Raw genomic sequence first — 72,089 nt, 5'->3', positions numbered from 1 at the left:
TTCTATAGTATTTGAAGTATAGTGAATTAACTAAATTTTCCTATGCTTAACTTGGGTGTATTTGATACTTAAATTGTACTAAATTATATCAATTCATGGATTATGTTAGAAAATGTAAATGTGTGCAAATTGTGTAGCAAATTACATTATTGGAGTTGGATTTTAGGCTCGGTATTGAATGCCTAATATTTATGTATATAGATTAACTTATCTTGTACATACTGTGGAATGTGGTTAATGACTATTTAATATTGTTTTGTCAACTATGTTAACTGGAGGATTGTATGTACCAGTATGGGACAGTGACATACTAGGTATGGATTAGTTCAAGTACTAAATCCTACCTAATTTGGAATGAGTTGGATTAACCATAAAAAGCTTAAGTCCTACTTATATGGATATATATGAACCGGTATGAGACGGTGTCATATTAGGGCTGGCTTAGTTCAAAACACTAAGACCTACCTATATTGGGAATGGATTAGTTCAAAATACTAAGTCCTACCTAATTTGGATTAAGGTATGGATTAACCATAAAGGTTAATTTCATCACCTACTTGTGTCATGTCAATCAAATAAATTGAATGACCTATTATGGTTTCAGGATGGATTTGTTATACATATATCAGACCACTATACAGATGGATGATATTTTGTATTAGGAGTACGGACTTTATATATTTATTACATGTGCCATGGTATGAGCTTGAGTATCAGGACCATGGTTAGGGCGCGTATATCGCCTAGGATAGATAATTGAACATAGGTGTTGTTCCCTAGTAGGTCTAGGTACTCATGCTCACCTTCAGGTGCGTATTTGTATGTTACCTTCTATTCAGGCTGAGACAAACCTACTGGACTAGCGAGCGTCGTATAGTGTGTACTATATATACATATATGGACTACTCTAGATATTGTTGAGTCTTTATAGGATGTATCTGCGTATCGAATTATTGTTTGGATCGTAGTAGATCAGGACTTGCATGTGGGCCTGACCCACTCCTTTATTTTTCAGGTGCTCGGCAGTTCCAGAATTAGAGGTTGATCATGTAGAGCAGATACAGACTTCCATTCCACCAACTACGTAGGACCACTCTCTATGTTTAGCTTTATGCTTTTTTTCTAGTTTGAGACCTTTTTATTAGGGTCCTCTAGAAGGATTCCCGAGTTGTATGGATTGGTGGTTTAGATTAGCGGACTTAAAATATTTATAATTCAAGGTTTATTAATTTAGTTTCTTCCAGTTATTTAATTTTATTTCTTATTTTACTTTGTATTCCGTGTTTGATTTAAAATACTTTAATTGTTCGATATCCCTTGGGTTTGGGCCTGGGCCTGGGCCTGATCAACCCGTGTCTCGGATCCGAGGGGTATCACAAAAACCGTACGGGCTCAGGCCAAAGCGGACAATATCATACCATATGGCCTAGGTAAAGGAAAGGGGAAGTGCTTATATGTGGTGGAGTGGGTCATTACAAATAGTATCAGAGCCTGACCTAGCCGTAAGTGTGCCAACGGGGACGTCGGGCCTCTAAGGGGGGTAGATTGTGTGACCCTGTGGGCGAATATGCGATGGGCGGGTGCGAGGCACTGGCAAACTACCACACTGATGAGTTACGGGTGCACAATCCCGCATCACCTGGGTAAAGGAAAAGTGAAGTGCTTATATGTGGTAATGTCACTCTAATTGGTATGAGGCCTTTTAGGGTAAAGTCCAAGAGCAAAACCTTGCGGGCTCAGGCCCAAAGTGGATAATATCATACCATGTGGTGGAGTGGGTCGTTACAAATGGTATTAGAGCTTGACCTAGCCGGAAGTTTGCCGACGAGGACGTCGGGCCTCCAATGGGGGTGGATTGTGATGACCCTGTGGGTGGGTGTGCCGTGGACGGGTGCGAGACACTAGAAAGCTACCACACTAATGAGCTACGGGTGCATAATCCTATATTATCTGGGTAAAGGAAAGGTGAAGTGTTTATATGTGGTGGTTTCACTCCAATTAGTATGAAGACTTTTGGGGTAAAGTCCAAGAGCAAAACCGTGTTGGCTCAGGCTCAAAGCGAACAATATCATACCATATGGTGGAGTGGGTTGTTACAAATGGTATCAGAGCCTGACCTAGCCGGAAGTGTGCCAACGGGGACGTCGGGTCTCCAAGGGGGATGGATTGTGATGACCCTATGGGCGGGTGCGAGACACTAGCAGGCTACCACATTGACGAGCTACGGGTGCACAAGCCCACATCGCCTGGGTAAAAGAAAGATGAAGTGCTTATATGTGGTGGTGTCACTCTAATTGGTATGAGGCCTTTTGGGGTAAAACCAAAGAGCAAAACCGTACGAGTTCAGGCCCAAAGCGGACAATATCATACCATGTGGTGGAGTAAGTCGTTACAAATGGTATCAGAGCTTGACCCAGCTAGAAGTGTGCCGACGAGGTCATCGGGCATCCAAGGAGGGTGGATTGTGATGACCTTGTGGGCAAGTGTGAGATACTGACAGGCTACCGCACTGACGACTTATGAGTGCACAATCTCACATCGCCTGGGTAAAGGAAAGGTGAAGTGCTTATATGTGGTGGTGTCACTCCAATTGATATGAGGCCTTTTGGGGTAAAATCCAAGAGTAAAACCGTGCAGACTTAGGCTAAAAATGGACAATATCATACCATGTGGTGAAGTGAGTCATTACATATTTTTAGTAAAAAGATTTTGATTATTTTATATTCGATTTTATTTTATATTCGGGTTTGATTTACGTAGATGTAAGGGGATGCATTGGGTTAATTGAATGAGACCTATCACATTTAATTAGTAAAACATATCCATGATATGGACTTATTCAATTAAGTAGATTAAAATGCTTAGATATTTTGTTTTGTGTTGTCTGATGTCATGTAACACAAAAAATTACTGTTTTTATCTTCTTTTCTTTTTATTCCTTTAAAAATGCTGGTGGGAATAACAACGCAATCACAAGGAGAAGGAACAATCAGAACAGAAATAGCCCAACTTATAGTGTATATTAATGACACTGCTAGAAATTAACATCCAAACTCAAAGCATTATGTACTGCTAAAATTTTTGTGTCTGTTACCACTGATCAGCTCCAATTTGACAAGGCCATAACAGAATCCTTCAAGGAAACTGTCCGAGATATCGAATGTCGCTACTGCTTCAAATGAGTGGCAGCTTGGTTCCTAAAGGCTCTCGTATTTCCCTCAAGCCAAATGAAATAAACTGCTGGTGCAAATACGAGTTTATGAACTAGAAACTAATTAATTTGGCTTCTTTGAAAAACTTGTTGAGTTTTTTGTTTTTTGTTTGTTTGTTTGTTTTGTTTTGTTTTGTTTTGTATTGTTTTTTATTTTTATTTTTAATAAAACGTATTTAGTTAGACGCCTAAAATAGTACAGAGTAACTCATTTCACGAACCAGGTTATATATAAAAATCACAAGAGAAATGATTGTATGACAGCTGTGCCAAAATAATCTTAGCCGTGAGATGCAATTATGTAAAAGAGGCCATGTAAGTTCCACTTTGTACATCCCAACAACATGTGTTAGGCCCAACATTCCAAATGCTGGAGCCATGTGGCATCACTCGATCTACAAACAACTTGGAAGTGTCCCAAACGAAATGAGAGTGGGGCATTGGAAAAATGTGTGAAATGAATTCAACAGCTGCACAGCAATGAAAGTAATCGTTTAGAATTTGAAGAAATGCCACCGAGTTCCTATCAAGAGTGAATAACCCATTTTTGTTTGCTATCTAAAATGAGACATCAAAGATCCCTATTTCAACACTAGAAATGAGTTTTTTTTTTTTTTTCTCAATTTGGACAAAAATACAGTTCAAATCACTTTACTACAAGTCTTTATACAATTTTGAAAATGATACTTTAGATAGTATTGCTTGGTCGAAATAATTTCTATAATTTGAAATAGATTTGAACTCCTCTCCAATACATTTCATGGTTAGACTTAGATTCTCTAAGTTATCCTAAGGTGAATTTTTTTACATAATGACAGGTGTCATTAAAATATATCTACGACCTATATTAAACCACATCAGCTAATTTAAAAAATTAAACCATTTTAAGATAAAAAAAAACTTTACAAAGACGTAAACATCTCTCTCCTATAAGATTTCTCATTTTTTTTCCCTAAAAAAGATTGCTCCCTCACTCTTTTTTTGAGATAATTGTACTGGCTTGGATGAAGAAGGCCTAAATTGCATACCTCTATTTATTTTAATTTTTTTATTTTTTACCGTGGCAAACAAGATAAGATTACATCACATGAGGATTACATAGTTCAGCTGTTGTAAACACAAATAAGGGATCCACCCAACATCCAACAACAGCCCACATACCAAGCCACCATAAAATATACACCCAAATACACTTCAAACCCAAAGGCACAAATAGCTGATCATTAAGCCCATTGGACAACGCCACCAGCCTATTTATATACTGAACAATATCAGTAATAACCACAATTAACAGGCCGAACACATCAGAAATTGCTAGAATAACGTCCTTCCCACTTGTCATTATTACCATTATTACGTTTACAAATAAGGGGATCCACCCAACAACAGCTTACATACTAAGCCACCATAAAAGATACACCTAAATACACTTCAAACCCAAAGGCACAAATAACTGATCATTAAGTCCATTGGACAATGCCACCAGCCTATCTATATACTATATACTGAACAACATCTATAATAACCACAATTAATGGGCCGAACACACCAAAACTGCTGAAATGGCGTCCTTCCCACTTACCATTATTACAATCATTACTATCTTTGATAGGTGGGCCCACAACTGACCCAACACACACGAGGCTACAAACGAGGATGACGTACCAACGCAGCACATCGCTGTAACGGAATAAATGGAGAGCTCGTCGCCTTGCTGGCACTCACATAGGCTCCGTCATCATGAACTCCATCCGCAACATAGTACTCCCACCCAGCATAGTTACTAGCAACAAAAATCCACATTACGGCATACCTCTATTTAGTTGCGTTACCTTATGGGTTAAAGTGATTGGTTTGAGGAGAAATGAATGTAAAAGAAAAAGAGGAACGAATATTGGATTCAAATTATCCAAAGTCCGAACCCAAAGGATGATTACATGGGGCTGGGTCGAACGTAGGCCATTTGTTCACTTCGATGTGAGAGATACAGAGAGACTGTTTGTGGTCTCTACTGCCTATTGCATCCCACTCTTCCTCATTGATTGTTTCGCCCAATTCGCTAGCTGCCCTCTTCAACATCACCACTCTGTAATTGCAATTCTTTCATAGCAACAACAAGAACCACAACAGCTATATTCGTATCAAATATTGCACGAGTCCACCAATTTCGGACCCATTCTCTCGGCTTCACCTCCAAAACCCATCTCCAAATTCCACCCATTTTCACTCTACCGTTCTGGGTCTCGCTCTTTCTTTCATGCCAGGGTTTCTCAGTCATCAGGTCTCTCTCCGCCTTACCCTTGAAACATTACTTTCTTGCAATTTTCTTGAATTTTTTTCTTGGTTTTACTTATTTATTTTTTTTTTGAATTTTAATCATAGTTAAATTGGAAAATCATGAAGAGGAGGAGACGGTTAATTTGGCTAAATTGAGGGTTTGCAAAACATTGAGCTTCTTGGGATTAACTACGATTCTTGTATACCTGGACAGTACAATCACTTTATTTGTCCCAAGGTAAGTTGCTTATCTCTATAAATATTATTATTTTTAATCTTCAATGTGAAATAGTATTTTGAAAGTATCTTCCTTGCTCTTTAGAGGGAATACCAGACCACATTATAGTATTAATGTCTCAAATCAACTATGATTAGCTTTGGTTTTCGATTATTTGTACAATTTTTTGGTTCAGTTGTTTCATGTAGCTGGTTGAAGTCTAACTGAGTGATTTTGGCAGACTTGTTTTCTAGGGTCCATTTGAATGCACTTCTTAAAAATGCATTCTGTTTTCAGAACTAAAGGAAGTAAAATAAAAAAAATAAAAAAAATTATGGCGTCAGTGTCATTTGTCTGCATGAGCCTAAAGTAGGGATGAATATCAAATTAGATGTTTGGATAGAAGTTCGAAGGTCAAGACAGTTTTTTTTTTTTTTTTTTTTTCTTAGTTGATATTAGCCCCCCTAAAAGTTTAGCATACTAACATATATGACATGTACCTTGCATTGTGCTGCCCTTGGAATGTCAGGTTCACAAGTATTTTGTAAGGTTCCAAGACTACATAAAATAGGTTTCTTTTCAAGTAATTTATACTGGGATTTGTAAGATATTTATTTAAAAGAAAGGACTCGTGCAAAGTAGTATACTCGAATAAGATGTACTGTTCTTCAAATTCTAAGTAATATCATATATGTTCTTCAAATTCTAAGTGATATCAATGCTGATTTTTTCTCTTGTATTTAAGTCTCTGTTTGGTTAACACAATTCAAAGGTGGGCAGCTGATGGAGAGGAGTCTATCTTTTCATATATCACCGAAAACAGGCAAGCTATTTTTCCTACTTTTATGCCTGCATGTGTTCAGTGTTCTACTTTTAAATGATTTCCTTAGCTTATTATTTGATGTTTTTGGGATTTTGCTATGTGGAGGGGTTTTCATGTTGAGTGTGGATTGGAATGTATAATTTCAATTTCACTTCTGTTTTCAAAGTTATTAAAATTGGAGGGCTATTCTATTCAGGAGTTGAGAACTCCAGTTGCAGATTTTTGCGGACAACAGGGAAAAGTATAGTGGGGTCAACCAAAAAGAAGTCAATTCCTCTAGGCAAATCACAGAGGAGAGCCTGAGGTTAGAACCACTAGTTGACGAGGTACTAAATTTATTTTTTCATGCAGAAATTTCACTTTATTTATGTTACAATTTAGTTTAAATTTTCCTTATTTTATAATGATATTATAGTAGAGTTGTTTGCATAACCTCTTTTCCTGCTTGTGGGGTGTGCTCTTGGTGGTTTGTCGAAAATGCTGAAATTGCAATTGCTACTGGTGAATTCGTAGTTGTAACTGCAAGTGGGAAGAGAACTTTATGGTATCAAAGGGAAATCAATATACTAGAAAGTGTGAAACTCATGCATATATGTTTTGAACACTGAGGATATCGAAATTTTGGAACAGATTGTTGTGGGTTTGTCTTGAAAGGTGACTGATATATATTGTAAAGTGAACAAAATATCATCTTGGTTGGATAGTTTGAATATAAAAGAGAATATGTAAATCCTAATAACGGGAGGGCTTTGTAAAAGAATATGTTCATTAGGAACTTGGAGATAATGGCATTAATCTTTTCATTAATCTTTTCATTTGTAAGAGAATATGTTCATTAATATTTTAACTTTTCCTGAATGACTATATTTTTAATTTTTAATCTTACATAGACAGTCATTTATACAATATCCATTATGGGTTGATGTACTTATATAGGTGAAAAGAAAAGTGAAAATTTTATTTTTTAAGGATAAAAAAAATAACTAAATAAATTGAAAATTAACTTTTTGGGGGCCAATATAGCCGTGCAAAAAATAAACAAAAAAACAAAATAATTTTTTTTGAATTTGTACATTTTTTTGCCCAAAAAAGTCATTATGGCACTGTTTGTGTTAGCCAAATAATACCTTAATCGCTCTTAATTACAATATTGTTCAGGGAAAAAAATCAAAAAGGTCCAAAAAAAACTGATTTTAGGCAATTTCTGACCCAAACAGGACCTTATGCACACTACTCTGAGAAATTTGCTTTCGGGCCCGCACGAGCAAGACTAATCTTCATATGGGCCACCGTATCTGGAGACCCATTCTATTACCCAATATTTTGGTCCACTGTTTGGCGACCCCCATTGGACCCTCATGAGTCGCTAAAATCAAATTGGGGCTCGTGGAAACATTGGAGTAGGCCTTATAATTGGAAAACGTATTTTGTGAAGAAAAATAAAACAACTGGAACTAAATAGGACCCACATCACACAGGCCAGTTTGGAAAGGTACCATGTCTTGAACCCATTAGGGTATTTCCAATGGACTCTCCGAATTCAGGTTATCCGAATTTGTCACATCAGCATTTTTCCATAGCCACGTCAGCGTTTTAGAATCTCCAAATTTTAGATATCGGATGTACTTCAATGTTGTATTTGCGCTATCCAAAAATATTAATATTTTAATATTTTTAATAAATTTTATTTTTTAATTTTTTTCTAACGGCTATATTTTTAAAATGGGTATATCATAAAAAAAAAAAATTTAAACAATACAATATTTATTATTAAAAACAATACGATACGATATAAATTTAAACAATACAATAAAAATAAAAAACAATACAATACGACATGAATTAAAAACATAACAACTAAGAAAAACAAAACAATCGTATAGAATGCTTGAGATAATCTTATGGAAAGTTTGAGTTGCCGCGTGTGCGTATAGATGGTAATATTTTATTTTGGCGTTCAATCAGCCATGCTTTTCCGGCTTGTGTTGGCATCGATTCTGGATCTTTTTGCATAATTAACATCTCTTCAGCTCTTTGTTTGTTTTCAACCTCTCTTAGTTGCTTTGAAACTCGAGTTGTCTAGTTTTTTTATTATCTGCTTTGCGTGCCTCTCGTGCTATTTGAGTGGCCTTAAGAGTTTCAGATTGTCTTTGATAAAAGGCTGTTGCATGATCGAATTTGCTAATGAAATCATTTTGACTTTCAGATTGTCTTTTATCCTTATTTCGTCTCTGCTTCGTTGCTTTTCGTCTTTCTGGCCGCTGATATTCTTCAACATCCGTCAGATTATTTTCGCCTATGTGCGCTGATCCTTCAACCTAACTTGGTGTTGTTACTGCATTACTTGATGGAATAGATGGGTTTGAGTGACCAATAGGCTCATTATCATCAATATGGATTCCACTCCTTTTCTTCGGCTCTCCCCCCTTTTTTTATTTTTTATTTTTTTTATGTCAATTCTTTTTGACAATGTAAATACCACTTATTGTTGTTCTTCAAAATGTTCCAACAACTGTCAAACTTAAATTTGTTGTTATTGTGACGATCAAACAACGCTTTGGCTGCTATCATCTAAAAAAAAAAAAAAATCAATAATAATTAGAAGACAAATCTTTAAAATATCTACCAATTAAATTTAATATAATAAATAGTTTATCTTGTATTCATTGTCTTGCCCACTGGGGTAACTCCTTTTGATTTGGGTCATGCATCTAGAAAATTTGGTAATCATTTGTCGCATGATGAACCAACGATTCAAGCCGGCGATATGATTTCTTTTAGGTGTACCAGCACCACTAACGTGTTGCTCAAAACTTTCTTGAATTCGGATCCATAACGCTGCCTTTTGTTGGTCTGAACCAATGACCGCATCAGTGCTAATGGCCATCTACGCATAACATAAAGCTTCATCTTCAACCATGGACCAATTAGGAGGTTGAATAGCCTTTTGCTTTCTGGGAGGCTGGGAGTTATTGGATTGTGGCACTTCAGTAGGATTGTTGGAAACTTGAGAAGGTTGATGAGACGAAAATTGAGATTCATCTCCAACAAATTGAGATTCTTCTCTGACAAATAAGAATTGAACAAAATTATCATTTGATTGGTTGAATTGGGAGTTGTAGTTGTAATATGGTGGTGGAGGATACATGGAATTGAACTTGAGTAAAAAATATAATTAAAAGATTGAGAAAATGACTTAGTGGTTGTAGTTGTAGGTTGAAAATTAGAGAAGATGGGTTGGATATGAGGTAAATAATAGTAGAGGTTAATATATTTATAGAAGAAGAATGAAAAGTTTTTTATTTTTTATTTTTTTTATTTATTTTTTAATTTTTTTTTTATAACTACATATATATATAATGAATTTTTTCAAAAAAAAAATTCAAAAATAGGTTTTGTGCCAATATAGCTGTTAAGACACTGTTTGGGTCAGCCAAACAGTGCCTAAAACGACTATATGTCAGTAGGAATATTTTAAAAAATAAATTTTTTTAAAAAAAACACTTTTATTTATTTTTTAAAAACTTTTTTTGCCCAAAAAAGCCTTTAAGGCACTGTTTGGTCAGCCAAACAGTGCCTTAACAGCTCTTTGGTTCAATTATATTGAGGGAAAAAAAGAGAGACCAAAATCAGTCAAAAAACTGATTTTTTCCTTCTTCTTTTTTTTTTTTAGCCAAACATGCCTTACCAAATAGTGTTCTGGGCTAAAACACTGTTGAGCAAAAATTAAAAAAGAAGAAGAAAACTGATGCGGGCCAGCATGGCAGGCCCACGAATCGCCAACCCAATCAAGAGCCTCTTTTTGCGGCCCACTTTTCCCATATGCCATTGGAGCATTGCATCTTCAAAAATTGGGCCACTTTCGCCAAAAAAGCCACTGATGGAGTTGCTCTTATGTGAATGAAAAGTCTTTCTCAAACTTGGGGCCACCATGTTTTGCACAGATTTGAAAATAATTTTTTAAAAAATAAACAATTTCATGACATTTTTTTTGAAATTTTTTTAAGTATAAAGAAATACAACTATATGATTAAAAATCTAAAACCTCATGAACAAAATGAATAATTATTGACTATATATATACAAGTATACAACTAATCAGGGCGGAGTCAAGATTTCATTTTAGGGGCACAATGTAATTGACAAAAACAAGAAAAAAATATCGTTGCAAAAGAATATGATAACCAATGGTAGTATAATTAAGAAAATGATAAATATAAGAATCAAAATATTAATTGATAATATATCTATTGTAAATGGTTGTAAGACTTTGTATTTTGATAGCCATGTATGAAATCAGGCCAATTGAGTTTATAAAATTACAATAATAAACTAGGAAAAAAAGTATAATAATAAATTTAAATAAATAGAAGAGAGAATAAAAAGAACAATAAGAGATAAAAAGGTTACATACTACATGCATCATACGTAACTGAGAACGGAAGAATTTTAGGAAGTAGGGAGAAAAAAAAAGAAGAAAAATAAAATAAAAATGAAAGACTTTTGAAGAAAAAAAATATAGTTTGATTGATGAAGGGAAATTAAACTTTTATTTTATTTAAAGAAAATTGAAGAGTAAAAGATAAAAGAAAGAAAAAAAAAAAAGTTACAGAAAATTTTAAAGGGGGCATTATACAACTCGGTTGGTGGATAATAAATGTGTAATATATTTTTTGAAGAAAGAAGAGCTGACGTTGTGTCTGTTCCAACCATAAATATATTCTGAAGACAAAAATAAATTAGTATGAGAAATATGTTAGTTTGATTCAGCCTCGTCATCATTGGTTTTCAGGACCTCTTTAGTTATCTTCGTTGAAGAAACCACAAGGGTTGGAACGAAACCGTGTTGGAGGATCATAAGAGGGCCATATTTTTTTGGAGAGTTGCCATAGGTACTGCTGTGGAACTGTTTTAGCAAGCTCGTGTAGGTTACTGATGATTGGAAGTCCTAGAGGACCCAGGGAAGATGATATACTCCATATTTCTTTCTACAATATATTTTATGAAGAAAGAAGAGCAGATTGAGGAGTCAGGAGAAAGAGAAACAATGACATAATGGTCTTAGCCTGGCGTGCGGGTAGGGACGGACCAAGGAAATTGCATGAAGGGGCAAGGGGACAATATTAAGATTTTTTATTTTCTAATTTCAAGGGGGACAATACGAATATTTAATAGCCATGTAATTAAAAAAAAGAAAAAAGGAAATTACTACTATTAATATTGAAAGAAAATTATATATATATATATATATATATATATATATCAGGGTGTCTGAGGGAGATAAAATGAGGATGTATCATGTGATGAGGGTGAGATACTAATTTCTCCACATGTATAGAGTTTTAAGAAGGATCACAAACGTGGATTTTTTTTTTCAAAAAGAAAGGAGAATCACAAATATGATCAATTACCTTACATATACAGTTATACTGCTTCTATGGTTGAGTGTTTATAGTCGTCGGTTGCATCATGTCATCATTGCGACGACTAAACTACCTAAAGTACGTGTCTGACACCACTAGGCCAAGTAGGTCGAGGCATGCTCTTGGATAGTCAAAATTGTATTTTTATATTAGTGAAATTGAGACAAACTGTCAATTTCAAATTATCTAATGAATTATTGTTTATGAAATTAATTTGTTTACTTAAGTGATATATGTGATCACACTATGGTCGGTTCTATCGCCTCTGTTATTTACTAACTATGGCCGGTTCTACCGCCTTTATTATCTATTAAATATGGTCGGTTCTACTGCCTTTATGATTTAATAATGGTCGGTTCTACCGCCTTTATTATTTACTAATTATGGTCGGTTTTACCGCCTTTATTACTTAATAATGTATGGCCGGTTTTACCGACTTTATTATTCAATAATTTATTCACTATGACTGGTTTTACCGTCTTTGTTGTTTAAATAGTTTATATTATGTTAATGTTTCATTTAATATCATTTTATTTATTTATATACTATGCTAAAATGTATTTTTATCTTGTTGTCACGTCTAATTATTATGAAAATGTCAAACTTGACAAAGTTGGAATTCGTGACCTTGGACATTTCTGACAAAAATTATTTATCTTGGATTCTAGACGCTAAGATCCATTTAGATGCCATGTGCTTCGGAAACACAATTAAAGAAGAGAATGATGCATCATTACAAGACAAAACGAAGGCCATGATTTTCCTTCGGCGCCATATTAGTGAGGAGCTAAAAACTGAATACCTTACTGAAAGAGATCCACTGAGTTTATGGACAAATTTGAAAGAAAGATATGATCATCAAAAAACAGTTATCCTCCCAAAGGCTCGGGCTGATTGGCAGCAACTACGGTTGCAAGATTTTAAAATTGTAGCTGAATACAACTTTGCCCTATTTAAAATCAGCTCTATATTGAAATTGTGTGGTGATACAATCACTGATGAACTTTTGTTGTAAAAAACATTCACCACATTTCACGCCTCGAATGTACTTTTACAACAACAATATCGAGAGCGTAGATTTGAAAAATATTCAGAGCTGATATTATGTTTACTTGTGGCAGAGCAAAATTACGAGCTTTTATTAAGAAACCACCAGTCTCGTTCAACTAGATCGACACCGATCCCTGAATAATATGTTGCCTCATCCCGTGGACGTGGACGTGGTTGTGGTGGTAGAAATGGCTATAATAATGAATATGGTCGTAGTAAAAATAACTACCACAATAATGAATATGGTCGTGGTAGAAATCACTTTTATTACTGTGAATGATATCAATCCTCAAATTTTCGCAATTAGAGATCCACACCATATTCCCAAAGGAGAGATTATAATGAAATGAAACAAGTAAAAAGGAAGGATGTGACTCAACCTCCCAAGGCACATGATAATACTTGTTATTGGTGTGGAATGACAGGGTATTGGCAAAGTATTTGTCGTACATCTAAGCATCTGGCTGAACTTTACTAGGCCTCAATGAAAGAAAAGGGGAAACGGAAAGAAATGAACTTGATTGATCATGATGAGCCAGTTGACATCACAAATCTGGATATATCAGATATTTTTGAGGACCGTGATGGAAAGATAAACCACCTGATTGGTGATGGAAATGTCCACACTAATTAATCATATTTTCATTTCATGTTTTTTCTACTATGTTATCTTCATCAAGTTTTTCTTTTCCTTATATTAAAGTTTTTATTTTCTAGTTTGTATTAAAGTTTCTTTTATTATAAATGTTTCTTTTCTAATACAGAAATTTGCATGAATAGGAATGGATCTGACTGGTCCCAAAATAAATGGTGAAGACATATGTCTTGCAGATAGTAGAACAACACACACAATCTTTCGAGATCAAAAATATTTTTCTCACCTAATTTTGACAGATGATAGTGTCAGTACAATATCAGATCCCACCGACTTAATTGAAGGCTCCGGACGAGCCAACATCGTTTTATCACGTGAAACAAGATTACAAATTGATAATGCTTTATATTCTACAAGATCTCGTAGAAATCTATTAAGTTTTAAAGACTTGCGTCGTAATGGGTATCATATTGAGACCGCAAATGAAAGAAATGTGGAATATTTCTACATTACTTCCATTACCTAATGTAAGAAGCTAATATTAGAAAAACTCCCTATTTTCTCTTTTGGGTTATACTATACAACCATTAGGACAATTGAGTCAAATGTTGTGATACATAAAAAATCTTGTGACCCAAATTTTTTTATTCTTTGGCATGATCGACTTGGTCACTCAGAGAGTACAATGATGCGTCGGATTATTGAAAATTCACATGGACATCTACTAAAGGATCAAAAAATCATCTTACCAAATAATCATTTTTGCACTGCCTGCTCACAAGGTAAGTTGATTATTAGACCATTCCCTTCAAAAGTCATTGTTGAATCTTCCTTATTTTTACAACGAATTCACGGGGATATATGTGAGCCAATTCATCCACTTTGTGGACATTTCACTATTTTATGGCCTTAATTGATGCTTCAACATGCTGGCCACGTGTTTGTTTGCTTTCTACTCGTAATGTTGCATTTGCTAGACTTCTTGCTCAAATCATCAACTTATGGGCACACTTTCCTGATTACCTAATTAAGAAAATCCGTCTTGATAATGCCGCTGAATTTTCTTCTCAAATTTTTGATGACTATTGCATGTCAGTTGGAATTAATGTTGAACATCCTGTTGCACACACTCATACTCAAAATGGTATGGCCAAATCTTTTATTAAAATACTTCAGTTAATTGGTCGTCCTTTACTTATGCGAACAAAATTACCTGTTTCTGCCTAGGGACATGCCATATTACATGCTGCATCATTAGTTCATATACAACCAACTGCTTATCATAAGTACTCACCATTGCAACTTGTTTTTGGTCAACAACCAAATATCTCTCACATACGAGTTTTTGGTTGTGCTGTATATGTTCCAATTGTACCACCCCAACGAACTAAAATTGGTCCTCAACGTAGACTTGGAATTTATGTTGGTTTTGATTCTCCATCTATTATTAGATATCTTAAACCCCTGACAGATGATGTCTTTAAAATACGATTTGCTGACTGTCATTTTGATGAGGCTGTTTTTCCACCATTATGGGGAGAAAAGACACAGCAATAACATGTTATTACTTAGAATGCCTTGGAATTGTCTCATTTTAATTCTCGCACAAATTAATGTGAACGAGAAGTTCAGAGCATCATTCACTTGCAAAATATTGCAAATCAATTGCCTGATGCATTTACTGATATAAAGAAAGTAATGAAATCACATATACCAGCTCCAAATATTTCAGCATGAATTGCTGTCCCTGAGGGACCTTCTGTCAGTAATGCAGCAAATGCATCCAAAACACGTCTGAAACGTTGCAGACCAGTCGGCACAAAAGATACTGCTTCTCGTAAGAGGAAATCATAAAGAAAAATTAGCACTCCTGAAGAGGCAACAAAAGGAGTAACATATATTATTGATCAATCTGAGATAATAGCTTTTGATAAGACAAAGGCTCTTGATGAGGCCCAGGTACCTAAAAATGATAAAATAATAAATATTGATGAGGCAAAGGCAACAAATGATGATATGGCCCTTGATGAGGCACATGCCCTTGATGAGGCAAAGGTACTTAAAAATGATGAGATCTCACTAAATTATGGAACGTAATGGAATATAAATGAAATTGTTGTCAACAACATATTCTCATATGTCGTTGCTCTTGATATTGATAATGAGGATCTGAAACCTCAAAACGTCGAAGAATGTTGATGAAGAAATGATTGGCCAAAATGGAAATAAGTGATACAAGTACAGCTAAATTCATTAGCTAAACGTGAAGTATTTGGACCTGTAGTCCAGACACCTGATGGTGTTAATCTTGTTGGGTACATATAGGTATTTGTATGAAAGCGTAATGAGAAAAATGAAACCATGAGATACAAAGTCCGACTGGTAGTTCAAGGTTTCTCACAAGGACCTGATATTGATTATGAGGAAACATACTCCTCTGTGATTGATGCACCCACATTTAGATTCATAATACATTTGACAGTTACAGAAAGATTGCATGTATATCAATGGACGTGGTTACAACATATTTATATGGATCACTAGATAGTGATATTTATATGAAAATTCCAGAAGGATTTAAAATGCCTAAACAAAACCATATAGTATGTACTCGATAAAATTACAACGATCCTTATGTTGATTGAAGCAATCTGGACGAATGTGGTACAATCGCCTTAGCGATTATTTACTCAAAGAAGGGTATGTGAACAATCATCTTTGTCCATACATTTTTATTAACAAATCAGAATTTGGTTTTGTTATTGTTGCAGTATATGTTGATAATCTGAGTCTTGTGGGAACATTGGATGAGATCGAAAAGACGACCACTTATTTAAAGAAAGAATTCGAAATGAAAGATCTCGGAAAGACAAAATTCTGCCTTGGACTGCAAGTTGAACATTTTTGGAGCAGTATTCTCATCCATCAATCAACATATACAGAAAAGGTTCTGAAACGTTTTTATATGGATAAAGCCCATCCATTGAGCTCTCCAATGGTTATCCGATTACTTGACATAAAGAAAGATCATTTTCGTCCTCGAGAGGATGATGAAGAACTCCTTGGTCCTGAAGTGCCCTATCTCAGTACGATTGGTGCTCTTTTGTATCTTGCAAATTGCACAAGACCTGACATAATTTTTTCAGTCAATTTATTAGCAAGGTACAGTTCTGCACCAACCTGCAGACATTGGAATGGAATCAAACACATATTACGATATCTTCGTGGCACATTGATATTAGATTGTTTTATTCAAAAGCACCAAATTCTCAATGAATTGGATATGCAGATGCCAGCTATCTCTCTGACCCACATAAAGCTTATTCACAAACAGGATATGTGTTTACCTGTGGCGGCACTGTTATATCATAGCGATCTATGAAATAGACGATTATTGCAAATTCTTCAAATCATTCTGAGATACTTGCAATTCATCAGGCAAGTAGGGAATGCATTTGGTTTAGATCAATGATCCAACATATTCGAACAACATGTGGTCTCTTATCAATAAAAGATAGCCCAACAGTATTATATGAAGATAATGCGGCATGCATTGCATAGATGAAAGAAGGGTGTATTAGAAGTAACAGGACCAAGAACATCTCACGAAAATTCTTTTATGCACATGAACGCCAAAAAAATGGTGATATTGATATTTAAAAGATACGTTCATATGAAAATCTAGCAAATCTATTCACTAAAACGCTTCCAACTACAACATTCAAGAAGCTGGTGCACAACATTGGAATGCGTCAACTAAAGGATCTTCAGAGTTGAACTAATGAGGGGGAGCAATTGATCAAAGAGATATTGGCATATTGTAATATTTTTCCTTCGTCCAGGTTTTGTCCCAATGGGTTTTCCTAGCAAGGTTTTAATGAGGCAGTTTTAACCTATGCAATATCATTTTCAGATACACATGAATATTGTACTCTTTTTCCTTCGCTAGGGTTTTATCCCACTGAGTTTTCCTTAGCAAGGTTTTAACGAGTCATATTCTTAGTGTAGTATTGTGAACCCCAAAAAAAAGTGTTATATATATGATTGTGTGGGGTCCCCCAATGGATTAAGTCATCCACGAGGACACTTTTTGCGTGGGAACAAGACTACAGTTATGGCTTATATGAGAAGCTATATTCTGAGCCTATAAAAAGGCCATGTATGTACTAATATGTGTACAATGATAAGAAGCATGTAAACGAAATTTATCTTGCTTTCTTATCTCTCTCTTGTTTTCTTATCTCTCTAAAAACTACTTTATATTTATTAGACTGGTCTGGTTTTTCTCCGGTGGGCAACTAAGGTAGAATAAGTCTAAATTTGGACTCCTCTTGGTACAAACAGTTTTTTTTAAAGGAATGTATAAATACCAACTAAGAAAAAAAAAAAAAATAAAAATAAAATTGGTCTTTTTTCATTCTAATCCTTGAACTCAAATAGGAAATATACGTAAAACTTACTTTCTTTAATACCATTATCATTCACAATTTTTTCCCTAGCTTCTTTAATTATTATAGTTCACAAAAGGAGTGATGATGAAGCTCCAAAAATAACCCCCAAGGACCCAAACAAGATATGCACGACAACTGGTAATAACAGAAACACGCCAACTTAGAGCATATATTACAAACACCGATAGCATGCTACTATATCTTTGCCTAACAACTGATCTCTGCAACCATCCAGCTGCAATTTGACAAGCCATGGCAGAATCCAACTTCATTGAGATCTCCAAACCAGCAAGCAAATTTCTTTACACATATCAGCCCTTGACTAGAGTTCATCTGTTGACTCTCTCTCCCTCATCCTCCTCACTGTTCCTTTGCCTTTTAGCTATTCCTTTCCATTTCCTTCTCTTTTCACCTTGAATTCATCGATTCTCCTAGCTAGACCATCCCAAACAGCTGATTCTTATAATCACCCTAAATTGTTCCATTTCTTCCTTGTTTTCCTTTCCTTCCTTGCATTAAAAACTCTAGAAAAGAAATGGCATCCAGCTCAATGTCCTCCCGCAGCTGGACTGCTGAGCAGAACAAAGCCTTCGAGAAGGCTCTGGCTGTGTATGACAAGGACACCCCTGACCGTTGGCACAATGTCGCCAGGGCCGTTGGAGGGAAAACCGCGGAGGAAGTGAAGAAGCATTATGAAGTCCTTGTGGAGGACGTCAAGCACACGGACTTGATTGTCCCCCATCTCTCTCTATTTTTTTCTCTCTCTCACACTCACACATTGGAATGACATGAAAATTCAAAGTTGGTATTCATGAATTTGCAGACAAAAATGAAAGGAGCAACATTACTCGTGAGATGGGCCCTGAAAAGGTACATTGGGATTTCACGGCCCACTACCACGTGGGCTGGTCTCTCTGGCCATCTAACTGACTTCCACTTGTTAGTAGCACTACCCTTGCAACATGACATAAACCCCATAAGTATATCAGTTGCGATACAGAGTAACCACACACATATATATATATATATATATATAATGAAAATTGATATAAAGCGAACATGATTGGGTTATTTTCCGTCATAAAAGCCTCAAAACACGGGTAGTCTTCTTATGCATATTTTGTCTATATCGATATTTGCATTTCGCACCAAACAACGTACCTCACCTTAGTTACTCCACAAGGACTTCATAATGCTTCCTCACTTCCTCCGCGGTTTTCCCTCCAACGGCCCTGGCGACATTGTGCCAACGGTCAAGGGTGTCCTTGTCATACACAGCCAGAGCCTTCTCGAAGGCTTTGTTCTGCTCAGCAGTCCAGCTGCGGGAGGACATTGAGCTGGATGCCATTTCTTTTCTGGAGTTTGTAATGCAAGGAAGGAAAGGAAAACAAGGAAGAAATGGAACAATTTAGGGTGATTATAAGAATCAGCTGTTTGGGATGGTCTAGCTAGGAGAATCGATGAATTCAAGGTGAAAAGAGAAGGAAATGGAAAGGAATAGCTAAAAGGCAAAGGAACAGTGAGGAGGATGAGGGAGAGAGAGTCAACAGATGAACTCTAGTCAAGGGCTGATATGTGTAAAGAGGTGGCAATGGTTGCTCTTTATAAGCTCCATGGAGGGGTGAGGTGGGGTCATGCCAGTTGCCGTATAAAAAATTAGGAAAATTATAGATTTTTTTTTTTTATGATTTGTCTCCTTAAGAACCACAAAATGGAGGAGGACATTGGATATTCGGGTGTGGAATCAATCTTTATTTTGAAGAATAATGGCGCCAAGATAACACATTTTGTTTTGCTCTGCCACTGTGAATGGGATTGGGATGAGAGATTGATCAGTTAGAGGTGTTCCTGGAGCAAAAAATATAAAATATATGAGAATAATAAAAATATAGCGCAACAGAAAAATAGAAAAGACTTCATGAGAATAATGACTAGGAAAACAAATAAATAGTGACTCTTCAAGAGTCATTTTCTCCATACATCATCATCTTATATAACAATTCCAAACGCCACTCAGATTGAACACCAAAAAATGCGCTTTTGTGCTAGGAACATTTGAGAAGGAACAAAAATGCATCCAACTGAATACAATCAGGAACTCCAATGTTTACCAGTTCCACAAATACTTCTTCGTCTGAATGATAATCAGCTCGTGCTTTCTCAGCTATTGCAACTATCTTTGCTGCAATTTCGAGTCCCCTCTCAGCAGCGACGGACCCAGAAAATTTGGTGAAGGGGGGCGAATTTTTAATTTGTGGGTACAAAATTATATGATGGGTTCATTTTTGTAATTTTAATAGGATTTCTTTCATAAATTTAAAAAAAAATTAAGTATAAAATGAAAAAAAAAAAATTAGTGGGGCAAATTATAATTATAGTGGGGGCATCTTCATAAATTATCAAAATTTGAAGCATAAAATACTAAAAAAAAATAATCCAATGGGGGCGAATTGTAATTTTAGGGGGGCATTTTCATAAATTTTAAAAACATTAAGGTATAAAATAAAAATATTAAAAATTCAGGGGGGGAGATGCCCCCCCCCCCCCCCCCCCCCCCCCGCGCCCCCCAGTCCCCTGCTGGGTCCGTCCTTGCCTCTCAGCGACAAGATTTCTTTTTTCAATTGTCCCGGCTACTTTGTTAATTCCAGATCCAATTACTTCAATTTCTTTCCCAAATAAACCAACCATTAGACCCTTTCTTTTTGTACCATTTGAAGACTCCCCGCAATCTGAATTTGACCCATAGTTGTCCAAATTACTACCAGTTGAGGTACCATTATCCGTTGCCCATGTGCAAACTTTTTCGTTTGCACATACAAACCCTTGACCATTAACTCTATCTTTTGCAAAAAGTTCATACAACTTACCATAATTGTTTATTTTGGTGTGCCTCCATTTTGAAGCTGATGGTTTGGCCTAGAAAAGCAAGAAACATATATTATGCATCATTCAAATATATATATATATATATACACACACACACCCACACACGTATATATACAAGGATTAAATGAACTAAAAATAAAATAATTAAAATAAAAGTCTAATAAAATGCATACCTCTACGAGGGCCTTCCATACTTAAACAATTTTGTTTCTGAACTCCATGATATCCCCCTTAAATTTTTGAATAATTCGAAACACGTGTTAAAATTCATTTTCAATGTTATCATACGATTTTTCACATCATGTTTATCGACCGGATAGCCGAGTTTTTGAGAGCATATCTTCACAACATTTGAACATGCAACAGGAGATGTTAAAGTTCCATCAACTCTACTCCCATTTTCTTGTTGCTCGAGTAGTTGCATCAAGTAATATGTCATCCATTTCTTCAAACCATTCTATTCGCTTAATTTCATTCACATTCACATCCTTATTTGATTTCTTCATTCCACAACCTGTAATTTTTTAATATCATATAACAATATATTTTTAATATCGTCACACACATTTCAATAAAAAAAAAAGTAGAAATATGAAGGCAAAAATTTTAATGTGAAATATGCATCTAACATAATAAAACATAGTAATAACAAATAGAATGTCATAATTATTCGGTAAAAAGACATGAGAATACTGATGCAAATAGAAAAAGGAAAAAGAAACAATATGGTTCGTAGCCCTCCCACATGTTAGCTGCGATGGTATTCCTTACAATTGATCCACACTTAGCCTATCATCGTTAGTAATTGTCTCTCTCTCCTCGTCAATATGTATATCAATGTCCAGGAGGTCTGGATCAACTTCTTCAATCAATCTTTCATTAGGTTCTACACCCATTAGATAATTATGCAAGATATATACAACACCTTAACACAATCTTTGTAACTGTATCAACTGGGTAATGAGCCTCTGCACCAGTTGAAATAATTTGTCATATCATTTTGAAGGTGGTAGATAGAGTGGTATCAGATTCCTTAAATGATTCCTTTGGAGGTAGGCAGATTTTGGATCTGATACTTAAACAAACGAACATGCGACTTTGAGAATCAGACAAATTCATTGTTATAAGTAAGCTTCAATCTCAAGAAGGTACATGTTAATGTGCTCTAAGGGACCCCACAATGTATTATAGACGGGAGGATTTGGGGTCAAACTGCAGGTGGTACAATAATATGGACCTGGCGCATTATAAAATTCATTGTATAAATTGGTCAGATATCACAATGTAAAACTGAACATGCTGAGCTTTCAACAATCACAATTTTTTCATGTCCAGTAAGAAGAGAGAAATAAACTTTGATGACAACAGCAACGTACAAACCTGAATAGAGAATTATAGATGCATGATCTCAAATTATACAGTGTGAGGTATTACGATGCACGATCTCAAATTTTTTTTGTACTTGACACACATATGACAGCTTGATATGGACTGATGAGACTTATTAATTTGTTGGTTTCTGCGACAAAAGATAAATTGTTGGTTTCTGTGACCAAAAAAAAAAAAAAATGTATGCTTTCATTTAGTTATGTGAATGTCTTGTTGCAAACTGAAATTTTTGGTGCATGAGATTTTACTGTTTTATGCCTATTGCGATGAGTATATTAGAAACAACTCAGCAATTGTATCCTTCTTAAATAGATTTTTAGATTTGAATTAAAGGAATCAAAGTGAGCAAGATTCACAATTTGGTTTGAAGTTTCGAGTTTCAATATATCAACAACACTTTTTTCAACTAATCTACAAAGACTATAATATGGAGATCCAAATCTTGTTAAACATTGAATTGATGTATCATACACAACACACCATCGAAGTAATATACTCTTGGAAAAAATCTTATGTATGATAAATAAGAGTTAAGAGGGCAAAGTGCTTAAGAGCATTTAAGAAAGCAAATTTAACAAGAAGGAAAAGGGTATACAAAAAATAAAAATTAACTACCGAATCACAGAGCGGTTCCAACTCCAAACTCTCTTCTGTAATTTCTCTCTCGTGCTTAACTTTTGGGCTCCGAATCATGCTTCCTGACTTAGCATCTGCATAGGCCTGAAACCAAAGAGCCACGCTTCAAAAGGGGAATCTCAAATAAAATAGAGTCTTAATGAAAACTAGAAAGAAAACAAAAATTTACCTGTGTACTGCCATTCCATCCACAATTTGCGCGAAAACAATTACAAACTGCTGAACTCCTGCACATATTGAAATGATCAGAATAGATATTACTGGCATAAGGACAAGTAATAAGAGAAAAAAAAAAAAAAAAATAGGGAGGCTTACCAATCTGGAAGAATGAAAAGTGTTAAGCTCTTCTTGCTAGAAACCCCACCTTTGCACTATGGAAACAAGGGAAAAAAAAACCTGTATACATATTTTGGATTGGAAAACCAAGGTTTTAATTTTATCCCAAAAAACAAAATGCTTAAATGAGTTGGTCTTTTATGCTATCACCTTTGACCTTGGCTCTAACCACCAGTTGTTTGCTTAAGTAGTATCTCCTACCACACCCAAAAGGGAAGTCATAGCAATCATGTCTCAGTAGGAAAGAGACTCTGCTTTTTATCACCAAAAAGAAAAGAACAAAAGATATTACTTGGTCTCTGACTCTGTGTTATAATTATTTATATTTCTCACATTTACAAATTCAAGTTTCACAAAGTTTACACCTCAGTGCCTAGAAACAACCCATTACTTATAAAGTAGAAGGCCTCGCTCATGCTTGCACTTGGAAAACTATGAATGAAACTGACCCAAGTTATAGCTAATTTTTTTTCTTGATAAGTTAGCTATGCAATAAAAAAATCTAGACTCATTTAGATTGAATTTCACTTTTAGAAAATCAATTTTTAGATGATTATAGATTTCCATTATTTTGTAACAACATCTCTTACTACCTGGGATGCAGAAGCAGCACCCTTTTGCAATAAGACAATAGTAAAGCATGAGCCGTGTCAAACTCAGAAAATGAGCCACTTAAGCAAAAATGTCTTAAGATTTTAGCGGCTGAAATACAACAAGTATTGAGGGAAAGTCATGAGATACTATGTACAAGTGGAACAAAATTATTTGTCGCATAGAAAGAGTTCAGATGGAAGTGGAATGTGGGTTACCCAACTTCTCCACATTTTTATATCATTTTCTTTTTATACACATCCAATATTGTACCAACCATACCAACCCTTAAAGCTCTGAAATTTACTATGACATGGGTCACACATTACCCATCATATGAAAACAAATATTAATATATATATATATATATATATATATATATATATATATATATATATAATGATTTTTGTAAACCTGGGCAGCATCGCTTAATTTGTCCTCAGGTATGTAATTTGCATACTTTTAGTAAATTGTGTTATTTTGGTCATATCTATGTAAAATCTTTAATGCAATATCAATTTTAAAAACAATTTTAAAATATATATATTTTATATATATATATTTGGATTGAGTAATGCTAATATGGCTGTCAGAAAATTTGTTTGGTTGAGCACTTGACCTAATAACGTTAGAAATAGGTAATTAAAAACACTATTTGTTGGATTGAGTGTAATAGGTCATTGTCCAAATTTAATATTTAAAAAAAATATATCATTTTTTTTTACTGAAGTTCGAACCCTGACCTCCCTTGACCTCCCTTTGAAAAATAGAAAAATTGTAAGTCTGATCATTTGAAATTAAATTGAAAATTTTTGAAATTAAATTGAAAATTTTAGCAACCGAGAGTTTTAGAGGGGTTATTATACAAACTTATTTATTTTGTAAGTCTGATCATTTGAAATTAAATTGAGCCTGTGGGAAACAAAATTTTCAAATGGTAAAACCATGGTTCAAAGGTATGGAACAGCTCTATGCTCAGAGTATTGAGTTTTGAGGAGAATAATGATAGTCAAAATCCAAGTCAAACAAAATACTCCTTGCATAACTTATCCAAACACAATATTTCATAATTTTTTAAAACTACTTAAATTCAACTACACAGTCTCTCATTCTGCAACATAAGATATATAATTAAACTATATACCTTACGATTCTGGATCCTCTGTGGTACAGAACCCGCATGTGTGCACGGATTGTTAATTTGCATATATCATTTATTCATATACATACCTATGATATTTCTTAGCCAGAAGGCAAAGTGCATTTTTCTTATGCATAGTAATACCAGGTAAAACATCCATATCAATGTCTTCCTTCTTCACACCAGGAGGTAGTTCCCAATCAAAAGAATTGAGCAGATTAGCAAGTGCAAGCTCCACAGTCAGAGCTCCGAGATAAATCCCGGGGCAACCTCTTCGACCCGCCCCAAATGGAATGAATTCGAAATCTTGCCCCTTGTAGTCAATAGAACTATCCATGAATCTCTCAGGCAAGAATTCTTCTGAATTTTCCCAAGATTCAGGATCTCTTCCAACGGCCCACGCGTTCACGTAGACACAAGTTTTGGGTGGAATCTCATATCCATTTATGTTGCATTTTTTCGTTGTTTCGTGTGGAAGCAGCAATGGAGATGGAGGGTGCAATCTCAGTGTCTCCTTCACCACTGCCTTGAGATAAGGAAGTTTATGAAGATCATCTTCTTTAACCATACCTGTCTCTACACTTGCATTTCTAATTTCTTCTTGCACTCTTTTCATAGCTCTAGGATGTTTCATTAGCCCTGTCATCGCCCAAACCAAAGTGGCAGCACTAGTGTCTGTTCCAGCCATAAATATGTTCTGAAAACAAAAATAAAATAAATATAGTACGAGAAATAGGTTAAAAAAGTTGTAACACAATGTTACTTCTATACTTTTTCCAAAACAGAAAATCGAGGATTCATTTATAAAAAAACAGTTTTTTAAAACTCTAGAAAGTATAAAGAGTATTTTCTATAGCAAAGACTTTTGGGGTTTTGGAGTTGTTAACCACTAATTTGATAAAACTTAAATTAGGTTGTGGGAGTGTGTAAACCAAGAAAAGTAAAGAAAAAATAAATAAAAATAAAAATTACCATGAGCACTGCTTTAATATGATCTAAAGTGAGATCAATTGTAAACGAGTGATCCTTCTGCAGATGAAGTAAGACATCAAGAATATCCTCTTGCTTGGACTTGCTGCTCTCTTCTTGCAAGCGCTCATCGATGATTTCTTGGTAGAACAAATCCATTTCCTTGAAAATTTTATCGGCCCTGCTTGACATGCCATTGAGTTTATCTACCCAACCAAGAAAAGGAAAATAATCCGAGAGGAAGAAGCTTCCTAGCATGGCCTGAGCTTCATGAAGGAGGCCATGAAACTTACTCCTTTCGCAACCTTCATCGTCATACCTCTTACCAAAAGCAATTCTACAAATCATGGCACTAGTGAGAGACATTAGCATCTCACTTAAGTTGATGAGTTTAGAAGCAGAAGCAAAGTTGGAGATCTTTTTGATCATTCGCGAAACCTCATCTTCTCTAATGTAACGGAAGGACTCAACCCTCTTGGGGTTCAAGAGATGAAGGACACAAATCTTCCTCATTTCTCTCCAATACTCACTGTAAGGTGTAAAAGCCACATCTAAGCCATTGTAAGATAGCTTTCTCTGGCCAAGTAAAGATGGCCTACTAGCAAATTCGAGATCATGGGTTTTCAGGACCTCTTTAGCCATCTTTGCTGAAGAAACCACAAGGGTTGGAACGAAACCGAGTTGGAGGGTCATGAGAGGGCCATATTTTTTGGAGAGTTGCCATAGGTAGTGATGTGGAGCTGAATTAGCAAGCTTGTGTAGGTTACCGATGATTGGAAGTCCCGGAGGACCCGGGGGAAGATGATTTGCTCCATACTTGTTTCTGTATTTTTGATGAAGAAAGAAGAGCAGACTGAGTGTTGGAAGAAAAAGAAGCAATATTGTCATCATGGTCTGGGGAGATAAAATGAGTTTGTATTGTGTGATCAGGGTGAGATGTGTGATTCTCTCTCACATATATAGAACTTTAAACAAGGATCACAAAATTCACAAGTTTCACAAAATTCTGAAATAAAGACAGAAAGTCTGTTTTAAATTATTAATAATTATAGTTTTAGTGAAATTTAGACCGGCGGCTGGTCGCTTAAGTTGACTAAAGCCCCAATTTTACGAAGGCCCCTAAATTTTCTTTTTAATGTTTTTTTTTTTTTTTTTTTCTTTCAAATTTTTAGCAAAAAGATTCTGATTATTTTGTATTTTATTTTATTTTATATTCGGCTTTGATTTACTTAGATGCAAGGGGATGCATTGAGTCAATTGATTGAGACCTATCACATTTAATTAGTAAAACATATTCATGATATGGACTAAATTCAATTATGTTTTGTTTGGTCTGATGTCATGTGACACAAAAAAATAAAAAATAAAAAATTATTGTATTTATCTTCTTTTTTTATTCATTCTAAAATGCTGGAGGGAATAACAACCCACTCACAAGGAGAAGGAACAGACAAAAACAACCCAACTTAGAGCGTATATAACAAACGCCGCTAAAAATTAACATCCAAACTCAGAACATTATGTACTGCTACCATTTCTCTGTCCGCTATCATGCAGAGTCAATATTGCAAAATGGACTGAACTAAAAGAAAGAATAATATTGCATATAAATTGGGCTGTGAACTAATGTACAGTAATATTAAAAAAAAAAAAAAAATTAAACTTGGGCTATAGCCCAAGTTACCCCTTCACTAACTTCGCCCCTGGCTACCATTAATCAGCTCCAATTTGACAAGCCATAACAGAATCCTTCAAGGAAATTGTTTGAGATATTGAATCTAGTCGCTATTGCTTCAATTGAGTGGCAGCTTGGTTCCCAAAGGCTCTCACATTCCCTCAAGTCAAATGAAATAAACTGCTGCAAATAAGTTTATGAACTAGAAACTAATTAATTTGGTTTCTTTGAAAAACTTACTTTTTTTTTTTTTGGTAAATAAAGAATAAAACCTATTAAGTTAGAGGCCTAAAATAGTAATTCACTTCACTAACCAATTGTATGACGGAGTATTTCAAACAAAATGCTGTGCCAAAATAATCTTAGCCATGAGATACAAAAGAAACCACGTAAGTCCCACTTTGTACATCCCAACAACACGTGTTAGGCCCAACATTCCAAATGCTGGAGCCATGTGGCATCACTTAATCCATAAACAACTTGGAAGTGTCCCAAACGAAACGAGAGCGGGGCATTGAAAAAATATGTGTGAAATGAATTCAACAGTAATGGAAGTAATCGTTTAGAATTTGAAGAATTGTCATCGAGTTCCTATCAAGAGTGAATAACCCATTTTTGTTTGCTATCTTAAACGTGGCATCAAAGTATTAGAAATTTTTATATATAAATAACAAAAATTATTTTATGGTCCTATACACTACGTTTTCTAAAATTGGATTGCAATGTGATTATTGATATTTGATGGATTGGGTTGTACTTTCTAATTTTGTGGTCTAATTGGGAGTATGGTTTTATAATGTTGGATTGTGAGTTTTCAACTTATTTGGTATGATTTAATTCTAACCATTGATATATAAGTTTTCATGATATGAAGGGAGACTTAGATATGCTTGTCTGTAGAAAAGTCGTCCCCCCCCTGTTATTATTATATATAAGGGTTTTAAAACCCTTATTCAGACCTATCGTATCGACAACTCTCAGAAGGGGGTAAAACGCTCTAATATTTTTCAGGAACTCACAGAGGATTACATGGATATTCTAAAGGTATATGTGCGTTAATCATCAATCAGGTACGAGTCTAAATTACCCTTTAATTAATTAAAGTATTCTTGATTTCTACATGGATTAATTTGATTAAAACCAACAATTGGTATCCGAGCCAAATTAAGATTTGTAGAAATCAAAATAGTAAAGATTGATTTATGATCTACTATACTTGAATCGGTGTATTTGAAATTGCATTGGCTGCCTTGTAACGACCCGAACCCAGGGGTCCGAACCGTATCTGGGTTCTTACTTGAACCTGAGGTCATCTACTGTCTCTACAGTCATTCCCAATTATAAGCTACAAGGGAACACATCATACCAAATCTGAAAATGAAATACAAATTCTATGTTTCTAATATCCTGTAAGTTTTGAACTCTTTTGTGAGCCATATTAAAGGTTAACCTTGTCCCATAACAGTCACCACAACATAAGTTTACAAAAGAGATACAAAATCAGTTTAAAGTTTTACAAGACTTGTATATACAACAGAAAATTTACACAAGAAAGTCCGTCAAGTCCTATCTAAGCCTGTGGGGAATGTCTTTCGCCACTTCCTTTCTGTGTCCTGAAAAATATTAGTAAGGAGTGAGCACAACAGCTCAGTAGAAGATGCCTAAAACACACTCCCTAATGCTTCCGGGAATCCAAGCAAAGAATAGCAACAAGGAAAGGGGTTCATACTTGTTCGGGAAGTAATGACCGTTACATAATGCAATCTTACAAATGAAATTCCCAAAATTTCAGTTATTGCTTTCATTTTAAAAAAAATACACTCTCCCCCTAAAAAAAAAATCTGTTTTTGCCCCATGTAGTACCCAATATGATGCATGAATAACACATTTCAAAATCTCATAGTGTCATAGCATCTCCACATCAAATTTCAGTTATATAAATTATACTTAATGGCAAATCAATATGGCAGTTTTGAAAACCACAATAACATAATTATTTATGCTGTAAAGTTTAGGCACCAATTCAAAATTTGAACAACAACAATAACAAGCTTGTAACAAAATAGTTCCATAAATGAGGCAATTTAAATATATAAATTTCAGCTTGCAAACACAAAAACATATCTATGAAAATTACTTAAATTTACTATTATTTTTTATTTTTTTATTTTTTTTATTTTTTATTTTTTTATTTTTATTTTTTTACTCACAACACAATCGGCATTTAGAAAGCTTGTATTTCAGTTTCTAAACACATACTATGCACCATTAAGGAAGCTACAAATCTCAGTTTTTGAGCAACACCGTCAACTATAATCCTTACAACAAAATAGCCCACATATGAGATAAGTTCAAAATAGAATTTCAGTATTTTTTTTTTTTTTTTTTCTTTTTTAGCAATAACCCAATCAAATTAATTACTAAAATTTCAATTTATGTACATAAACATAATCAACATTTAGGGGAGCTCAAATACAATTTCTAAGTACATAATACCCACCATCATAGGAGTTAAAATTTTCAGTTTTTGAGCCTCAACAACAACAACAACAATCCTTACCTCAAAACAAAACACAGTCATGCTAATTATTAAAGTTTCAGTTTTTATGTACATAACAAAATCAACATTTAGTGGAGCTCACTATCTCAGTTTCTAAATACATATCACACACTATTATTGAAGCTACAAATTCAGGTTTGGAACTTCACAAAACATGCTTGAAATAAATATTAAATTCTATACAAGTTGGTAACTCAAATTCAAAGAATTAATTCACCAAAAACAAAGGTTGTAGGCTTTTGGAAACCCCTACCTCAATATAGAAGAAAACCCCAAATTGCACCCAATTTAGCCCTTAAATTCAAAAACCTTAGGACGTCCAAATCAAGATCAGCTCCAAGCAAAACGTAATCTTCAACGAGCTCATCAACTTTGCCTTTAATGGCAAAGTTGAAATCCAAATGAAAAATGATGAAATCAAGCTTTATAATTTGTGATTTGGTGAGGGAAAATGGGTTCAAGTGGAGAGAGAAAGGGGCTGCGTGATGGAGGAAAAGAAATGGCCAGAATGTGGTATGTGATGATATAAATCACACTTAGTGCTAGGTGGGGCCCACATAAAAAATTATCATATTTTATCAATATATATATATATATATATATATATAAACACAAAAAATTAGAAATATTACAAACTACCTTCCTTAAAAAGATTTCGTCCTCGAAATCTACCCTCCTTAAAAAGAAAAAGTGTTGTGTCTCTCACGTCCACACAGTCTGCCATGGAAACTCTAACCAGTGACACAACACAATTTGCAAAGTCCATAGATGCGAGACAAAACAGTTAAGGAAACTACTTACCTTAAAGTCGCTAGTGACCCCAAATGCTAACAAGGAAGTAGATACAAAATCTTTCAATAAAACTTGCCACAAACTCGAATCGCAACTCCAGAGATACTCACAACACCGTTCCCGCCGTACATTGTCATCATTAGCTATGCCATAGTTGCACAACCAACTACCAGTTCTACGACTGCTCAACACGACATACCAGTCAAATTATAAGAAAAAAACTACTAGTACACTCACGGACACGATCCACAATGCCATTCCACATGAAACTCACTTACAGACAAAAGTTCACCTTCCCATTCACACATAAATAACCATTGAAATTTGACCCGACATCATATCAAGGAAAGAATGACTCAGACAAATGGTCGGCCAGGCCATTCCCATCGTTGATCTGACCTCAACACCAATATCGTTCTTGTCTTCAGGTCTAATCCTCAAGCATACACATTCATCAATCCCTATGATTAACTCTAGACACACGGTCTAACCACTCCCCACACATGAGTCACGTCACAACTACTAGAGACTATTGCTAACTCCAAGACCCTACCAAAACGTACACACAGGTAAACGAGTCGCGTCTCACGCTATAACGATCATAACCTTACGGAATGAATCCTACAAAGCCAAGGACTTCAACTCCTATCATGGAGGTAAGTTGGACGACCCCAAACAAACCCTCACTCGAAATCCTAACAAAAAAAGGAACTCTAAAAAGTTCTTTTGTTCGCTGACACACACAACTCCTATGTGGAGATACAAAACTCACAGATGACAAAGTCCTTGCCAGGACCAACATAAGAAGAAAGAAGATCAAGTCCTTTTATCGCAACATAACAGAATACGCACTTATCGGCACTTTACACACGATATGCCAAGAAGGAGGAACTATGCGGAGACGAAACGGCTCTATCTGTAACTCGTACACCTAAGCCTGTTTAACTTAGGAGATTTTCACTTATTTAGTTATTTCTCATTTGCAGTCTCTTCTTTCAGCTTCCAATCTAGTTCCTAAGCCTGTTTAACTTAGGAGATTTTCTAAAGCTTGGAAGTATACTGTAGTTGGTGATTTTGAGGTATATGATGGATATAAGACAAAATTGATGGCCAGGTGCTTAAGCAAAAGTTAAGTGTTGATTTTTTTGAGTTTTTTTCTCCAGTTTCATTAAAGGACTCTTTAAGAGTTATTATTTTATTATCACTTATTTATGGGTTAAGAAAGTTTTACAGCAGTGGTATCCAATTTTTAATACAGTGGTTACTAATTGTAGGTTCAAAGAGAATGTTATGGATAAATGCATATACCTCAAGTTCAGTGGGAGTCATTTTTTTTATTTTCCTTGTCCTATATGTTGATGATATTTTGTAAGGTAGCAATAACATTCATATGATACATGATACTAACAATTTTATGTAAAGTTTTTGACATAAAGGACATGGATATGCTATGTCCTTGGTATTAGGATCCATAGAGATCAGGCTACTGGAATATTTGGACTTTTTCTAAAGGCTTATATTAATTAAATATATGGAAACAATTTAAGGGTAACCAAGTGTAGGAAGCCTATTGACATAAAGTACATTTTGAAGCGTGAGAATGTTAAAGTTTTAGTGTCATTAAGATTTTCCTATATAGTTACAGAAAGATTGTTGCAGATCCTCTCACTAAGGGTCTTCAGCTGAAAATAATAAAGTCTTTATAAAGCACGTGATTCGGATAGGTGTTCGAGAGTCATTATGTTATGATGTTTGGTATATCTTTTATATATGATACATTGCAGTTAGTTTCTTTATGCCTTGTGGTGACAGTTATTTTTCTCTCTAGTTTATACCTTATAGTGATAGTTATTTGCATGAAAAATAAAGTTATGATGCATCATTATCATTATCTTAATATATATGTTTTATAAACGTGCTATTGTGTTTGTCTGAGAGTAATATTTCACTCATGAGGTTATTTGGGCTAGATGTGATATTGGCACCACATCGATAAATCCAAAATAATTATTAAAAGTTATCTAGGAGTGATATTTCACTCATGCGGTTGTTTAGGTTAGATATGAGATTGACACCATATCGGTAAATCCAAGCATAAGATTTGTTTGGGAGTGGTAATACACTCATGAGGTTATTTGGACTAGAAGTGAGATTAACATCACATTGGTAAATCCAAACATAAATATTAAAGTTTGCTTGTGGGAGTTTTTCACACTCCATGAGGATAGCTTGGGCTAGATATGGGACTGGCTCCATATCGGTAAACCCTCACACTGAACAGAAGATTGACTATTTGCTGTAATATGTTCAGGTGACATAACACACTGGTATGAAGCAGGACGGATAGTGAGGTGTGCGTTTAGACCACATGCAGTTTGCACATCTCATGAAATTCAGTAAAAACCATTATATTTGCTTGAATCCTAGATGGAATCGGTTTTGAGATCATATAACTGTTTAGACTAATATATTACTTGTCTACGTATTCATGATGCACTATTGAGGAAGTTTATGGAGGAGAGTGTTCTAAAGTATCAATCCATTTATTTCGATAATTGTATTTTTTATAAAACAAAAATGAGTAGCCACTCAACTTTTTCTAAAGTGTGTTGCAATCCATAGTGTCATTTTTATAAAACTTAGAGTGCATGGACCAAGTGAGAGATTGTTAGAAATTTTTATATATAAATAATAAAAATTAATTTATGGTTCTATGCACTACGTTTTCTAAAATAGGATTGCAATGTGATTATTGATACTTGATGGATTGAATTGTACTTTCCAATTTGGTGGTCTAATTGGGAGTATGGTTTTATAACGTTGGATTGTGGGTTTCCAACTTATTTGGTATGATTTAATTCTAACAATTGATATTTAAGTTTCCATGATAGGAAGAGAGATTTAGATATGCTTATTTGTAGGAAAGCAGTCCCCCTGTTGTTGTTATATATATAAGGGTTTTAAAACCCTTATTCAGACCTATCGTATCGACAACTCTTAGAAAGAAATAAAACGCTCTAATATTTTGCAAGAACTCACAGAGAATTACATGGATATTCTAATGGTATATGTGCGTTAATCATCAATCACGTACGAGTCTAAATTACTCTTTAATTAATTAAAATATTCTTGTTTTTTACATGGATTAATTTGATTAAAACCAACACAAAGATCCCTATTTCAACACTAGAAATGAGTTTTTTTTTTTTTTATTATCTTAATTTAGATAAAAATACAGTTCAAATCACAAATCACTACAAGTCTTTATGCAATTCTGAAAATAATACTTGGCAGAAAATTGCTTGGTCGAAATAACTTCTATAATTTGAAATAGATATGAACTACTCTCTATTGCATTTCACGATTACTTGGTTAGGATCTGTTAGGTCTAACATTTCAACTGAAATACTGGCCTAAATTGCATACCTCTATTTAGTTGCAATACGTTAGGTTTTAAAATGATTGATTTGAGGAGAAATGAATGTAAAAGAAAGGGTTAATTACACTCACACCCCCTGAGGTTTGTCCTATTGACAACAAGATGAAAGTTAGCATATTTTTTAACAATGACACCCCTTAAATTTGCTCTGTTTTACAAAGACACCCCACACATGATAAAATGGTTAAAATGCCCTTTGACTTGTCAATTAAACTATTGAAATGTTAAAATTACCGATTTAGCCTTCTAACTAATTTGAATTAACTATGCTAACCTTTCGTCACTAGACAGAATATACCTGTGTGTGTGTGTGTCATCCCTCTTATACATATATATACGTACATATATATATATATGTAGATATATATAGGAAAAGAATGGGAGAAGATGAGAGGAATAAGAATTGGTTGCGCCCTGCCACCACCAACTGAAACCCTTGCATACACTTTCGTCTTTGAAACTTTTCGAGGCTTAAGATCTGTAGCTGAAATAAGAGTGATCTCAAACTCTGTGCACACCATTTTTGCCTCCTCCGGTTTGTAGCAACAACCCATGCCTGCTGTAAGTTGTTGGAGGATGAAGAAAGTTGAAGAGTTAGATTTGTGAAATGGCAAGACCAATAATTCAAGTTAACACTTTAAATAAGTCGTCTCTTGAATCACCACCTATTCCGATTTTCCATTATGATAATAAAATCCATTGTAAAGATTCAAAATCAATAAAAGAAAAAGTAAGTGGACCTGACAATCAAAACCCATTTCCAATTCAAATTGACCTTGTAATTTGCTTAAATGTGTTATTCTAGACTTTTCTTTTGGTCTGTACATACGTATTGGAGCCAATAAGTCCATGCATTTATAATTTTTCCTATATATATATCAGTCCTACCACACCCATCACCACTACCACCACTTCACAACGCCATCACACCGCCCCACCAACACCGCTCCACAACCCCACCACACTCCACCACCACCACCATTTCATTTTACACAATTCCTTCATCTCTGATATCGTAGAATTCAACTTTATGTTCACAACCCCACCACCACCAAGCCCTAGCCGAATTAGGGTTTTAGTTCCCCCAAATGCAACACCGACTAGTCTGATCGATTCATTGGGGTTCAAATGAGGACGGATAGTACTTTGTTTGATTCCTCTGGTCGTGTGCCTAAAACTGCCAATTTGCCCTAACATATTCCGTGACCTCGCCGCCAACGGGGGAATTCCAGTGAGGGTGAACGGCTACAACACGCGATGGTTGGGCTCGGAATGCGCAGAGGAGGCGGTGAGAGGATCGGAGAAGAAGAGGGATTTGATGCGTGTACCAGTACGGAGAGATTTTTGACGAGCTTGACGAAGATGGGTTTGGTGTGGTGTGTGTGTATATATATATATATATATGATTGAACCAAGTTCAATTCATTTATGGAAACTGGAAAGTAAAAAAAAACAAATTCGTGGTTTATATTGTGGTGGCAATGGTGGGTGGTGGCGGTGATGGTGGATGCTGTAGTGATAATGGTGGGATTCTAATGAAGGTGAGGGTAGAGAGAAGGTTAGAAAATTCTGGGTTTTGGAGGAGATGGTAGAGAGAGAAACCTATGGTTAAGAAGGGTAAATCTGGCATTTAAATTTTTTGATATTTTAGATTAAAGTAAAATATTTTATGGAAGGGCAATCTCGTATTTTCATAACTTTTTAGGACTTGTTTGGATCAAATTTTTGAGAAGGGGTGTGAGTGTTCAAAAATGGCCCACCTTTCACCTGATTGTTAATAGGATAAATCTCAGGAGATGTCATTGTAATTAACCCTAAAAGAAAAAAGGAAGAATATTGGATCCAAATTATCCAAAGTCCGAACCCAAAGGATGATTATATGGGCTGGGTCGAACATAGGACCATTCGTTCACTTCGATGTGACATGGATGAGCCTGTTTATGGTGTCTCTATGGGCTATTGTATCCCACTCTTCCCCGTTGTTTGTTTCGCCCAATTCACAAGCTGCGCTCTTTAGCATCTCCACTCTGTAATTGCAATTATTTCACAGCAACAACAAGAACCACAACAGCTATATTCGTATCAAATGTTGCACGAGTCCACCAATTTCGGACCCATTCTCTCGGCTTCACCTCCAAAACCCATCTCCAAATTCCACCCATTTTCACTCTACAGTTCTGGGTCTCCCTCTTTCTTTCATGCCAGGGTTTCTCAGTCATCAGGTCTCTCTCCGCCTTACCCTTGAAACATTACTTCCTTGCAATTTTCTTGAATTTTTTTCTTGGTTTTACTTATTTATTTATTTTTTGAACTTTAATCATAGTTAAAGTGGAAAAATCATGCAGAGGAGGAGACGGTTAATTTGGCTAAATTGAGGGTTTTGAAGCAAAACATTGAGCTTCTTGGGATTAACTACGATTCTTGTACACCTGCACAGTACAATCACTTTATTTGTCCCAAAGTAAGTTGCTTATCTCTATAAATATTATTATTTTTAATCTTCAATGTGAAATAGTATTTTGAAAGTACCAGACCACATTATAGTATTAATGTCTTAAATCAACTGTGATTAGCTTTGGTTTTCGATTATTTGTACAATTTTTTGGTTCAGTTGTTTCATGTAGCTGGTTGAAGCCTAATTGAGTGATTTTGGCAGACTTGTATTCTAGGGTCCATTTGAATGCACTTCTTAAAAATGCATTCTGTTTTCAGAACTAAAGGAAGTAAAATAAAAAAAATAAAAAAATTATGGCGTTAGTGTCATTTGTCTGCATGAGCCTAAAGTAGGGATGAATATCAAATTAGATGTTTGGATAGAAGTTCGAAGGTCAAGACAGGTTTTTTTTTTTTTTTTTTTTTTTTTTCTTAGTTGATATTAGCCCCCCGAAAAGCTTAACATACTAACATATATGACATGTACCTTGCATTGTGCTGCCCTTGGAATGTCAGGTTCACACGTATTTTGTAAGGTTCAAGACTACATAAAATAGGTTTCTTTTCAATTAATTTATACTGGTATTTGTAGGACATTTATTTAAAAAAAAGGACTCGTGCAAAGTAGTATACTCGAATAAGATGTACGGTTCTTCAAATTCTAAGTAATATCATATATTTTCTTCAAATTCTAAGTGATATCAATGCTGATTTTTTCTCTTGTATTTAAGTCTCTGTTTGGTTAACACAATGCAAAGGTGGGCAGCTGATGGAGAGGAGTCTATCTTTTCATATATCACCGAAAACAGGCAAACTATTTTTCCTACTTTTATGCCTGCATGTGTTCTACTTTTAAATGATTTCCTTAGCTTATTATTTGATGTTTTTGGGATTTTGCTATGTGGAGGGGTTTTCATGTTGAGTGTGGATTGGAATGTATAATTTCAATCTCACTTCTGTTTTCAAAGTTATTAAAATTGGAGGGCTATTCTTTTCAGGAGTTGAGAACTCCATTTGCAGATTTTTGTGGACAACAGGGAAAAGAAGTCAATTCCTCCAGGCAAATAACAGAGGAGAGCCTGAGGTTAGAACCACTAGTTGACGAGGTACTAAATTTATTTTTTCATGCAGAAATTTCACTTTATTTATGTTACAATTTAGTTTAAATTTTCCTTATTTTATAATGATATTATGGTAGAGTTGTTTGCGTAACCTCTTTTCCTGCTTGTGGGGTGTGCTCTTGGTGGTTTGTCGAAAATGCTAAAATTGCAATTACTACTGGTGAATTCGTAGTTGTAACTGCAAGTGGGAAGAGAACTTTATGGTATCAAAGGGAAATCAATATACTAGAAAGTGTGAAACTCATGCTTATATGTTTTGAACACTGAGGATGTCAAATTTTCGGAACAGATTGTTGTGGGTTTGTCTTGAAAGGTGACTGATATATATTGTAAAGTGAACAAAATATCATCTTGGTTGGATAGTTTGAATATAAAAGAGAATATGTAAATCCTAATAATGGGAGGGCTTTGTAAATGTGATACCCCCAAATTTCCGAATGTGGGTTGGCCAGGCCTACGCCCGAATACCCGAGGATATCAAAACAAATTGATAATAAACGAACACAGAGTACAAAAGAATAAAGAAGAATAAATAAAATGCTGACAAGAAACTAAAATGATAATCTAATAATAAACCTCATACTATATTTCCATTAATTAATAAACTCTTCTGATACAACTGATCTTCCAAAATACAACTCGGGAATCCATACTGTGTGGACCCCTAGAAAATCCAAACTAAACAAATGACAGTATTCTAAAACAGGAAACTGAATCATAAAGGAACTCCTATGTAGCATCGGAAGAATGAAGTAGATTGATCCCCGCTCAGCACGAACAACCTCTACTCGTGACGAACACCTGAAAAATAATAGTGGGTCAGGCCCACAAACAAGTTCTACTCTACTACAGTCCAAGCAGAGATCCGATACACGTATACATCCTAGTCAATCCAACAGTAACTAGTAGTCCATATATATATATACACACACTAAAGGAACCTCACTAGATTATAGGGTTGTCTCAACCTGAATAGTAGGCAACATGCAAAACGCACATATAGTGGGCATGAGTACCTAGACCTACCAGGGTACGCAACTACACTATATCTAGCTACACATCCCTGGCGATATACGCACCCTAACCACTGATCCTGAGACTCAAGCTCATATCATGGCACCATACTTATATATATAAAATCTAGTGACCATCCTATCCAGTATAAATTAATCCTCCATAAGTCATTCAACTTGTTCAGCTGACCTGACTTGAATATAAGTAGGACTTAATATTTTAGTTAATCCATTCCCTTATATAATAAATTAATCCTCTATAAGTCATTCAACTTGTTCAGCTGACCTGACTTGAATATAAGTAGGACTTAACATTTTAGTTAATCCATTCCCTTATATAAAATAGGTAGGACTTAACTGATAAGTTAATCCGTCCCTAGAATGCCACCGTCCCATACCGGTGCATTAAACCACACAATCCAACAATTGATGTAATAATTAAAGAAATACATCAAACATTCCAGAAATAACTATGATAATATGATATCAAGTTATCACAGAATATGAATGACTTATTATTTATTTAAGCTCATATATCATATGTCCTACACAAACTGAATCTTATACATGATGATATTTTATTATATCGTCAAATAAGTATTCTCCATATCCAATTCATCCTACACATTTATTCTCAATTGCTAAAGCATTTTAAAAGATTAAATCCATTCGTTTGTGTAAACATTTAAATAGCAAGCATCGTTATGATTGAGTGTATTTAAATTTATTTAAACCCAAACCTAGTCCCTATTTAATGTTCAGGAATCCTAGGCATGTTTCTACGTTCCATCATTCCACATATATGAAAAATACATAATTCAAACATATAAAAATTCACACCAGAAATCAAATCAAAATCATGCATTTTTTAATTTATAACACAAGAACAGATATGACCCAATTTCACAAAAACCTATACTTTAATCCAATTAAACATGCATAATTATTTAATTTTATGTGTTTAGTAAATCCTGGAATTTCCTAGGCATGTACAGAAACACGAATCAAAGGGAAAGAGATAGAAGAAGAACTTGCCTTAAATTTTCGGATTGAAAGTTAAACTTCTTATTCCTTGATCTTCTCTCTAAAGGGTTTTCTCCTCCTTCCTCCCTCTTTCTCCTTCTCTCTCTAACTCTCTCTCTAGAATATATTACGTGATATATTTTCACTCCTTTTTCAACCTATAGTTGTGTATTTATAGGCTAAATAATAACCCTATTCCTTTTCCCAATCCAAGTCAACTTAATAAAAAAAAATAAAAATGAAAATATTAAAAAGGTAATTTAAAATATGTTACGTATATAATCTATGTATATCCTTATTAATTAAATAAAATATATACATTAGATTATTTAGTAATACTAAAGTTACCATAATATTAAAAGATAACTTAAAACATGTTAAGTATATAATCTATCTGTATTCTCATTAAATAAATAAAATATATACATCAGATTATTTATTTATACTAAAGTTACCATAATATTAAAAAGGTAACTTAAAACATATTACGTATAAAATATATGTATATCCTTATTATATAAATATATAAAATATATACATCAGATTATTTATTAATACTAAAGTTACTATAATATTAATAAATTACTTTCCTTTTTATATATATGTATATACATATATATCTATATATATACATATACAACTATCCATGGATAATTATCCATACCCATCCAACCTCCTATCCAAGCAGTCCATGGGATCCAATTGGTTGGCCAATTACCACTAACCATAACCATAAAAGAAAAATAAAATAAAATAATAAAAGAAATGAAAACATTTAATTTACAATTAATTAACATTAATTAAATACATTATTTAAGCACACAATCTAATTAAACAAATAATACAAATAACACCTAGACAAAATACAAATAACACATAGATAAGTAGCCAATTAATCAAGTAACACTTAATTCAATTAAACACATAAACAATTAGTCAAATAATCAATTAAACAATTAAAAAAAATATAATAAAAATAAATAAATAAATACCGAGACTATCCTTTTAAAATTAGGGGTATTACAGTAAAAGAATATGTTCATTAGGAACTTGGAGATAATGGCATTAATCTTTTCATTTGGCAGTCTGTTGGGGGATGCCTACCAACCTGGGTTCAGGTCATCAAACTTTGAACTTGAATACCTTTTTTTTTTCCTCCTGTTTGCCTATTCAAAATTAAGTAATTGTAGGAAATTAACAGTCTTGAAATACTAGTGTTGTACAAATTGGATGTAATTTATTAACTGATGAAAAAGTTGGAGCAGTACTTATTTTACTACATTTTTTTTAAAATAAATATTATTGTTTTCATGATATTAACTTTCAGGATCTCTTGCTAGATCCAAACAATTCCTTGAGGGGAGAGGACGAGTGAGTACCAACTAGGAAAAAAAAAAAAAAAAAAAAAGATACTAACTTTTGGGATCATTAAACATGATTGCACATTGCTCTTCTTTACTAAGTCTGAGAGTTGTTTGGTGTGTTTCCATCACTGCATTAAGTTCCTTGGAAATACAGAAGCACAAGGAATTCAAAATTTAACTAGAGAAGTCATAGTAGTACAGACCTTCATTGTGTTTGGGAAAGATAGTGGGAAAAAGAGTAAAGAGTGTTTTTATATGCAGTACATAGACTATTAATTATAGTTCTTGATTACTATGCATCATTCATTCATATATATGCCCATCAATTTTCTTAGCCAAACGACAAAGTGCATTTTTCTTATGCATAGTAATACCAGGTAAAACATCTGTGTCAATGTCTTCCTTCTTCATACCAGTAGGTAGTTCCCACTCAAAAGAGTAGAGAAGATTAGCAAGTGCAAGCTCCACAGTCACAACTTTGAGATACATCCCGGGGCAACCTCTTCGACCTGCCCCAAATGGAATCAATTCGAAATCTTGCCCTTTATAGTCAACGGCACTACCCATGAATCTCTCAGGCAAGAATTCTTCTGGGTTTTCCCAAGATTCGGGATCTCTTCCAATGGCCCATGCGTTCACGTAGACTAAAGTCTTGGGTCGAATCTCATACCCATTTATGTTGCATTTTTTGGTTGTTTCGTGTGGAAGCATCAACGGAGCTGGGGGGTGCAATCTCAGTGTTTCCTTCACCACTGCCTTGAGATAAGGAAGTTTATGAAGATCATCTTCTTTAACCATACCTTTCTCACCACTTGCATTTCTAATTTCTTCTTGTGCTCTCTTCATAGCTCTAAGATGTTTCATTAGCTCCGTCATTGCCCAAACCAAGGTGCCAGCACTTGTGTCTATTCCAGCCATAAATATATTCTGAAAGCAAAAAACAAAAAATTCAAATGGTAAAACCATGGTTCAAAGGTGTGCAACAACTCTATCTTTGGAGTTCACAGTATTGAATTTTGAAGAGAATAACAATAGTGAAAATTCAAGTCAAACAAAATTCCTCTTACATAACTTATCCAAACACAATATTTCATAATTTTTCACAACTACTTAAATTCAACCATGTGAATACTATTTCAGAATGTTTCAATCTCTCATTCTGTAACATAAGATATATATAACTAAACTAACTGCACTACGAATCTGGATCCTCTGTGGTACAGGACGCGTACTGCAACACGTGTGCACCTATTGTTAATTTGCATATATCATTTATTGATATACATGCCCATGATATTTCTTAGCCAGAAGGCAAAGTGCATTTTTCTTATGCATAGTGATTCCAGGTAAAACATCCATGTCGATGTCTTCCTTCTTCATACCAGGAGGTAGTTCCCAATCAAAAGAATTGAGCAGATTAGCAAGTGCAAGCTCCACAGTCAGAGCTCCGAGATAAATCCCGGGGCAACCTCTTCGACCCGCCCCAAATGGAATGAATTCGAAATCTTGTCCCTTGTAGTCAATACAACTATCCATGAATCTCTCAGGCAAGAATTCTTCTGGATGTTCCCAAGATTCAGGATCTCTTCCAACGGCCCACGCATTCACGTAGACACAAGTTTTGGGTGGAATCTCATACCCATTTATGTTGCATTTTTTCGTTGTTTCGTGTGGAAGCAGCAATGGAGATGGAGGGTGCAATCTCAGTGTCTCCTTCACCACTGCCTTGAGATAAGGAAGTTTATGAAGATCATCTTCTTTAACCATACCTCTCTCTACACTTGCATGTCTAATTTCTTCTTGCACTCTCTTCATAGTTCTAGGATGTTTCATTAGCCCTGTCATCGCCCAAACCAAAGTGGCAGCACTAGTGTCTGTTCCAGCCATAAATATGTTCTGAAAACAAAAATAAAATAAAAATAGTATGAGAAATACGTTAAAAAAGTTGTAACCTAGTGTTGCTTCTATACTTTCCAAAGTGGAAAGTCGAGGATTCAGTCATAAAAAAAACAGTTTTTTAAAACTCTAGAAAGTATAAAGACTATTTTCTATAGCAAAGACTTTTGGGGTTTTTGAGTTGTTAACCACTAATTTGATAAAACTTAAATTAGGTTTTGGGAGTGTGTAAACCAAGGAAAAAAAAAAAAAAAAAATTACCATGAGCACTGCTTTAATATGATCTAAAGTGAGATCAATTGTAAACGAGTGAACCTTCTGCAGCTGAAGTAAGACATCAAGAATATCCTCCTGCTCGGACTTACTGCTCTCTTCTTGCATGCGCTCATCGATGATTTCTTGGTAGAACAAATCCATTTCCTTGAAAATTTTATCGGCCCTGCTTGACATGCCATTGAGTTTATCTACCCAACCAAGAAAAGGAAAATAATCCGAGAGGAAGAAGCTTCCTAGCATGGCCTGAGCTTCATGAAGGAGGCCATGAAACTTACTCCTTTCGCAACCTTCATCGTCATACCTCTTACCAAAAGCAATTCTACAAATCATGGCACTAGTGAGAGACATTAGCATCTCACTTAAGTTGATGAGTTTAGAAGCAGAAGCAAAGTTGGAGATCTTTTTGATCATTCGCGAAACCTCATCTTCTCTAATGTAACGGAAGGACTCAACCCTCTTGGGGTTCAAGAGATGAAGGACACAAATCTTCCTCATTTCTCTCCAATACTCACTGTAAGGTGTAAAAGCCACATCTAAGCCATTGTAAGATAGCTTTCTCTGGCCAAGTAAAGATGGCCTACTAGCAAATTCGAGATCATGGGTTTTCAGGACCTCTTTAGCCATCTTTGCTGAAGAAACCACAAGGGTTGGAACGAAACCGAGTTGGAGGGTCATGAGAGGGCCATATTTTTTGGAGAGTTGCCATAGGTAGTGATGTGGAGCTGAGTTAGCAAGCTCGTGTAGGTTACCGATGATTGGAAGTCCCGGAGGACCCGGGGGAAGATGATTTGCTCCGTACTTGTTTCTGTATTTTTGATGAAGAAAGCAGAGCAGACTGAGTGTTGGAAGAAAAAGAAGCAATATTGTCATCATGGTCTGGGGAGATAAAATGAGTTGGTATTGTGTGATCAGGCTGAGATGTGATTCTCTCTCACAGATATAGAACTTTAAACAAGGATCACAAAATTCACAAGTTTCACAAAATCTGAAATAAAGACAAAAAGTCTATTTTAAATTATTAATAATTATAGTTTTAGTGAAAGCCCCAATTGTACGAAGGCCCCTAATTATTTTTTTTATTATTATTTTTTTAATATGTTTTGGTAAAGTATACTGCACCTCGTGAGATTTGTCAAAAAAATACTTAGATGAAAGTTACCTATTTTTTAAACAAAATGATACCCCTTAAAGATTGAAAAGTGAACAAAAACACTCCTTGAAGCCAACTGGCATAAAAAATTAACCAAATTGTCCACTATTTAGTTGACCTTTTTAATTTTACAAGTTAATAAATTGAACAAATTTATCTTTATAAAACAGATGAAATATATATATATATATATATATATATATATATATATATATGTAGATACATCCATGAAACAAATTAATAAAACCAACATTTGACACCAAAAGTTACATAATCTATCATTACATAACCAACAAGTCAACCAACCATCCAACAACCAAGTATCAACCAACTAATAAAAAATAACCAACTGTTATGTCTGTGTCATATGTGACATTACGAAAATACTTGTCCCAACAAGTGTCTCAAAAACAGAAAACCAAATATATATCCCTGAAACAGATTAATAAAACCAACATTTGACACTAAAATTTACATAATCTATTATTACATAACCAACATTCCAAGTGTCAACCAACCATCCAACAACCAAGTGTCAACCAACTAACAAAAAATAACCCAACTGTTATGTCTGTGTCATATGTGGCATTACAAAAATACTTGTCCCAACAAATGTCCCAAAAACAAAAAACCAAATAACCCAACAGTGTTATCTATGTCATATGTGGCATTACAAAAATACTTGTCCCATCAAGTGTTCCAAAAACAGAAAAACATGTTACCTTAATCCCAAATAGCCAATCAATTGCTGATGGTCCCTGGATTGGGTGGACGGTGTAGCTGCTGCTATACTTAACACTGCATAATTTCTCACTTGCAAAAAAGAATATTTGTAAATATAATCACATTAGTGTCCTGATTTCCAATTGATTAATATTAGGTTCTCTGGAATTAAATGTCTGATACATAAATTTATTGGGTCAACAACTAGGCACTAATAAATATAAGCAAGCAAAGCATGGCTGTTAGACCTGTGGCGCTAAATTTTGAGGGACAATAGTGTCATTTTGACATGTAATGATATTTTATAATAAATTTGAATTTTATATTAAGGGATAATTTTGTCTTTTTATATAATTTAAAGCCTTGTTTGGATGAAATTTTTTCAAGGGGATGTCATTATTTAAAAAACAGATAATTTTTACTTGAATATCTTTTTGTCAAATCTGAACGGTATTAGTGTACTTTACCCTTAATGTTTTTTTTTTTACTTCAAATTTTTAGTAAAAAGATTTTGATTATTTTGTATTTGATTTTATTTTATATTCCGCTTTGATTTACTTAGATGTAAGGGGATGCATTGGGTCAATTGATTGAGACCTATCACATTTAATTAGTAAAACATGTCCATGGTATGGACTTATTCAATTAAGTAGATTAAAATGCTTAGATATTTTGTTTTGTTCTGTCAGATGTCAAGTAACACAAAAAAGATTATTGTATTTATCTTCTTCTTTTTTTAATTCATTTTAAAATGCTGCCGGGAATAACAGCCCACTCACAAGGAGAAGGAGCTGACGAAAACAGCCCAACTTAGAGCGTATATAACAAACACTGTTAAAAATTAACATCCAAACTCAAAGCATTGTGTACTCCTACCATTTCTCTGTCTGCTATCTTGCCGAGTCAAATATTACAAAGTGGATTGAACTAAAGAAATAGTAATATTACATATAAATCGAACTGTGAATTAGTGTACAATAATATTAATTTATTTTATTTTCTTATTTTTATTTTATTTTTTCTAAACTTGGGCTATAGCCTAAGTTAGCCCTTCACTAACTCCACTCCAGATTACCACTAATCAGCTCCAATTTGACTAGCCATAACAGAATCCTTCCAGGAAATTGTTTGAGATATTAAATATCGTGGCTATTGCTTCAAATGATATTGCTTCAAATGAGTGGCAGCTTGGCTCCCAAAGGCTCTCGCATTCCCTCAAGTAAACTGCTGCTGCAAATAAGTTCATGAACTAGAAACTAATTAATTTGGATTCTTTGAAAAACTTGCAGTTTTTTTTTTTTTTTTTTTTTTTTTTTTTTTTTTTTTGGGTAAATAAATAATAAAACCTATTAAGTTAGAGGCCTAAAATAGTAATTTATTTCACTAACCAATTGTAAGACGGAGTATTTCAAACAAAATACTGTGTCAAAATAATCTTAGTCGTGAGATGCAACAGAGGCCACGTAAGTCCCACTTTGGCCCCCAACAACATGTGTTAGGCCCAACATTTCAAATGCCGGAGCCATGTGGCATCATTGGAACCACAAACAACTTGGAAGTGTTCCAATCGAAACAAGAGTGGAGCTGAAATTCTCAATTTATTCAACTCAAAATACATCAAAATACATTCAAAATTTCAAAAAAAAAATACTCTCTATTGTACAAAGTCAATTTTCTCAAATATAAAAAAATTCTCTAAATAAATAAATTAAATCCTGCCAGGCTGACTCTTCAGCCTAAACTCGAATCTAATAATTTCCGGCCATCCTCGGTACTTAAAACTGGAGGGTGGTGCGACTGAAAGTCCCAATAGAAAAAACCATAACAAAAATTTCATAAAAATTTAACAAAAACAGTTTCATAAAATAAACATATTTAGGTGAATATAAACAAAATACATATATATTTAATTAAAAACATTTAATAAAAATATTGAAGCAAAACCACTCCAGCAGAATTCTACACTTAAAAAAAAAATTTCCTCACTTAATTAACTCTCAACCCACTGTCTCTGTTCTCAAGCTCCCTCTCTAATTTTTTCTCTCGGCTCACTCTGCCCCCAAACTCTTATCCCTATTCTCTAGTTAACTCAATGTGCATACACGCGCTAAATTGATAATGCCTCCACCGACCTACCACTGCTCACCCATCACTTCTCCATCAGACAAAACCAAAAACTTCACTCCAAATGACACCTAATGATCCCACCACATTATTACCTTATCACTTCCTACTCCTTCTTTTAATCCTTATCTTCAGATACAAATCATACCATATCATCCAAAAAGCTTTTTGGCCACAAAGTCTTCAGTGGGTCCCGCAATTCAACATTTCCCATTTTCAACACTTCGACTGGAAGCTATCCTTTTTCATAAAAATACAAACAAATAATATATATATATGACACAAATGTAACAAAAAAATCAACCCATCAATTATCACAAGTGGGAAGGTAAGCTACCCACGAATTCCATTTCCTTCTCTTTTTCTTCCCATTATATATATATATATATAATCAAAAACCATATCAAAGACCCATAAAATACCATTCAAGTGGGACCAAAATCAACCATCTCAATTTTCTCTCAATTTCGCCTCCAACTGCCTTCATAAATACAATACATATATAAACAAAATTAAATTAAATTTCAAAACTCATTAATTTTAATAAATAATTAATTAATTCAAATAATCTAAAAATTATAAATTAATTATATTAAAATTTTAAAAAAATTCAGGTCGTCACAGGCATTGAAAAAACACTTGTGAAATGAATTCAAGAGTTACATGACAATAAAAGTAATCGTTTACAATTTGAAAAAATGTCATGGAGTTCCAATCAAGAGTGAATAACTTTTTTTGTTTGTTATCTAAAATGAGACATCAAAGATCCCCATTTCAACAATAGAAATGATATTTTTCTTTTTTTTATTCTAAATGTAGACAAAAATACAGTTCAAATCAGTCATCACTACAAGTCTTTAAATAATTTTAAAAATGATACATGGCCAAGCATTACTGGTCAAAATAACTTCTATAATTTGAAATAAATGTAAGTTGCTCTTCATTACGGCTCATGATTACTTGGTTAGGATGTGTTAGGCCTAATATTTCAACTGAAATACTGGCCTAAATTGCATACCCCTATTTTAGTTGCGTTACGTTAGGTGTTAAAGTGATTGATTTGAGGATAAATGAATGTAAAAGAAAAAAAAAGAATATTGGATCCAAATTATCCAAAGTCCGAATCCAAAGGATGGTTATTGGGCTGGGTCGAATATAGGCCCATTCGTTGACTTCGATGTGAGAGATACAGAGACACCTCGATTGTGGTGCGTCTCTGTTGGGCTATTGCATCCCTCTCTTCCTTATTGTTTGTTTCGCCCAATTCACAAGCTGCGCTTTTCAGTATCACCACTCTGTAATTGCAATTAACTCACAGCAACAACAAGAACCACAACAGCTATATTCGTATCAAATATTGCACGAGTCCACCAATTTCGGACCCATTCTCTACTCTTCTCGGGCTTCACCCCCAAAACCCATCTCCAAATTCCACCCATTTTCACTCTACAGTTCTGGGTCTCCCCCTTTCTTCCATGCCATGGTTTCTCAGTCATCAGGTCTCTCTCCGCCTTACCCTTGAAACATATATGTTCTTCAAATTCTAAGTAATATTACTTATCAATAAAAAAAATTCTAAGTAATATCAATGATGATTTTTTTTCTCTTTTATTTAAGTCTCTGTTTGGTTAACAAAATGCAAAGGTGGGCAGCTGATGGAGAGGAGTCTATCTTTTCATATCACCCAAAACAGGCAAGCTATTTTTCCTACTTTTATGCCTGAATGTGTTCTACTTTTAAATGATTTCCTTAAGTTATTATTTGATGTTTTTAGGATTTTGCTATGTGGAGGTGTTTTCAAGTTGTGTGTGGATGGGAATGTATAATTTCAATTTCACTTCTGCTTTCAAAGTTCTTAAAATTGGAGGGCTATTCTATTCAGGAGTTGAGAACTCCGGTTGCAGGTTTTTGCAGACAACAGGGAAAAGTATAATGGGGTCAACCAAAAAGGCGAAGTCAATTCCTCCAGGCAAATCATAGAGGAGAGCCTGAGGTTAGAACCACTAGTTGACGAGGTATTAAATTTATTTTTTCATGCAGAAATTTCACTTTATCTATGCTACAATTTAATTAAATTTTCCTTATTTTATAATGATATTATAGTAGAGTTGTTTGCATGACCTCTTTTCCTGCTTGTGGGGTGTGCTCTTGGTGGTTTGTCGAAAATGCTGAAATTGAATTACTACTGGTGAATTCGTGGTTGTACCTGCAAGTAGGAAGAGAATTTTATGATATCAAAGGGAAATCAATATACTAGAAAGTGTGAAACTCATGCATATATATGTTTTGAACACCGAGGATATTGAATTTTCGGAACAGATTGTTGTGGGTTTTTCTTGAAAGGTGACTCATATATATTGTATTGTGAACAAAATATCATCGTGGTTGGATAGTTTGAATATAAAAGATAATACGTAAATCCTAATAATGGGAGGGCTTTGTAAAAGAAAATGTTCATTAGGAACTTGGAGATAATGGATTTAATCTTTTCATTTGGCAGTCTGTTGGAGGATGCCTACGAACCGGGGGTCAGGTCATCAAACTTTGAACTTGAGTACCTTTTTTTTTTTTCCCCCTCCTGTTTGCCCATTCAAAATTATAATTGAAAGAATTTAACAGTCTTGAAATACTAGTGTTATACAAATTGGATGTAATTTATTAACTGATAAAAAAGTTGGAACAGTATTTATTTTTCTCGACATTTTTTAAAAAATAAAAATTTTTGTTTTCATGATATTAACTTTTCGGATCTCTTGTTAGGTGCAAATAATTCCTTGACAGAACGTGCGAGTACCAATTAGGAATAATAAAAAAAAAAAAAAGATATTAACTGCCCTACACTCTCCCACTTCTTTTTGGCCCTATTATACTAAATGTGCTCACTATTCAACTATCAATTTCAACTTTTTATCACCAAATTATTAGTGTACAAGATATAACCTTTTCTTAAAAAATAAATAAATAAATAAATAAGAAGTAAGAAATTTGGGTTTTAACTTTTAAGTGAAATAAAATTACTAAAAGAAAAGCACCTCCTTCCTTTCCAATGTAATATGAGATGGGGAAATTTCAAACCATTTTCATAATGATTAATGAAAAAGAGAGTAAAGAATGTTTTTATATGCGGTACATAGACTATTAATTCATATATATGCCCATCAATTTTCTTAGCCAAAAGACACAGTGCATTTTTCTTATGCATAGTAATACCAGGTAAAACATCTGTGTCAATGTCTTCCTTCTTCATACCAGTAGGTAGTTCCCACTCAAAAGAGTAGAGAAGATTAGCAAGTGCAAGCTCCACAGTCACAACTCCGACATACATCCCGGGGCAACCTCTTCGACCTGCCCCAAATGGAATCAATTCGGAATCTTGCCCCTTGTAGTCAACGGAACTACCCATGAATCTCTCAGGCGAGAATTCTTCTGGTTTTTCCCAATAGTCAGGATCTCTTCCAATGGCACATGCGTTCACGTAGACAATTCCTTGACGGGTAGGTCTTCATATATCTCAATTTACACCATCACAAGAACCAATTTCCCCCTTTCACGATTCAAGGACAAATGATTCATATAAATAGGACGAGAGAACCGTGAGCAAATCTTCGACACAGCAAGTTTGCTTCTGCAATGGATAGGGGCAAGCGTAACCATACTGGTACCGAAACAAGCAAATCCTTCTCCAAGTTAACATTATTTTTCTCTTCAACACAATAGTTTGCCTTCAAGGGTGTGCACGCGTTGCAATACCTTCTCAAGATCAGATTCTTTCTCAAACCGAACCATGAAAAATCCTTCCTTATAATAAAATAGACAAGTTTGATCTCCTTACACCAGCGTCGTTCAATGAAAGGACTGGACTTAACGGGTAGTAGGGATAAGTTATCTCGGTGTTTCCTTCACCACTGCCTTGAGATAAGGAAGTTTATGAAGATCATCTTCTTTAACCATACCTTTCTCACCACTTGCATTTCTAACTTCTTCTTGTGCTCTCCTCATAGCTCTAGGATGTTTCATTAGCTCTGTCATCGCCCAAACCAAGGTGGCAGCACTTGTGTCTGTTCCAGCCATAAATATATTCTGAAAGCAAAAAATAAAATTTTCAAATGGTAAAACCATGGTTCAAAGGTGTGGAACAACACTATCTTTGGAGTTCACAGTATTGAATTTTGAAGAGAATAACGATAGTGAAAATTAAGGTCAAACAAAATACCCCTTACATAACTTATCCAAACACAATATTTCATAATTTTTCACAACTACTTAAATTCAACTACGTGAATACTATTTCAGAATGTTGCAATCTCTCATTCTGTAACATAAGATATATATAACTAAACTAACTGCACTACGTATCTGGATCCTCTGTGGTACAGGAACCGTACTGCAACATGTGTGCACCTATTCTTAGGCCAGAAGGCAAAGTGCATTTTTCTTATGCATAGTGATACCAGGTAAATATATTCGGAGTTTTTTAATTTTATGTTGCGCTTGTCCAGCACGAGAAGTTGAGAACACAGTTCCAGTTAAGCAGCCACTAATGTGAAAACAATACGGAAAGTTCAACCCGTACCCAAATCTACCCCACCTAGCACTTTGTATTCACTGGGATGACCAACGGCTTCATTTTGTGTTCATTTAAACTTTTTCCAGTCGGCCCTAGAATATCTTCTGCTTCTTCACCTTTGTTGTTATTTGAAGAGGGAATTGCTATGACTCTGGCCAGCTCTGTAGATTTGCAACTTGCCTTTACACAGGAACTGCGATCGAATCATCATATAATAGTTGCTAGACATAATAATCTTAGTGAATGTTGAGAAACGAAAGAGTTTAGTGCTTCCTTTATCAAGCTTCGAAGGGTGTAGGTGAGATAGAGTCAGAGACTCTGCAAATGCCAATGAGATGCAATAGCAAATTCAAGAGTTGGAGCACAAATGCGGCAGAATTTGAGTAAGAGCGAGCTCGGGGCGCATAAGAGTGAAGATTTGTGTCACTTAGATTACTGCTACTCACTTACCTTGAGAATTAGCGGTTTTGCTTGAATTTAAAAATAAAAAATAAATAATTAGATAAATAATTGTCATTTGAGCTAGGTTGAATATAAATATTTAACATATTATATATACTCGTGTGTGAAATCTAGGAGATGGGTCAATGTTCAATTTCAATAATTTAAAAAAGTGATTTTTGTTATTATTATAATTGGTCTAACTTTGTAATGTTGACGTGGGTTCTAAAACTCTCAATCTTTCAAGGTTAAGGATTTGAGGCCGATATAGAAAAAAGAAAAAGAAAAATAACAAAATGTGATTTTTGTTGAATCTTAATAATTGGAAAAAAGTGATTTGTCTGGTTCAGAGGATTTGAGTATTGCTATATTGATGTTAGCAAATAGATCATTGTTTAATCTTAATTGGAAAAAAAATAATTTTTTTTGGATGGAGTATACTGATATTAACTAATTTCTTATAGTGTCAGAAATTAGGTCATTGTTCAATCTCCATAAGTATGCTACAAAATTATATCATTTTTCAATCTTAATAATTAGATAAAATGATTTGTTTGGTTGAGTATGATAACATGAGGTAATAATGTTAGAAGTATGTTTGGTTTGGTATGCTAATTTGACCTAATAATGTTAGAAATAGGTAGTTGTTTAATCTCAATAATTAGAAATACCATTTGTATTTGTTTAGTTGATTGAGTATGTTAACCTGACCTACTGTTAATAACATATTCAATGACATCTCTAAAATTTGGCATTTGTCACACTAGCAATTTTCAACAGTCATTTTAGTATTTTCAAGAGTAATGTCAGTGTTTTGAAATTTCCAAATTTTTGCTATCTCATGTGCCACAATGATATGTTTTCGCTATTTAAAAATAATAATAATGTATAATTTTTAAATAAATAAATAAATATATATATATATATATATATATATATATATTTTAACTTTTCCCAAACGATTATATTTTTAATCTTATATAAGCAGTCATTTATACAATATCCATTATGGGTAATGGGTTGATGTATTTTTATAGGTGAAAAGAAAAGGAAACATTTTAATTTTTAAGGATAAAACTTTAAAAAAAATAAATAAATAAATTAACTTTTTGGGGGCAAATATAGCCGCATAAACAATGGCTTAACGACTATAACATCAGTCATGTGCAGAAAAAATAAACAAAAAACAAAACAAAATTTTTTGAATTTGTACATTTTTTTGCCCAAAAAAGGTCATTCTGCCATTGTTTGTGTTAGCCAAAATAATACCTTAACCGCTCTTAATTACAATATTGTTTAGGGAAAAAAACCAAATAGACCCCAAAAAAACTGATTTTTGGCAAATTTCTGACCCAAACAAGACCTTATTAAGCACAGTACTCTGAGAAATTCGTTTGCGGGCCCGCATGCGCAGGACTGATCTTCACATGGGTCACCGAATTTGGCGACCCATTCTATGACCCAATATTTTGGCCTACTGTTTGGCGACCCCCATTGGACCCTCATGAATCGCTAAAATCATATTGGGCTCACGGAAACATTGGAGTAGGCCTTATAATTGGAATATGAATTTTGTGAAGAAAACAAAAAACAAAAAACCGGAACTAAATAGGACCCACATCACACAGCCCAGTTTGGAAGGGTACCGCTTCTTGAACCCATTATGTGAAGGAAAAGTCTTTCTCAAACTTGTTGGGGCCACCATGTTTTGCAAAATTTGAAAATAATTTTTTTTTAAATAAACAATTTCATGACATTTTTTGGGAAAATTTTTAAGTATAAAGAAAGACAACTATATGGTTAAAAATCTAAAAACATCATGAACAAAATGAATAATTATTGACTATATATATATACAAGCATACAACTAATCAAGGCAAGTTAAGATTTCATTTTAGGGGCACAATGCAATTGATAAAAAACAAGAAAAAATATCATTGCAAAAGAATATGATAACCAATGGTAGTATAATTAAGAAAGATAAATTTTTGACAAATATAGGAATCAAAATATTAATTGGTAATATATCCATTGAATATGGTTGGAAGACTTTGTATTTTGATACCAATGCATGAAATCAGGCCAATTGAGTTCATAAAATTACAACAATACACTAGGGAAAAAAATATAATAATAAATTTAAATAAGAAGAGAAATAAAAAGAATAATAAGAGATAAAAATGTTACATACTACATGCATCAAACAGAAGAATTTTAAGGAATAGGGAAAAAAAAAAGAAAAAAGAGAGAGACATTTGAAGAACAAAATATTGTTTGATTGATGAAGAGAAATTAAACTTTTATTTTTATATAAAGAAAATTAAAGAAAATTGAGAAGTAAAAGACAAAAGAAAGAAAAAACTAAGAGAATTTTAGCAACCTAAAATTTTAAACTGGCATTATACAACTCGATTGGTGGATAACAATTACCATGAATAATTTTTCTCGCTATCTCTTTATGAAAAATACATATAAGGCCATTGACCCCACGTAGGCTAAGGCATGTTGAATAGTCAAAATTGTAATTTTATATTAGTGAAATATAGACAAACTGTCCATTTCAAATTATTAAACAAAAAAAATATTGATAGTCCTTTTTTCTCCGGTGGGCAACTAGGAAGCATAAGCCTAAACTTGGACCACTCTTAGTGCAAACAGTTGTTTTTTGGACGGAGTGCCGAAAAATTTGTTGCTCTTCTTTTCATTCTAATCCTTGTACTCAAATAGAAAATACGTAAAACTTATTTTCTTTAATACCATTATCATTCACAAAATTTTCCCTAGCTTCTTTAATTATTCAAGTTCACAAAAGGAGTGATGATGAAGCTGCAAAAATAACCCCAACTGTAGCATACAAAACCCAAACAAGATATGCACCACAACTGGTAATAACAGAAACTGATCTCTGCAACCACCACAGTCACCACTGAGCTCCAATTTGACAAGCCATGGCAGAATCCAACTTCATTGAGATCTCCAAACCAGCAAGCTGTACAAATATTTTTTACTCATGCTCGGATTATAAGGGTTGGGTCTGTTTAAGCTTCTTCATTGAGATCTTCAGTAATTTGTTTTGCTCTGCCACTGTGAATGGGTTTGGGATGAGAGATTGATCAGTTAGAGGAGAGTGTTCGGGTGTTCCTGGAGCAAACAATATAAAATATATGGGAATAATAAAAATATAGGGCAACAGAAAAATAGAAAAAATATATATATATATATATATATATATATATATTTTTTAAATGTAAAGGAAAACACATTCCAAAAAACTACACAAGGTTAAAAAATCAACAATATCCTCTAAAAATCTATAATCGCTATCTGAAACTCAACCAAAAAAAAAAAAAAAGACGAAAACAATAGAAAACTTAAGAAAATAAGAAGGCCTCTTCTTTCCATAAAAATACCTCATATTTCTCTCAAGTCAAATACACCACCACACACAAAGAGGCCCTCCAAGCAAAGCCAATATGAGCCCCCACAGAACACCTACTCCAAGCCTCAACTAGCCAAGAAGTTCTGAGATCCAAAGGGTGAATTCTGGAGATGGGTTTTGAAGGGAGAGCAGAAAAGAGGATTTTTTGGTAGTACTGTGAAAGGTGTGGATTTGAGAAATTGTTCTGAATTGAAGAGTTAGTGGAGAGGGCTGCGATGAGGAATACGCATGTTGAGAAACGAAAGAGTTCAGTGCTTCCTTAATTCATACTTCTAAGGGTTTAGGTGAGATAGAGAGAGTGCAAGGGTTTAAGGTTTTTTCGCTCATAGAAATAGAAATATGGGGTAATGCGATATGAGGTTACTTCTTTTCTTTTTTTGAAAATAAAAATAAGAATTGTTGAATAATATTTTTTCTTTTTTTGAAAATAAAAATTCAACTGCACATTCTCTCATTCTATGGTACAGAACCCGTACTGCAACATGTGTGCACAATTGTTAATTTGCATATATCATTTATTCATATACATGCCCGTGATATTTCTTAGCCAGAAGGCAAAGTGCATTTTTCTTATGCATAGTAATACCAGGTAAAACATCCATGTCAATGTCTTCCTTCTTCATACCAGGAGGTAGTTCCCAATCGAAAGAGTTGAGCAGATTAGCGAGTGCAAGCTCCACAGTCAGAGCTCCGAGATAAATCCCGGGGCAACCTCTTCGACCCGCCCCAAATGGAATGAATTCGAAATATTGTCCCTTGTAGTCAATACAACTATCCATGAATCTCTCGGGCAAGAATTCTTCTGGATTTTCCCAAGATTCAGGATCTCTTCCAACGGCCCACGCGTTCACGTAGACACAAGTTTTGGGTGGAATCTCATACCCATTTATGTTGCATTTTTTTCTTGTTTCGTGTGGAAGCAGCAATGGAGATGGAGGGTGCAGTCTCAGTGTCTCCTTCACCACTGCCTTTAGAAAAGGTAGTTTATGAAGATCATCTTCTTTAACCATACCTTTCTCTTCACTTGCATTTCTAATTTCTTCTTGTACTCTCTTCATAGCTCTGGGATGTTTCATTAGCCCTGTCATCGCCCAAACCAAAGTGGCAGCACTAGTGTCTGTTCCAGCCACAAATATGTCCTGAAAACAAAAACAAAATAAAAATATATAGTATGAGAAATGCGTTTTTTTTCTTTCAGGCAAACCGCAACATGGCAAGAAACTAAGATCTTCTAGAATGATTTAAGTCAGCTTTAGCACAAAGAAGAATGTCCATTAGAATAGGAGATAAAACGTCTTGACAGATGTGATTTCGCGAGAGTATAGCCATTTTATGAGCAACCTCATTGTCATTTCGTATGAGAAATATGTTAAAAGGTTGTAACCAAGTATAACTTCTATACTTTCCAAAATAGAAAATCCAAGATTCAGCTATAAAAAAATAAATTTTTAAATCTTCAAAAAATAGAACATAAAGATTATTTTCTATAGCAAAGACTTTTGGGGTTTTTGAGTTGTTGACCACTATTTTGATAAAACTTAAATTAGGTTGTGGGAGTGTGTAAACCAAGAAAAGTAAAGAAAAAAAAAACAGAAAAAAAAAATTACCACGAGCACTGCTTTAATATGATCTAAAGTGAGATCAATTGTAAACGAGTGACCCTTCTGCAGCTGAAGTAAGACATCAAGAATATCCTCTTGCTCGGACTTGCTGCTCTCTAATTCTTGCAAGCGCTCATCGATGATTTCTTGGTAGAACAAATCCATTTCCCTGAAAATTTTATCGGCCCTGCTTGACATGCCATTGAGTTTATCTACCCAACCAAGAAAAGGAAAATAATCTGAGACGAAGAAGCTTGCTAGCACGGCCTGAGCTTCTTGAAGGAGGCCATGAAACTTACTCCTTTCGCAATCTTCATCGTCGTACCTCTTACCAAAAGCAATTCTACAAATCACGGCACTGGTGAGAGAAAGTAGCATCTCGCTTAAGTTGGTGAGTTTAGAAGCAGAAGCAAACTTGGAGATCTTTTTAATCATTCGCGAAACCTCATCCTCCCTAATGTAGCAAAAGGAGTCAACCCTCTTGGGGTTGAAGAGATGAAGGACACAAATCTTTCTCATTTCTCACCAGTACTCACTGTAAGGTGCACAGGCCACATCTGAGCAATTGTAAGATAGCTTTCTCTGGCCAAGTAAAGATGGCCTACTAGCAAATTCGAGGTCATGGGTTTTCAGGACCTCTTTAGCCATCTTTGCTGAAGAAACCACAAGGGTTGGAACGAAACCGAGTTGGAGGGTCATGAGAGGGCCATATTTTTTGGAGAGTTGCCATAGGTAGTGATGTGGAGCTGAATTAGCAAGCTCGTGTAGGTTACCGATGATTGGAAATCCCGGAGGACCCGGGGGAAGATGATTTGCTCCATACTTGTTTCTGTATTTTTGATGAAGAAAGAAGAGCAGACTGAGAGTGGGAAGAAAAAGAAGCAATATTGTCATCATGGTCTGGGGAGATAAAATGAGTTTGTATTGTGTGATCAGGGTGAGATGTGAGTCTCTCTCACATGTATAGAACTTTTTTCATGTTTCACAAAATTTTCAAGTTTCACAAAATTCTGAAATAAAGACAGAAAGTCTGTTTTAAATTATTAATAATTATAGTTTTAGTGAAATTTAGACCGGCGGCTGGTCGCTTAAGTTGACTAACGCCCCAATTGTACGAAGGCCCCTAAATTTTCTTTTTAATGTTTTTTTTTTTTTTCTTTCAAATTTTTAGCAAAAAGATTCTGATTATTTTGTATTTTATTTTATTTTATATTCGGCTTTGATTTACTTAGATGCAAGGGGATGCGTTGGGTCAATTGATTGAGACCTATCACATTTAATTAGTAAAACATATTCATGATATGGACTAAATTCAATTATGTTTTGTTTTGTCTGATGTCATGTAACACAAAAAAGTAAAAAATAAAAAATTATTGTATTTATCTTCTTCTTTTTTTATTCATTCTAAAATGCTCGAGGAAATAACAACCCACTCACAAGGAGAAGGAACAGACAAAAACAACCCAACTTAGAGCGTATATAACAAACGCCGCTAAAAATTAACATCCAAACTCAGAGCATTATGTACTGCTACCATTTCTCTGTCCGTTATCATGTAGAGTCAATATTGCAAAATGGACTGAACTAAAAGGAAGAATAATATTGCATATAAATCGGACTGTGAACTAATGTACAGTGATATTAAAAAAAAAAAATTTAAACTTGGGTTATAGCCCAAGTTAGCCCTTCACTAACTTCACCCTTGGCTACCATTAATCAGCTCCAATTTGACAAGCCATAACAGAATCCTTCAAGGAAATTGTTTGAGATATTGAATGTAGTCGCTATTGCTTCAATTGAGTGGCAGCTTGGTTCCCAAAGGCTCTCACATTCCCTCAAGTCAAATTGAAATAAACTGCTGCAAATAAGTTTATGAACTAGAAACTAATTAATTTGGTTTCTTTGAAAAACTTACTTTTTTTTTTTTTTTGGTAAATAAAGAATAAAACCTATTAAGTTAGAGGCCTAAAATAGTAATTCATTTCACTAACCAATTGTATGACGGAGCATTTCAAACAAAATGCTGTGCCAAAATAATCTTAGCCATGAGATGCAAAAGAAACCACGTAAGTCCCACTTTGTACATCCCAACAACACGTGTTAGGCCCAACATTCCAAATGTTGGAGCCACGTGGCATCACTTAATCCACAAACAACTTGGAAGTGTCCCAAACGAAACGAGAGTGGGGCATTGAAAAAATATGTGTGAAATGAATTCAACAGCAATGGAAGTAATCGTTTAGAATTTGAAGAATTGTCATCGAGTTCCTATCAAGAGTGAATAACCCATTTTTGTTTGCCATCTTAAACGTGACATCAAAGTATTAGAAATTTTTATATATAAATAATAAAATTTATTTTATGGTCCTATGCACTACGTTTTCTAAAATTGGATTGTAATGTGATTATTGATACTTGATGAATTGGGTTGTACTTTCTAATTTGGTGGTCTAATTGGGAGTATGGTTTTATAATGTTGGATTGTGAGTTTCCAACTTATTTGGTATGATTTAATTCTAACCATTGATGTATAAGTTTTTATGATATAAAGGGAGACTTAGATATGCTTGTCTGTAGACAAGCCGTCCCCCCTGTTATTATTATATATAAGGGTTTTAAACCCTTATTCAGACCTATTGTATTGACAACTCTTAGAAGGGGGTAAAACGCTCTAATATTTTTCAGGAACTCACAGAGGATTACATGGATATTCTAAAGGTATATGTGCGTTAATCATCAATCAGGTACGAGTCTAAATTACTCTTTAATTAATTAAAGTATTCTTGATTTCTACATGGATTAATTTGATTAAAACTAACAATTGGTATCCGAGCCAAATTAAGATTTGTAGAAATCAAAATAGTAAAGATTGATTTATGATCTACTATACTTGAATCGGTGTATTTGAAATTGCATTGGCTGCCTTGTAACGACCCGAACCCAGGGGTCCGAACTGTATCCGGGTTCTTACTCGAACCTGAGGTCATCTACTGTCTCTACAGTCATTCCCAATTATAAGCTACAAAGGAACACATCATACCAAATCTAAAAATGAAATACGAATTCTATGTTTCTAATGTCCTGTAAGTTTCGAACTCTTTTGTGAGCCATATTAAAGGCTAACCCTGTCCCACAACAGTCACCACAACGTAAGTTTACAAAAGAGATACAAAACCAGTTTAAAGTTTTACAAGATTTGTATATACAACAGAAAATTTACACAAGAAAATCCGTCAAGTCCTATCTAAGCCTGTGGGGAATGTCTTTCGCCACTTCCTTTCCGTGTCCTGAAAAATATTAGTAAGGAGTGAGCACAACGACTCAGTAGAAGATGCCTAAAACACACTCCCTAATGCTTCCGGGAATCCAAGCAAAGAATAGCAACAAGGAAAGGGGTTCATACTTGTTCAGGAAGTAATGACCATTACATAATGCAATCTAACAAATGAAATTCCCAAAATTTCAGTTATTGCTTTCATTTCAAAAAAAATACACTCTCCTCCTAAAAAAAAAAATCTGTTTTTGCCCCATGTAGTGCCCAATATGATGCATGAATAACACACTTCAAAATCTCATAGTGTCATAGCATCTCCGCATCAAATTTCAGTTCTATAAATTATAGTTAATGGCAAATCAATATGGCAGTTTTGAAAACCACAATAACATAATTATTTATCCTGTAAAGTTTAGGCACCAATTCAGAATTTGAACAAAAACAATAACAAGCTTGGAACAAAATAGTTCCATAAATGAGGCAATTTAAACGTATAAATTTCAGCTTGCAAACACAAAAACATATCTATGAAAATTACTTAAATTTATTGTTTTTTTTTTTTTTTTACTCACAACACAATCGGCATTTAGAAAGCTTGTATTTCAGTTTCTAAACACATACTATGCACCATTAAGGAAGCTACAAATCTCAGTTTTTGAGCAACACCGTCAATTATAATCCTTACAACAAATAGCCCCACATATGAGATAAGTTCAAAATAGAATTTCAGTATATATATATTTTTTCCTTTTCAGCAACAGCCCAATCAAATTAATTACTAAAATTTCAATTTATGTACACAAACATAATCAACATTTAGGGGAGCTCAAATACAATTTCTAAATACATAATACCCATCATCATAGGAGCTAAAATTTTCAATTTTTGAGCCTCAACAACAACAACAATCCTTACCTCAAAACAAAACACAATCATGCTAATTATTAAAGTTTCAGTTTTTATGTACACAACAAAATCAACATTTAGGGGAGCTCACTATCTCAGTTTCTAAATACATATCACACACTATTATTGAAGCTACGAATTTCAGATTTGGAACTTCACAAAACATGCTTGAAATAAAGATTAAATTCTATACAAGTTGGTGACTCAAATTCAAAGAATTAATTCACCAAAAACAAAGGTTGTAGGCTTTAGGAAACCCCTACCTCAATATAGAAGAAAACCCCAAATTGCACCCAATTTAGCCCCTAAATTCAAAAACCTTAGGACGTCCAAATCAAGATCAGCTCCGAGCAAAACGTAGTCCTCAATGAGCTCATCAACTTTGCCTTTAATGGCAAAGTTGAAATCCAAGTGAAAAATGATGAAATCAAGCTTTATAATTTGTGATTTGGTGAGGGAAAATGGGTTCACGTAGAGAAAGAAAGGGGCTGCGTGATGGAGGAAAAGAAATGGCCAGAATGTGGTATATGATGATATAAATCACACTTAGTGCTAGGTGGGGCCCACATAAAAAATTATCATCTTTTACCAATATATATATATATATATATATAAACACAAAAAAAAAAAAACAAAAAATTAGAAATATTACAATCTACTCTCCTTAAAAAGATTTCGTCGCCGAAATCTACCCTCCTTAAAAAGAAAAAGCGTCGTGTCTCTCACGTCCACACAGTCTGTCATGGAAACTCTAACCAGTGACACAACACAATCTGCGAAGTCAATAGATGTGAGACAAAACAGTTAAGGAAACTACTTACCTCAAAGTCGCTAGTGACCCCAAATGCTACCAAGGAAGTAGATACAAAATCTCTCAATAAAACTTGCCACAAGCTCGAATCGCAACTCCAGACATACTCACAACACTGTTCCCGCCGTACATTGTCATCATTAGCTATGCCATAGTTGCACAACCAACTACCAGTTCCACGACTGATCAACACGACATACCAGTCAAAATATAAGAAAAAAACTACTAGTACACTCACGGACACGATCCACAATGCCATTCCACATGAAACTCACTTCCAGACAAAACTTCACCTTCCCATTCACACATAAATAACCATTGAACTTTGACCCGACATCATGTCAAGGAAAGAATGACTCAGAGAAATGGTTGGCCAGGCCATTCCCATCGTTGATCTGACTTTAACACCAATATCGTTCTTGTCTTCAGGTCTAATCCTCAAGCATAAACATTCATCAATCCATATGCCTAACTCTAGACACACGGTCTAACCACTCCCCACACATGAGTCACATCACAACTACTAGAGACTATTGCTAACTCTAAGACCGTAAGAAAACGTACACACAGGTAAACAAGTCGCGTCTCACGCTATAACGATCATAACCTTACGGAATGAATCCTACAAAGCCAAGGACTTCAACTCCTATCGTGGAGGTAAGTCAGACGATCCCAAACAAACCCTCACTCGGAATCCTAACAAAAAAAGAAACTCTAAAAAGTTCTTTCGTTCGCTGACACGCACAACTCCTATGTGGAGATACAAAACTCACAGATGACAAAGTCCTTGCCAGGACCAACATAAGAAGAAAGAAGATCAAGTCCTTCTATCGCAACAGAATAGAATACGCACTTATCGGCACTTTGCACACGATATGCCAAGAAGGAGGAACTATGCGGAGACGAAACGGCTCTATCTGTAACTCATACACCTAACATCCGTACGTATAAGAGGACAGTGGCCCTTCCCAAAATTCTAGGGCTAGACGACGAATTCTAAGACATTGCGTCTCATCCTGCCCGAAGAAGAACCTTAACAAGTGAAATTCTAAACCTTCCATTCATAGAAATAACTATGTAGTGCTGACCACTACATCAATAACCTTTAAAGTAGCATGGTTAAAAGTTTTTTTGTCATTAATCTATCAATAAAATCAACACATAAATCTCGACTGCTTACGAAATACACATCGTTATCCAATAAAACTATCTAAAATACTCATATAGTCTTACAAATACATCACTGCTTTAATACATAACGGTCAAAACTGAAGCATCCTTACAGCTTGAAACTTATACAAAATACCCCGAACTATATCCTGCCCCAAGGGCTTACACTAAGCATCATCAACATCGTCCGGTCCGGAACCACACTACGGGATATGTCCACCATCCTAGCACAGATGAACCGACACTGCAAAAAGTGCACGGGAACCTATCCAAACTCACTGGTAGCCCCCGTTACCAAAACAACTGTGTGTAGGTACCTCTTGTCACACCCAAACTCGCAAGTATCCCCCGCTACAAAACTCACAGGTATCCCCCACTACAAAACTCGCAGGTATCCCCCACTACACAGTCACAGGTAACCCCCGTTACTGTACCAGACTCACAGGTATCCCCCGTTACGACACGACACGACTCACAGGTAGCCCCCGTTACAACATGACACGTTGCACTGACAACAACATGACAAGATGGACAAGTGACAATATGGCATGACTCCCAAATAACTATGCAACATGACTGACAAACTACCATGCAATCTGATATGACTAACAGACAATAATGCAACACGACTCACAGATGACCATGCAACACAATATGACTCACAGGTAGCCCCCGTTATAACACGACACGACTCACGGGTATCCCCCGTTACAACACAGTCACAGGTAACCCCCGTTACTAAACTCACAGGTAGCCCCCGTTACCTCCAGCACAACTGTGCACAGGCAACTGCCAAATCTCACAGGTATCCCCCGTTACACAAGAATCAATCATAGTAATATCTCATCTCCTCTGTAGACAATCCCTCTTTATGTGGCCCGACTGACCACACCGAAAACAAACTCCGGAACTAGGTCTATCAAGAGGACACTCTGCCTTGCAGTGTCCTGGCTGTCTACAGTGATAACACACCACACTCGTCCTTGAAGGCTCTGAAGAAGCACCAATACCAACAATAGGGGTAGCACCTGCCATTCGCTGCTCCTAAGAAAACAATGAAGCACTTCTGTGCCTCTTTCTGTCCTGACTCCTAGAAGAAGTACACACATTCGTACCTCGTTCCTGAGAATCCACAATACCACTCCTTTCTTGCCAATCTTTGACTTCTGCTTCTACCACCAGTGCTCTCGTAACCGCTTCTGAATAATTCTTTAATCCCAAAAGTGTCACCCCCGGCCTAATAGAACGATTTAGGCCGTACACAAAATGCCATGTCTTCTCCTCCTCGTTCCCTAACACGTCCGTAGCGAAACGTGAGAGAGAAGTGAACTTATTCTTATACTCTGTTACTGACATATCACCTTGCTTGAGACTATCGAACTGCGTCCTCAATTCCCGTCTCTTAGTTTGCGGGAAATACTTTCCAAAGAAAAGACTCTTGAATGCGTCCCAACTCATACTATCAATATCATGCGCGTTAGTTATGGTCTTCTACCATACTGCCGCATTACTAACAAACTTATACGTAACTAAGGTGATCTTCAACCGATCATCGGGCACGGCTATTGCCGTGAAATGCTTTTCAACTTCATCTAACCAATCGTCCACCACCAACGGGTCTAGACCTTCCTCAAATGTTACTTTCATGAATTTGTTAAACTGGAGTAGGTACCCAAGATTCCGCTCCATCTCCGCCCCCTGTGGCTGAATAGTCGGTTGTAGTACCACTTGAGGAGCTATGGTACTCGCTAAATTCTGAATGGCTGAAGCTACAGCATTTGCTACTAAAACTTCGTCCTCCGGTACTTGTAGATCATCATCCATCTCTCTTTCTCGGCCCTGTCCCATTAAAACCCTATCTGGTTGGGATGGCCCTTCACCTGCTCGTTCCCCAACTTCATCCAGGTCCATCTCCACGTCGTCCTCAAACGCAATTCTACAAAAGCACATACGATCAAAACAAAAAAAAAAAATTGAAATAGCTCAATCCACGAGCTATGGTGCTCATATTATCCGTTCAATAAGAACGAAACATTTATAAATGTAGGAATGATCAAGTCCATCATATACGTGGGTCAAAACCCTTCATAACCCCACACACAGCACTACCGCGAACACTCAAACCCGTCAACAACGAAACAAACAAGTCATGCATACATTTACTAAGCAATGGCTCAATAAACAGTAAACAAGTAAGCACTTAATAATCATGGTCATGAAATACACATACAAGCATTTAAACATATATGCATATAGCAATTAAGCATGCTTTAAACAAATTTAACTATTTCATTAATACTAAAAAATTTCAAGTAAGCATCTAGTAAATAGGCATGCTTTCACATTCATTAAACAACAACTTAATAAAAATAAACACATTATCATTTAGCATGTTTAAATTTAATCACCATTTTATAAGTCTCATAATCGATTCACAAGTAAACACATAATAACAAGTCGTGCTTTTTAACTAAATAAACAATAACTACATAAGCATGCAATACTGTCAATCCAAACTCTAAGTCAATTTGGGTCAACCCTACCCGTCGTCCTTAGGTTTTCGAACCTAATGCTCTGATACCAAATTTGTAACGACCCGAACTCAGGGGTCCGAACCGTATCCGGGTTCTTACTCGAACCCGAGGTCATCTACTGTCTCTACAGTCATTCCCAATTATAAGGTACAAGGGAACACATCATACCAAATCTAAAAATGAAATACGAAATCTATGTTTCTAATGTCCTGTAAGTTTCGAACTCTTTTATGAGCCATATTAAAGGTTAACCTTGTCCCACAACAGTCACCACAACATAAGTTTACAAAAGAGATACAAAACTAGTTTAAAGTTTTACAAGACTTGTATATACAACAGAAAATTTACACAAGAAAGTCCGTCAAGTCCTATCTAAGCCTGTGGGGAATGTCTTTCGCCACTTTCTTTCCGTGTCCTGAAAAATATTAGTAAGGAGTGAGCACAACGACTCAGTAGAAGATGCCTAAAACACACTCCCTAATGCTTCCGGGAATCCAAGCAAAGAATAGCAACAAGGAAAGGGGTTCATACTTATTCGGGAAGCAATGACCATTACATAATGCAATCTTGCAAATGAAATTCCCAAAATTTCAGTTATTGCTTTCATTTAAAAAAAATACACTCTCCTCCTAAAAAAAAAAAATCTGTTTTTGCCCCATGTAGTACCCAATATGATGCATAAATAACACACTTCAAAATCTCATAGTGTCATAGCATCTCCACATCAAATTTCAGTTCTATAAATTATACTTAATGGCAAATCAATATGGCAGTTTTGAAAACCACAATAACATAATTATTTATGCTGTAAAGTTTAGGCACCAATTCAGAATTTGAACAACAACAATAACAAGCTTGTAACAAAACAGTTCCATAAATGAGGCAATTTAAACATATAAATTTCAGCTTGCAAATACAAAAACATATCTATGAAAATTACTCAAATTTACTGTTTTTTTATTTTTTATTTTTTTATACTCACAACACAATCGGCATTTAGAAAGCTTGTATTTCAATTTCTAAACACATACTATGCACCATTAAGGAAGCTACAAATCTCAGTTTTTGAGCAACACCGTCAACTATAATCCTTACAACAAAATAGCCCCACATATGAGATAAGTTCAAAATAGAATTTCAGTATTTTTTTTTTTTTTCTTTTTCAGCAACAACCCAATCAAATTAATTACTAAAATTTCAATTTATGTACATAAACATAATCAACATTTAGGGGAGCTCAAATACAATTTTTAAGTACATAATACCCATCATCATAGGAGCTAAAATTTTCAGTTTTTGAGCCTCAACAACAACAACAATCCTTACCTCAAAACAAAACACAATCATGCTAATTATTAAAGTTTCAGTTTTTATGTACACAACAAAATCAACATTTAGGGGAGCTCACTATCTCAGTTTTTAAATACATATCACACACTATTATTGAAGCTACGAATTTCAAATTTGGAACTTCACAAAACATACTTGAAATAAAGACTAAATTCCATACAAGTTGGTAACTCAAATTCAAAGAATTAATTCACCAAAAACAAAGGTTGTAAACTTTAGGAAACCCCTACCTCAATATAGAAGAAAACCCCGAATTGCACCCAATTCAGCCCCTAAATTCAAAAACCCTAGGATGTCCAAATCAAGATCAGCTCCGAGCAAAACATAGTCCTCAACGAGCTCATCAACTTTGCCTTTAATGGCAAAGTTGAAATCCAAGTGAAAAATGATGAAATCAAGCTTTACAAGTTGTGATTTGGTGAGGGAAAATGGGTTTCACGTAGAGAGAGAAAGGGGCTGCATGATGGAGGAAAAGAAATGGCCAGAATGTGGTATGTGATGATATAAATCACACTTAGTGCTAGGTGGGGCCCACATAAAAAATTATCATCTTTTACCAATATATATATATATATATATATAAACACAAAAAAACAAAAAATCAGAAATATTACATGCCTAAACTTTACATGGATATGTAATTGATTTATATATAAACAATGTTTTGTTTTAAAATACCATAATCTATTATACACGTGAAAACCTTTTTTAAAGTATGAGTTTGTCATGCAATGTATCAGTTCCTTTATAAATTGTGCACGCCGAACGACAATGTATAAACAATCAGTTTGTTATGCATTGTATAAGTTATTTTCGTTATAAAGTCTGCACGTCGAACGAGGAAGACAATGATACAAGTATGGAAACATATATATATGTTTACTTCTGTTGTATTGTGACCCCAATTGTTTCTTTTGAAACCAAATTGAAAAGAAAATTATAAATATTTGAATTTATAATTCAAATTTGGATTTGCCATCTATGTTGAATGAATTTACAACTATTTATATAGATGTGAATATGTAATTTTAAATATATATTCTCATAAACTATTTGAACATATATTGATAGAAATCAGGATTAAATATTTATTTAATTTGGTATTCAAGCATATATTCATATACATATATTGTAACTATGCACTAATGTGTGGTTATCTAACCATTCTTGAGCAGTATATCATTATACCCAAATAATTTGACATGGATGTACAATGAGACTAAATGTCTTGATTTGTGTGAATTATATATTGATATGCATGAAGATTAAAAGTCTTTAATTATATATATATGAATTAATGTGTGTATGAAAAGTAAACTATCAAGTATTTGTCTTTCATTCAAAATTAATCTGGAAGATTGTTTTGGTTTGAAAACTCAGTGTTGCTTGTATACAATAGTACATATATAATATTATATAGGGTTTTGGATGATTTAAACATCGTTATTGATATTTATGCTACATGTATCAATATGAGGTATATATCTTGAATTACATGTATAAGTAAATTTTTAGTTTAACATAAAGTTGTGTGGCCATTTAACCATGCCCTATGTCCAGTACTTTTATTAAGTAATTTATGATATTTATTCAATTTTAAGTTGAAAAACTTATGGGGGTGTGCGTACCATAAGCAAATATTATTGATCTGATTGATTTAAATATTCAAGTTTTAATTGTTTAATTTTAGATTGAAAAATTTATAGGGCTTGTGTACCATAAACAAGCAATATTAACTTAATTGATTTAAAGATTCAAGTACTTTAAATTATTTATCGGATATATAATATACATGCATCAAATTTTATTATTTTATTTCAATTAAATAATAGAAAGAATTAAGATTTTTAAATCTTGATTGATGTGCATATTATTATATTGTTTACTGTAATTTCTTAAGATGTATGAGGGGGTTTTATTTTATTTGTATTAAAGCCATTTATATTACAGTGAAATCAAGTATTCCATAATATTTGGATTTAGTTTATGTGCATTATAAAGAAGTTATTGAACTTAAATAAATGGAACTTTTGCAGTATATGTTCTTCTTTGGGGTTTAGGAAGATCGGTAAAGTGACTATTTCAAAAGTAATAGCTAAAATGGGTGATGCCTGTCAAAAGGTGACACGCTCATGGAGGTTATTATTTTATTAAAATTTTAAGACATTGGTCTTATTGAGGTCTTACAATGCACTTACTTACATAAGGGCATTTGTTCTACCAAAAGGTAATCAATGTCTTAGTATTGGATAAGTGAGTAGAATATTTGAGAGTGCTTGGATTATAACTAAATAACCCTCTTGCCAAAATATAGTGAAAGTGTTTAGCAATAATTCAAATATAATCATATAGGTCTATGTGAGATTTTATTGCAGGTTTGGGGGATAAAGTAAAATCTAAATTTCTGCCAAAAGGTGATTTTTTGATGACATTTTATTTGTTCCCACAGGGTGGACTGTTTTTGCAAATAGTAAAACATCATGAGAAATTCGGCTTAAAACCCTAAGCACGAATTAAAGTAATAATCCATAAAGTTGTGATATATTATTTTATATGTTGTTTATGTAGTGTTATTGTTATTTATTCATGTTACAAACGTTTCCGCAATTTAAAGATAGCTCATCGGGATTGAACCATTGAATAGTTAAAAATTATATTGCCTAGAAGACAAGTTTTGATATTTTATTGGGTTTCTTAGATTACGAGTCTGTGTTTTTTTTTTATAGGAAGAAACCTATATGCCCAGTGCAGAGTCTTCTTAGGTAGAAAAATTGTTGCATTTTTAAGTGGACTAAAGGTACTACCATGCCATTAGATTAATTTATGTTTCTATTGGTGATAATATTCATGGTGGTATTATGGTTTTGATATTGCCAAGGAACTTCTTGATTTGATTAAGTAAAAGTTAATGGGTATTAAGAAGCAACTACAATAGTATTATCTGACATGGTTTATGTTAGTCAGATATGACGGCAATGGTTTAGTGAAGGAGTATATCTATAAGATGTGCAAACTAGTTAATGATCTGAGGTAGTAGAGAATTATATTTGATGATAAGTTATTTGTCCACTTAGTAATCTATTTTCTACTTAGGTTTTTTCAGCTTTTCAAGGTGAATTATAATTCACAAGAAGTTAAATGTTATACACTTTTCAAGGTGTATTGTTCTCATCTTGCTGTGACAGCAAAAATCGTTTCAAGAATAAACTAGGCGGCAAGAAAGTGTATAAAGCTAAACAGAATAAAGAAAAACAGAACAATACATGAAAAGACATTGATTATGGAATGATAAATGTTGAGTCTGTAGAAATAAAAAGATATCAAAAAGAAAAAAGGCTATTGTGGTGAAAAAGAAAAACAAAGCAGGAAAGAAAATTGTTATATTAATTTTTTAGCCTAACTTGGTAAAAGTATAGGTATAGACATGGTGGATAGATTCGAGTGTGATCATATTTGTTTCTTATTTTTCTATAGACTCGATACCTTCCGAATTAAAACGTGTTTTGGTTAGAGAGGATTCATCTATGCTATACATAGGATATTGGGGAATATCTCTCAAAAGAGACTTGAACGCTTGGTCAAGGATGACATTATTGAGTCACAAATTTTATGCGTTAGTTGTATCAAATGACAGATCCTAAGAAACACAATTTTGAGGCTAGTTGGTCATTTAGTCTTTTGGATTATATTTATACCGACATTTGTGATCCATTTCTTATTGTAGCTCATTTGTGGCAAATGTATTTCATTATCCTTATTGATGGGTTCTCAAGGTATGATTGTGTACTTAATCCACCAGAAGTCCGAAGCACTTGATATGTGTAAAATGTACTAGACTAAAGGTGAAAGTAGTTGATATAAAAATTATGGTTTTATGACTGGACTAAGGTGGTGAGAAAAATGGTAAGGAGGGTGTAAATCGTAGAACAGTTAGCACATACTTAAAGAGTAGGGCATTGTGCCACAATACACTATTCTTAGTTCTCCTGGGCAAAATAAAGTTACAGAAAAAAAAAGTGTGGGGATGTCTTATAGAGACAGAGTTATATAATGCAGATATCAAGGAACTTGATACTCACACAATCGATGATTATTTTATTGGGCATCTTGAAAGATTAAAAGATTGAAGATTTTTTCACTGTTTAGTATACCGATGGAGATTATTGATATATATCAAACAAATTTGATGAGAATGGCAAATCCAGTGGGAGTTTAGAATACTGTAGTTTGTTTTTGCAAAGAAGCAACTTTCAGTATCTATTCCATTTATTTCATACTTTATTCCACTTTCTTTAGTGGTTTTATTTATAGTTCTTATTCTCATTCTTTCAGCTATTCTCACTTATTTAGTTATTTCTCATTTGCAGTCTCTTCTTTCGGCTTCCAATCTAGTTCCTAAGCCTATTTAACTT

General features: G+C 34.5%; 5 protein-coding genes, 1 long non-coding RNA gene and 1 pseudogene across 6 annotated transcripts; 2 read left to right on the top strand and 5 right to left on the bottom strand.

Moving 5' to 3' along the window:
• Nucleotides 1-4,912: 4,912 nt before the first annotated feature.
• On the top strand, nucleotides 4,913-6,524 carry LOC132313113 (uncharacterized). Its single transcript, XR_009483390.1, has 3 exons — nucleotides 4,913-5,492; nucleotides 5,594-5,726; nucleotides 6,451-6,524. It is a non-coding gene; the product is annotated as an uncharacterized LOC132313113 (long non-coding RNA).
• Nucleotides 6,525-18,377: 11,853 nt separating this feature from the next.
• LOC132280118 (transcription factor RADIALIS-like) lies at nucleotides 18,378-18,834 on the top strand. The gene has a single exon (XM_059782246.1). It carries the CDS (start codon nucleotides 18,583-18,585, stop codon nucleotides 18,832-18,834), a length of 252 nt encoding a protein of 83 aa, XP_059638229.1. The 5' UTR covers nucleotides 18,378-18,582.
• A 384-nt stretch (nucleotides 18,835-19,218) lies between these two features.
• Nucleotides 19,219-19,607, bottom strand: LOC132280109 (protein RADIALIS-like 3). Its single transcript, XM_059782237.1, has one exon. It carries the CDS (start codon nucleotides 19,393-19,395, stop codon nucleotides 19,219-19,221), a length of 177 nt encoding a protein of 58 aa, XP_059638220.1. The 5' UTR covers nucleotides 19,396-19,607.
• A 5,298-nt stretch (nucleotides 19,608-24,905) lies between these two features.
• Nucleotides 24,906-26,939, bottom strand: LOC132313106 (cytochrome P450 71A1-like). Its single transcript, XM_059811768.1, has 2 exons — nucleotides 25,999-26,939; nucleotides 24,906-25,723 (listed from the first exon to the last, which is right to left on the bottom strand). The coding sequence occupies exons 1-2, from the start codon at nucleotides 26,884-26,886 to the stop codon at nucleotides 25,100-25,102; spliced, it is 1,512 nt and encodes a 503-aa protein (XP_059667751.1). The 5' UTR covers nucleotides 26,887-26,939; the 3' UTR covers nucleotides 24,906-25,099.
• Nucleotides 26,940-41,313: 14,374 nt separating this feature from the next.
• On the bottom strand, nucleotides 41,314-42,434 carry LOC132313097 (cytochrome P450 71A1-like). The gene has a single exon (XM_059811757.1). The coding sequence runs from the start codon at nucleotides 42,379-42,381 to the stop codon at nucleotides 41,719-41,721; it is 663 nt and encodes a 220-aa protein (XP_059667740.1). The 5' UTR covers nucleotides 42,382-42,434; the 3' UTR covers nucleotides 41,314-41,718.
• Nucleotides 42,435-42,483: 49 nt separating this feature from the next.
• LOC132313093 (cytochrome P450 71A1-like) lies at nucleotides 42,484-44,518 on the bottom strand. Its single transcript, XM_059811743.1, has 2 exons — nucleotides 43,573-44,518; nucleotides 42,484-43,311 (listed from the first exon to the last, which is right to left on the bottom strand). The coding sequence occupies exons 1-2, from the start codon at nucleotides 44,458-44,460 to the stop codon at nucleotides 42,688-42,690; spliced, it is 1,512 nt and encodes a 503-aa protein (XP_059667726.1). The 5' UTR covers nucleotides 44,461-44,518; the 3' UTR covers nucleotides 42,484-42,687.
• An 11,909-nt stretch (nucleotides 44,519-56,427) lies between these two features.
• On the bottom strand, nucleotides 56,428-58,627 carry LOC132313084 (cytochrome P450 71A1-like; annotated as a pseudogene).
• Between the last annotated feature and the right edge of the window lie 13,462 nt (nucleotides 58,628-72,089).

Source organism: Cornus florida, unplaced genomic scaffold (assembly GCF_030987335.1).
Source record: "Cornus florida cultivar Cherokee Brave unplaced genomic scaffold, ASM3098733v1 CherokeeBrave_3.0.0_Hap2_Chr01, whole genome shotgun sequence".
Classification (NCBI taxonomy): Eukaryota; Viridiplantae; Streptophyta; class Magnoliopsida; order Cornales; family Cornaceae; genus Cornus; species Cornus florida.
The sequence above is the reverse complement of the archived record's forward strand: the minus strand, read 5'-3'. Positions and strand labels throughout refer to the sequence as shown.

Excerpts from the sequence above, each read along its gene's own strand:
- LOC132280118 (XM_059782246.1), top strand. The coding sequence starts at position 18,583 with ATGGCATCCAGCTCAATGTCCTCCCGCAGCTGGACTGCTGAGCAGAAC.
- LOC132280109 (XM_059782237.1), bottom strand. The coding sequence starts at position 19,395 with ATGGCATCCAGCTCAATGTCCTCCCGCAGCTGGACTGCTGAGCAGAAC.
- LOC132313093 (XM_059811743.1), bottom strand. The coding sequence starts at position 44,460 with ATGATGACAATATTGCTTCTTTTTCTTCCAACACTCAGTCTGCTCTGC. Across the intron at positions 43,312-43,572 it reads ATATTAAAGCAGTGCTCATG|AACATATTTATGGCTGGAAC; the intron begins GTAATTTTTTTT and ends TTTTGTTTTCAG.
- LOC132313097 (XM_059811757.1), bottom strand. The coding sequence starts at position 42,381 with ATGGTTTTACCATTTGAATTTTTTGTTTTTTGCTTTCAGAATATATTT.
- LOC132313106 (XM_059811768.1), bottom strand. The coding sequence starts at position 26,886 with ATGATGACAATATTGCTTCTTTTTCTTCCAACACTCAGTCTGCTCTTC. Across the intron at positions 25,724-25,998 it reads ATATTAAAGCAGTGCTCATG|AACATATTTATGGCTGGAAC; the intron begins GTAATTTTTATT and ends TTTTGTTTTCAG.